Raw genomic sequence first — 72,089 nt, forward strand, 5'->3', positions numbered from 1 at the left:
CCTCACCTATGGTCATGAAGGCTGGGTCATGACCGAAAGAACGAGATCCAGGGTACAAGCGGCGAAATGGGTTTCCTCAGGAGGGTGGCTGGCGTCTCCCTTAGAGATAGGGTGAGAAGCTCAGTCATCCGTGAGGAGCTCGGAGAGAGCCGCTGCTCCTTTGCGTCGAAAGGAGCCAGTTGAGGTGGTTCGGGCATCTGGTAAGGATGCCCCCTGGGCGCCTCCCTAGGGAGGTGTTCCAGGCCCGTCCAGCTGGGAGGAGGCCTCGGGGAAGACCCAGGACTAGGTGGAGGGATTATATCTCCAACCTGGCCTGGGAACGCCTCGATCCCCAGTCGGAGCTGGTTAATGTTGCTCGGGAAAGGGAAGTTTGGGGTCCCCTGCTGGAGCTGCTCCCCCCGCGACCCGACACCGGATAAGCGGACGAAGATGGATGGATGGATGGACATCTGTATGTTTAAAATCAGTTGGGTGAAGGGTAGAGAGAAATGAGCTATACCCATGCGGCCTCAGTAGATAACATTGATAGAAAAAAAGAAGTTAAGAATACTTGTTTGTTTGTTTTTTTAATCCCAGGACTGAGAATCATTTGATCACACATAAGAAGTCCAGCCACAAATGCTATTAAAACTTAAAGCCTAGATTCTTTGGACCTAGAACAAAGGCAGTGGAAACATCAGTGATAAATTATTCACATCAAACTTGTCGCCCCTCCCTCCCCCAACACTGTTTTGCCCAGACACTCCAAACTAATTCAACTCCACCTCTTTGGATTGAATAACTGGAGAAGATACTTCAGATTCCTTAACATATCCACCTCTTATCTGTCCCATGCTATTCTCGATGCCTTCTTTCTATGGTTTTATTGAACTTGTGTTAACTGACTGAAATAACTCAACAAATAGTAGATGGGTATACTAGAAAGACCTAGTTTGTACGATGTGTTGGCTGTCCTCATCTGAAGGTAAATGTTTTATGGTTGTTCCAAATGGCCACATTGGAGACGAGATGATAAGCCGACATTCACAGTCATATTCATAGCTTACATAGCAAAAACACAATTAAGCCTAACATAGCCTGGAAGTACTGTACATTTCCAGGATAATTGCCTGACGTCCCTCACCTTCTGCTCTCTGTGTGTTGCCGTTCTCAATCTCCGTTCGCTTCGGGTGACAAACTTCAAGATGGGAAAATACACGCTGAAAATGGCAAGTTTTGAAGACAATTTGGATCGTGCAATAAGGCCTTATTGCCTGTAAAGATTCACAAAGAATATGTTTATGGCATTTTTTCTCTAACTGGGACATTTTAGGACCGATTGGGGGGATTGCTGTCGACAAAGTACACACAGCGATACACTGGTAAGAGCCAATGAGGTGTAACCAAGTATCAGCTAATTTAAATAGCTCACGTTACTGTATTTTGTGAACAGTTCACTTCATTTAATATTGTATGTGGACTTTCCTTTTGGCGGGTGCAAATGTTCCACCAAAACAAGTTCCTTCCTGAGACTACTTAGCAGAGCCACCGTCGCTGCGTCTGGAGCTTAGCGCTGCCCAAGACCGTTGGTTTAAAGAAATGCAAACAACCCATCTCCTACCCTAGAATAGGGTATAGGTTTTTTTCTCCTATCCTAGAATGTATCTGTGGTGTAGACCTTACTCCACAGTGCTGTGGAGATAGGTCTGGCGACATGATAATTTGCTTCTCCTTCTACATACATCTGTAGTGTTACAGTACATTGATGATTCAGCTCGTGATGACAGTTACAGTAAACAGTGTTAAGCTGTCCCATTAACCTGCTCTAGGCATCGTCCTGCATCGCCTCCCAGGCTGAGGTCTCTCCTTCCTCCTCTCTTTATCAAACGCTCCTGAGTGAGCCATTCAGACTAACAGTGTTTTTGTTCAGAATCAACCAGCTGTGATTAAGGGGATTTGGGGGGGATTGTGTGGATTACCACTCCAACACTTGTGTATAAACAGCTGAATGTCACAGGTTGTGTGTACTATCATGACCGAGTCCATTCACTTCACAGAGTGGATTAAGTGAAAAACTGTCAACACAATGCTACTGCCACGGAAAACAGCTCCTAATTCCAATTTTACACCTTTTCCTTTTTACTGAGTATTTTTTTTTTTTCTGTGCTAGAGCTGCAGAAAAATGTTCAATAAATTAGCAGTAACAACCAAGTAATGCACTTAATCAATGACAGACACAGCATGCTTGTTCGTTCAATGTTTTGGTACCTCTGTATAGATATGTAATATTTGAGTCTTTCTAAGCAACAAATATCAAACACCGTAATCAAGCAAAGAGGCTTTTATCTTGTTATTTAAAAAATATGTATATATGAATAGTGTCTTTGTTTCTTTGAGATTTTTATGGTATGGGACTTTTCTTTCTTTCCTTGTTCCTCTGTGTTTTATGTTGTAATGAACATTATTGATTATGTCTCCAAGGCCGTGTGTAATAGCTGTGAATGCATCACAGCTCAGCGAACGGCCAGTTGGACTCTTGGATCTCTGATAGGCAAATGCATTGTTCTCTCAGAAACTGAAAACCTCATGTTGTGGTTGCTCTAACCAAGTGGCATTGTCAGCTGTAAATGAACTTGCTCGCATTTGAAAGCCTGATTATGCAGTCCATGAATTGTTTATTACGAAAATGTATGCAATCCGTATTTAATAAATGCATGACTGTGACTATGCATGGATTGATAAAGGAATTCATGTATGACACATTATAAACTCATGTGACTATGAGGTAATAACATGACTTCATACTTAGTTCAGTGCTTAGTAAAATTGTATTAATTATTGATTCTTAAAAAGTAATATGTTAATTATTTTATAGTAAATTATTTGTAATCATGAAGTAATTGTGATAATAGTGAGATAATTTGTAATAATTCCCTATTCTATCTACTATTGTATTGTATTTATGTTGAGTTTTTTTGGCCAATCACAACATTTTTAGAGATAATTTGAACGCTTAATTAATGTCTTAATGTTGTTGCTGTCCCTTTCACAACACGTTGGAACTATGTCAGAAATGTTCTCTGGTCCAGCGTAAACATGGCTGCTTTTCTCAAAAACCTTTCCCTTCCTTCCAGGACCCAGGGGGGTGTGGGCCAGGGAGGACGGCTGGCTGTGGGTCCCTGGCGCGGGCCAAGCCTATAGCCTGGCCTCCTGTCTCCTGATACTCTGCTGGAGTACCAGGGACATGAACCAAAAACTAAACCAAATTTAACATGTAAATGCTGTTGTAGTGTACTACTAATGCAGGAAACAAAGTAACTGAAACTCAAATTGTTTGGGGGGGAGAAAGACACCCAAACCCTGTTTTGGTTTCAAAATCCTTATCCTAGCCTATAGTTTCTGTGTGTGTATTTAACATCTTAGCCCAACATCAATCACCTGAATAAAGGCCATGTGAAATATTCAGACCACTTGTCAGCAAAGTAGCAAACTGACACCCTTACAGTTGCAAAGCTTATGTCTTAAAAAGTAAACCTTACTGTGCTCGTTCATCATCAATCCATGGAGAAACGTTTACTCCCTTCTTCTCGCACGAACACAGCGCTTCCACCAGGCAACCCTGTGGCGCTGGCTCTCACATCACCATGTGACACTGAGACAGATAAATGCCCTGATTTAAATACACTCTTGTACGGTATGTGACCAGACCCTCACACTGTGTAGCTCATCACATGAGTAATTCATGTTTGAAGCACATGTGCACACAGTTAAAGCTAAAGGGCCCACACACAAGACTGGTGGTTGTTGATGGAAACTCTGTGGCCGTTTTTAAATCGGATGCTGTTTTCTCTATGTGGTCTTCAGAATTCATACCAGAATTTGGAGAACTTGAATCAAGCTTCAGTAACTGAAAGACAATGCATGAGTGTCAACACTTTGTGTATTAGAACCACAGTGTGAAGTGTTGTTTACACCATGAGTCATGGAAACAGTGATTCAAGCATCTGTTGTTAGTCCCAAACAGCAGTATTAACTTAAAAGCCTTTGTGAATTTGCTTCACTGATGCTCAATTATTTGTAAAAAGATTAAATGACCAATGTCTGTGATGTTGCTACTTTAAATCGCTGACTTTTGGTATGAACAACGTCATACGCTATTTAAATTTTTTTACCTTGTCCTCTGCTAAAGGTCAGTATTAATGCCTTCCTTAGGCTCTTTCTGCAACAGTCTCCTAGCAACCTGTCGTTCTTTGACTGTCCTTATTCAAGGTAATTACAGTGAAGACGATGTTGCCAGTTGATGGGTCTCCAACTGTTGTTTGAATAAAAGACATCTCTCACATATTAGTACAGCTACAGTGGCAAGAAAAAGAAAGTGGGCCCTTTGGAATCACCTATATGTATTGCAAAATGTGTATTCCTTTAAAGCTGCACAAATTAATGTTTTTATATTAGCAAAGGAACAAATAACTGCATATAACCTATTGCAGGTAAAGAGAACTACCACCCAAATCTGCAGTTCCCCTTAACTACACAGAGCGTTTTAGCGTCTTTTAGCTCTTTGTTTTGGTTTTCCTGGTTCTGTTCTGTCTCATTGCTCTCATTGGCCTCATTCCCCGCCGCTGCAAGTTGCTGTTTTAGTGAAAAAGCTCTGATAAAACAAACTGTATGATACCTGACCAGCACCAAATGGCAAGCAGACAAAGGTAGTGACTAGCTACAGTAGACGGTGCCATGTCACTTCTCCGACGCTCCATTGTTCCGACCTCTCAATAACCCGAAAAATTCCCTTTGGTCCTACAGCCCACTAGTCCGACGTCCACCAGCGATATTACGAATCCCACTATGGCCATGCCAAGACCCACCCTTCAATAGCATTTATTGGCCAGGCGTCCATGCTTACGCAAGGTAACGTAACCCCATTGGTTCAGGTCCTATCCCCTGACCAATCAGCTATCCTAACCTTAACCACTCAAGGTCAAATGCCTAACACCAATCAATCAAGCTGCTTCGTAGGGAGGGTCTTGGCGTGGCCATAGTGGGATTCGTAATTTCGCCACCAAAGGTACATCGGACTAGTGGGCTGTAGGACCAAAAGGAATTTTTCGGGTTATTGAGAGGTCGGAACAATGGGCAGTCCCCCAGTAGACTGGGGCGCGCTAGCTGGCTAACTTAGCATTAGATTATTCAACTACTGCTACGCTAGCGTGGCAAATTTAATTGGGGGGTAGCCCAGTGCTGTTCAATGTGGTCAAAACAATCATATTAAAAATAATGTGCGTTTTGAACTCCTTAGAATGTATGGTAACCATAGAATGTTACAGTTTAGCCAAACATTAGCATGAGCACTTGTCAACTTAACACATTGTAGTTAGCTGGCTCAATATTGAAATATCATATCAATACATTCATCTCTAGTGTATTACTGTGTTGCAAAGTGGCATGTAATTAATGAAAACTGATGCTGTGTTAAAAATTATGTATTACTGTTACTATAGAGTATAATTTTTTGACATTGTATGATTTACAATTACTCTCGAGTATCATCTGCTGTTTCCCGTGTTTTGACCATATGGTTTTGATGGAAGCTAGAGATTTCTCAGGGTTTGAACATTGTCGGAAACATTTGGGATAATTTAAGTTCACAACTAAAAATGTATATAGTTACTGTACAGTAGTTTTTTGACATTTTAATGCAGAAATATTACATATTATACCTTTAAATACACAATTTAATAATAATCTAAACTACTGGATTTGCAAAGGTTGGAGTCAGGAAACAAGAGTGTATGCCTTCGGACAGAGAATTTTAATTCAATAAAATCTAGAGGATTTTGGATATTGGTGATTTACTGGTCTAGGCGTCTGTTAAAATGTAGCTAAATTTGGCTATAAAGGTTTTTAGACATCGAACCCACATGTAACAATTGTTTTAATGGCATTTTGAAGAATATATTGCACATTAAGCAGGCTCTATAGCATCATTTCTTCAGATCTGTGTAGAGGCCCTCCCCTCCCCCACCTCTACTTAAATTTTAATAAGGCCATTTGAGGATAACAATGCTTTTTGTGTTTTTAGCATTAGCCTCCTCATCCCTCACTGGCCACGTGTGTTTCGCATGCTCTCCATCCTGCTGGTAAATGATTGTGAACTACATGATCAAAGTCATTTTGAGTCTGTGGTTCACTTTTGCATGGTAGCAACAGCACGCTCTCGTGCAATCAACATTCTCACAGTATCCACGCACACTGCCAGGAGAAACCTAATTTGTGGATTAACCTCGGATTTACATCTTGGAATGTGACACCTTCCGAGGGAAAGTGTGAGCGATGCCGGCTCCTATTTGAAGAAATCATTAACAATTAAGAACAGGGGTAAGGGATGACTCAAAATGGATGCAGAGCAGCACGGAAGCAGCAACGCCAACTGAAATAGTAATGTGTTTTCCTGTGTAGCTGTCAGTTCTCTTATCTCATATGCTTTGAGTGGCAAAGACTTGACGTGGGATTCCAACAATGCGAAAATGTTCTGTTCCTGCTCACAGAAACAGATAATGGGAAAAATCCATCCCAACAAGGAGTCCACATGTTATTCCCATGTTATTTCACATTGCATCTACCTTTTTTTTTTTTTTTTTAAACACTTTCCCATTGTATCCACAGAACAAGACCTTGTCTATCTGATAACAAGAAGTACTCGCTGTACATTGTGTGGCTCGGCTGTGTAAATTTAGGGTACTTCCTTTTGTCTTGCATATAGTAATTGTATGAGTCAATGTACTTATTTAAGGAGAAAGAAGACAGGAAAAATCAGGATGAGCAGTGTGCAAGCCAACTGACATCTCTTTTAAATTGTTTGAAATATACAGTAGCAGCTCAAAATCATCAGGTGAAAAGGTTAGGGGGTCATAAATCAGACATAGGCTACGTTTTAAATTTAGTCTGTTCTCCGAGGCAGTGCTCAGTGCTCACCTCGCTCTCCCAATCTGCTCATGTTTTATACATTTCACCCTTCACACTGTGTCTTCATCCCGCATGTTTCCCAGGCATACGTTAAAAAACGGGAGGGATATGTGTTTTGTTTCTGTCAAATGTTTTTCTCCAAGGCAGAGATTGGGCAGCCTGACGATGTAGGATATGAGGAAGAGAGACGTTGGGTCCTTGAGCACAGTTAGTAATGTGTCCACAAGCCTGTAGTGGTGCTGTAGAGTCTTCCTGCATAATTAGACTCCTAACCCTTTATCAAACATTAGGTTTTCAGGTAGGTTAGGAAGTTAGCAGTAGAAATCGCTCTTGGCATGTGGCCTGTTTATGGTGAAGTTTTTAATTATTATATTTGGTTTAGTGTTTACTTTTAGTTACTGAAGTAAATTAATTTGAAACAATTTTTGTTAAGAGGCAATAGCCACGCTAGCAGCTCTGTGAGGTTGTACTGAGGCAAAGTGGTTCTTTGAGCTAAATGTCAACATGCTAAAGGCTCGATTATTCTCCCTAACTGCTGGTATACGGACAGCTGCAGACACCACGGACGCATAGTAGTTTGTTTATACCATCTACTTCGACGACAAGTTCCACACATGCGCAACAGATTGCTATGCGGAGTGGCTGTGTGGACATTTCTGGGTAAAGGCTGATTTATGGTTGTGTAGTTTACGTAAGTGGCCTACGCCGTTGTGAGGATTTATAATTGTGCGCTGGTGTGTCTGCATCATTCCAGTATATCTCTTTAAGAGAATAGCAGAGCCGATGTGTGTGTGTGTGTGTGTGTGTGTGTGTGTGTGTGTGTGTGTGTGTGTGTGTGTGTGTGTGTGTGTGTGTGTATGCGTGGGGAGTGTGTGGTAGACAGAGGTGTCAAAAGTATTCACATTCATTACTCAAGTAGAAGTATAGATACTAGGGTTTAAAAAGACTTTTGTAGAAGTTGAAGTATCAACTCAAGCTTTTTACTTTTGTAAAAGTGTAAAAGTACTGGTTTCAAAACTACTTAAAGTGTAAAAGTAATGTAAGGCAGAGATCTTCAACAGGGGGTCCTCAGAGTCATTGCAGGGGGGCCTCCAAATTATTGTACATTTTTGAGTCTTTAAAAAAAATAAAAATAAAATGCCTTAACATAATTCCAACATATTATTAGCAAATATAAATTCCCACTGATGATAGGCTTACTGGCCTATAGGTAAGATATCAGCCCACAGATACAGTTAATCCTAGATTTACTGTGCCACATACAGTATGTCACATACAGTATGTAACATTAAAATAGGATTTATAAAATCATGCCAACAATTAATATTTTAATAGCTTATGAAAAAAGGTGTAAGAAGGCTTTAGGTTACCCTAACAGTTATTTTAGGCCCAGTTTAATATGCAACTTAATTTCATACAATATGTAGGGGCTCCCTGCTACATCTCTTTAAGTTAAGGGGTCCTTGGCTTAAAAAACGTTCAAGACCCCTGATGTAAGGGGGAAACAATGCCATTAAGGACAACAGCTTAACTCTAAAACGCGGGGACAAAATCATATGACTATAATAATGTTACAGTATATTAAAATCACACCTGCAAACTCAGAAGGGCTGAAAAAGGTGACACGTAGGCTACATCTCTTCTGTGTTTTTCAGACAACGGCAGCTACATTCAGGTGTCAGACTCCTCTCCAGTGAAACATAGACACACTTTACACCGTTTAGCTCTCAGCATTTTATCATGTTTACTCCATCTGCTAGCTAACGCTAGGCTAACCTGCTTCCAACTGTAGTGTTGACTAGCGTCCCGTGCGGCGATGTTCAGTTCCTGTTCAGAGTAACCTCGGAGCATCGCGCAGGCACCTAAGGCACCGAAATCCGTGTTGCTATTCGGTCCGGTAGATAACGGTCGTTAAGGCACCGGTGGCGTATTAGCACCGGGTCTGTACAGGTGTTATGGATCGCGTACAAACCAATAGGGTGTCGGAATAGCTATGTTTATACTTCTTATCCAACCACAATCAAATTCACTCTCTCCGGATGGAGCGATTTGGATAGGTTTTTTTGTGTGTGTTTTTTTGAACGATGACTGACCAAGGGGGTAAGCTTCGCTTCAGAACTTGAGCCATCATGGCGCCATTTTGTTGCTAACTGGCCATCACCTCCTGTTAGCATTACACTGACCGCCATTTTTTTTTTTACGTCACTTGACTGCGAATAACTTTACATCTGAAGCGTTTAAAGACTCTATTTGTCCGTTGTTTAGTTCCAAAGAAACACGACAATGTATAAAAGGCTCCATTACCTTGTACCTCACGTTATGGCTCCGTAGCAGACGTTTTTGTAAAAATAGGCTAACGATTGTGTCATAACCAAGTAACTTACTGTCGCATAGTAGAGGAATTACCGTATAGTACAGGAGAAGCTCGCAGGCAGTTTCGACTTACATGAGATGTTTAGGTTTAATTACTAATGTTAACTAGCATGTTAGTGATCAATAATTAGCCTGTGCCCATGTTATCTCCTTACATACACCTACAGTCTCCGTATCTGTAAGATTGGGAATGATTGAGATTTCTCTCGGCACAGCTACCAGAAGACTTACAACTTTCAGACACGTTGCTCACGTCACATTCTCTCAGTTGGAGGCTGCGCAGTAAAGCTGGCCATCACCGGAAAAGTGCTTCTAATAGCCTTCACTGGTCTCCGTCCAGAGCAACGGGGTCTATTGGTCCATTATATACTGTCTATGTGACTGACGAGCTGGAATGAAAACAAGCCGAACTGAAATATGAGTAACGAGGCTATTTTTAAAATGTAGGGAGTAGAAAGTACAGATAATTGCGTGAAAATGTAAGGAGTAGAAGTAAAAAGTATGCTGTAAAATAATTACTCCAGTAAAGTATAGATACCCAAAATTTCTACTTAAGTAAGGTAACGAAGTATTTGTACTTCGTTTCTTGACACCTCTGGTGGTAGAGCGAGTGAGAGGGTGACAGGGATTAGCTTTGGAGTGAGTTCTGACTCCGGTGGCAACAGAGAAACACAGTGTCTCCCCTGTACTGTCTGACCACGGTCAGAAAGCTGTAGCAGGAAAAGGAAACCCTCTCCTTGATTCTTTATGTTGACTGAGGGAAATGTGAGGCTACCAAGCCCAGCAAGCTGACCAATCACACTTGTTGCAGTCTGCATCCCCGCAACATGTAGTTACATTTTTGGGTAGGTGCACGGCAGGGTACAGCGTAGGGTACTGCGTAGGGTACAGCATAGGGAACAGCGTAGGGTAACACAGAACCATAAATCAAGATATCGTCTGTGCTGTTGCAACAAATTAGCAATAATTTTTTTTATTGATGCTTAAAGACGCAAATACACAAAACATCATACATTGTCATGCATGACCCACACAGAGCCTATCGCAGTATGCATACACCCTCTGATGACGACATATACGTCACGCGAACCCTCACGCATTCGTGGACTCGGACAGTATAGTTTCGTCTTCAGGGTCTGCTTGTGCTGAACCGAACTAGTTCATAAGAAGTGTTGTCCGACCACATCTGAAATCAAAGAGAGTCATAGCCGTCACGACACATGTGATATTGTTTAAATATGGGGATGAAGACTCACATTTTCAGACTTTTGCACTCAGTTGTACACATGGAAAGTGCTGATGACAAAGTATACTGGCAGTTGAAACAGACCGGGATAACCATCCCTAGAAAATGTTTGTACCTACAAAAGGATGGCCCTGCAGAAAACTATTAGTAGCCACTGGAATACACAATAGCACAAAAACAGTTGTCGCCAGTGAGACTTCCCTCTGCCCATACAAAAGTATACAGGAAATACATGTGTTTGAATACATGTCAGCAACTATTTGCAACAATACCACAAGACGAGGATCTATTGCCCAACCACGCTGTTTCACCACCACACAGATGCAATACTGCATACTGACTTTTTGATACCATGCTGGTGGCATGGCTCTAGGGATGCCAATGGCTGTCTGTCACTTTTGTGTTGTTAGTGTCCAAAGGAGTAAATAAAAGTCTTCTGGATTGCACCATTAAAAGGTTAAGCACAACTGGATGTCAGTGAATGCTACTGCAATCTCACTTTCAGTAGAGAATTAACAGTTTCCGTTATGGAAATGGGAGACATTGTTACCCATTCCGAATGCAATTTAGGTTTTTTAAGTCATGATTTGCATCTACAACACTGTTCACAGTGGAATGCTTTCATACTGTAGGCAAACTCAAAATTATATATCACCATTTGGCTGTTGTTTTTGGCCGAGTGTGCATGCGCTTCCAAAACCCTCAGCCCCCAGGCCGAGATCCCAGAGGAGATAAAGGATGAAGAATAGATGGCATTCTGAGCTCTCAAGCCTCACGCACATGTTTTTATTTTTACCTCCAGACTTCTTGGGAGCCATCTGTTTAAACATTTAAAGAATACCTTACTCTCGCCAGCCAGAGAGAGTAGAGCAGCTTGACCAGCAAACATTATGAATGTGCTGTCGAGTAAATGTAGCTCCCAAAATAGAGGGGCAAATAGGTTTGTTTGAGATGAAACCAGGAAATAAGAGTCAACTGCTACTAGGAATTCATCTGATACTAGGGAAGAACACAAAGGACGTGAGGTCTGTCTGCAAACATGTTTTAAATTGTGTACATCTGACCAGCTGGGTTAACTTTTGAAGAAGAATTGATCAACTTCCTGCTGTTTTCACTGCACGTATTTGTGAGCCGCTCAGGGAACAGCTTGTTCTTGGCATTGTGTCTCACGACCAGACAGAACATTTAAACATTGTAGGAAAAATCAAGAAAAACAGAGAGACAGTGAACTGGACCGATCACACCAAATAACAAAATCTTTCAGTTTGTATTCTCCTAATTTCCCAGTCTGAATTACAGAACACTTAATCACTGTTTAATATATTCTGTATAATAGCTCAGAGATGTAAGGTAAAGAAGAATAAAAGCTCCAAAGTCATATTATCTGTTATTCAGATATGAGCAAACATCATTGAGGATGATTTTCTGAAGAATTTTATCAGGTTTAAGCTTCTGGTCTTAAAGACACTTTTTTTTTTTTTTTTTTTTTTTTGCTTTCCCGTATCTCAGTTCATAATTGGCTTTCTTAAGCAGATGGCAGTTTTTACAAAAAGCCAAATTGTGACACTGAGTGCCTCCCCTAAGACTTCTCCATTTTCCGAGAAATCCTCAGAATAGATCATGACAAGCCATTACTGTTCTTCACTTTCCCCTGTTTATTTCTATTTACAGCAGTTAATACAATTATTCCCAGTCGTGACCTATTTAAGCAGTGCATGCTACGAGCCATTAGCATTCAGCGATTCTACAAAGTTACCACGTTGATGGATTTGTGAAAGGAGGTTGTGTTTTTTAGTGTGCGCGTAGGTGGAGGTTCAGAGGCCTCCTATTTGTCTTCATTTAACTGATTTTCTGTTGCCATAGGAGCAGGTGTTTTTTTTCTCCCATGAAAGTGCAGCACTTCAGAGCGCAGTGTCTGGATTCAGATCTACAAGAAGGTGTCAGGGGAGTTGTCCAGGATTTTACACTTATCGTCGCTTCCATTAGACGACTTGCAGCTCACTTTGGAGAAAATGTTTAGTTCAGAATGTCTTTATTATTGAAGAACCATTCATGAGTACATGGTAATGTGGATTTAGCAGATATTTAAAAACAGCATATGTGCAGCATGTGCTGTAGGAAGAGAAGACAAATCTTTTGTGGTTATAATAAAGTGCAAATGTGGGATCTGTTAGCCTTTGTTTTGTCATCCTCGTTCCCTGATTTCTTTTGGAAGATTTTGTAAGCTGTACTTTGTTGCTTTTCATTTATTAATCCACCTGAGAATAGTTCAAAGACTTCGTCAGTAAATCAACCAGAAAAGAGAAAAGTCAGCATTCTTGCTAGATACATGCCATTCAGTGGCTTTCACTGCTTTGGACCTTTCCTCAGCCACAAAGCTTGTCAACCAAACAGCTCACTGTAGGTCAGGTCAGTGGTTCCCAATACGTGTTCATTTCATTGCCAGGTTGAGCCCGGAGCATCCACAACAATGTTGCTAGATGCTAGTCTCACATAGCCAGACATTACTGCACAGCACAGCGGAGTAGCTAACGGTAGATGCTGGCTATACTGACAGTCAGTCAGTGTACCCAACTGACAGGCACACTTTTTAGGCTTCAAATTACAGTAGGAACCTTTAAAAACACAACAGCCTCGCTGAACAGGCTACATGTTGTAAACAGCCGTGACCCTGGGCTGGGTATCGCTCAAAAGATTTCGATACTGTTACCAATACCGTGACTCAGATACCGCTTCCTAAACCATACTAATTTCGATACCAATTTTATAAATTAAAAAATGACAACATTACACATTATTGCACAAATCTTTTTATTTATTTTTCAGCTCCCACTACCTGATCCTCTGTGTAACATAGAGTTTTTTTGTGCCTGTCTCTACGACGTCTAATGTTAGACAGCCAATCACAGACATGATTAGATCTTGGTAGAAGCATGCTGCATGCCTATTGGCTCACTGACGCTGATGAGATTTACTCCTTAGGTATTGAAATTGGGGATTAAATGACGAGGCATTTTTCAATACTCAATACTTTAGAGGCAATTGGGTCGGTGCCTGAAAAGAATTGAATTTGCTACCTAGCTCTAGGCATAGGTTAGATTATTTCTGTTGAGGTGCCTGTTTATTAAACTGAAGGTGCACATAGTAAGAAAAATATACAATTGATACAAACCAACAGGAATCCTCGCTTTTATCCTCGTGTTTATGTTTTGTGGGTAGGGCCCCATATTAATTTTTGAAATGGGCCCCTCTGAAACATAAGGCCGCCACTGCCCCCTCGTAACTACAGAAGTATCCCCTGAGGTACAAGTACCCGTTGTTAAGAATTACTGCCCTAAGTTCACCTGACCAGCTCACTAATATGCTGATAAATCTGACAATAAAAATGTCTTATCACAGCAATCCACAGCCCAAGGCTAGCTGCTTTTAATAAGGGGTACTTTCCAAGGCAGTCAGGTCCACGTTCAGACAGATCATTGACAGTGGAGAGAGACCACAGTGATGTACGGCCTTCATAGCAAACTGACTGAAACCAGAGACGGCCTTGCTGAGCCTTTAAATAACAGAAAAGCATGTTGCGGGTGATGTCATCGTCACCTTAAGCTTACAATGAAAACATGATGACTGGATGTTTCTATTAAAGGTCTTGTGTGATCTGATCTATCCCTTTTAATAATGCCAGTGAGTCCTATTCTAAAGTGGGTCAATGGAGCTATTTTTAGTAGCCATTGCACACCCTTTTTTACAAACAAGAAAAGGCACAAATTCAGGATTTAAAACGTCACCCAGCTGCATTGAACAAATATTCGGGAGAAATGAAGGTGTTCGACTTGCTGGTAAATGGGGTGAACTATTTATCTGGTTTCAAAGTTCGCCTCCCTGTGGAGATGAGAAACTGTGTGAGGGCATGAAATGACTGATGGGGAGGGGGCTTTGCCTCTTGGATTGGCTTTGATAAACTGGGGACTTGTAAGATTTGTAGGGCTCTCTGTTCTAAAGTGGGCTTTTGTTTCATCATCTCCAAGTCCCGATGCATTGCGTGGTCTATACCTTGTTGTAATTCTTCCTCATTTTCTGGGTTTCTCTCTCATATTGCCTTTCATTCCCAGAGAAAGCACTTGAAAAGAAGGTGTTTGCTGCCTTCTCCTCTGTTAGAAGTGACACTGTGGGCGATGATGTGATGGAGGCGTACCAGAGACAACATCCTCACATGCACCTTACTGGATTAATGTTCCACAATTGCACACAAAAGTTTGTCAAATAAACAGAGCATAAAGTGGCATATGTTGAAACTAGAATCTTACCTGTGCAGAAAACCCATTTATTCAGCAGGAAATGAAGGGAATGAAAAAAAAAAAAAAATGCAGGCCGTTTCAGGATTATACACTGTTAATGATGGCGGGGAAGCAGTGAATTGCTGCTCGTCCTGCAATCAAGCCCAATAAATCACATGAGGCTGTGCACTGCCCCAATCAACGGGCAAGAGAATGTCAGTGGAGCAGAAAGTGATTTTGCGGCAGAGCAGAAAATGCACTGTATTCCTACAGGCATTGCATGACAAATCTGTGAACTTAGAAAGTAGAGGTGGAGCATTGTTTGTAGGAATTCCTAAATGGCTGTTGCACCTCAGGCAAACTAGAGACAAAGGAAACATAAGCAAATGATGGCTCGTTTTGGCCTTCAAACTGTAAGTTTTACTTTACAAATGAAAGTGAAATGTTGCTGATGATTAAATAAAGAGTTGGCACTTTGCATAGCAGGTTTTTACATAATTGACTGTATACTTTTAGTTTTCCCAGAGGACTTCACGTACAGCTGGTGACACCTTAGCACCAGGGGGAAACATGTAAAGCTGTTAGTTAGCAGGGTTCAACAATAAAGGTTGCCCGATGGCCCGGGGCAAGTAAAACGCCATGTCAGGCAAATAAATATAAAATATTTTAATATATAAATATATAAAAAATGTAATATAACGTCTGGGCAAGTGGTTTAAAAAAAATATTTTTTTCCGATCATCATCGTATCATAAATTACATTATCGTTCTCTTGCCTCCCACAAAAATGTGTGTTGAATGATTTGATTTGAATGTGCCGTTGGCCAATCAAGTATTAGATTTGATAGTTTTTTTCTTTTAGTATGAACTTTAACTCGTCTGTGACTCTGTCTATGACGTGTTTATATATTGTAAACAAAGATAAGAAAGAAAGAAATATATCAATTTACTTGAGTCTTTGTCATTATTCGATAACCACTAATAAAAAACAATTTTTATAGGGGCCAGTACAAATGGACTTTGAGGCAAGTACATTTTCTTTCTCTGAAAAACACCCTTAACATTGAACCCTGGTTACCAAAAAGAAAATGACTTGTTCTAGCAGCAGAGCAGCAGTGGCTTTAGGAGCAAACCCTCCGCAGTCTAATACCTTCATCCTTCCAGTCAGAGTTGCACACAGATCGTATGTTTCCAGGAAAACCCCACTAATATTTCTCACCTCTAGTGAAACTCCCTATGATCTAGTATCCAGTAAACCTCATTTTGGTGTGTAGAAGTTTCACATTTCTGTTTTAAAATGAGTAATATGAGAAAAAAAATACATTTTGATGCTTGTTTTGTAGAAATGAAAGTCCATACACAAGTTTCCTACAGAGTTTATTGAGGTTATGTAATATCAAATGAGCATGGAGACTGATGAAGCCCAAAATAGACTGCCTTGCTCAAAGGCAGCAGTTAAGAATAAATGTGTTACTTGCCAGCCTTAATTCATCAGCTCTGATTTGGCTTTCATCCTCCTCCTGTTAGTAGCACATATCAAAGCGATGGTTTTGTGGCTACTTTTCAGTGCCAGTCTCACGCTCAGCTCAAGGCTAAAGTGCTACTCAGATGAGTCAGAAACATCACAATTTATGATGAATTTATATGATATCTAATCGGTGCTTCCTGTTGCATGGACGGGCCAAGTGGGAGCAGTCGCTGTGTCCAGGGTGACACAGTTTGTCAAAGAGAAACAGTTTGGATTGGTAATGACATCTGCCAGGAGGGCTTGTCTGCTTTACAGTCAGAGGTGATGTGAGAAAGATGAGACAGAATCAGGATGGCAAGAGAGGGAAGAAAGACAAGCAAAGCCAAATTGACATCACCCGAGCACATTTATTTACAAGTGCACAGTAAGGTGGAATGATTGGATCTATTAATCATATTAATCATATCATATTCCCTGTCAGGTTGCTGGCTAATAAGCAAAGGTTGGCTGGTGAGTTAATACATGTTAAACATGGTGTAATCACACATGTAGAACATGAGTTTGCTCCCTCTGGTCCCGCTCTCCATGTTCTGCCATGGTGTTGTATCATCACTGGAACAACACTGCCACTTAGTGGCTGGATCATCTCTCCCTCTGGTCAGTACATTGCAATGTTGGCTTGAGCACAGTCATACAGCTCTTAGCCTCGTGTGATATTTGCACCATAACTGAACTCATGAGGATCACTTAAGGTTTAGGCCAATGGGGGAAAACCCTTTGCAAGCTTCAATGTGGTGCATGGGGAAGTAAGTTGCAGCAAAAGTCATGTTTGAACTGCTGTTATGATTTATTGCCATGCTGTCTATTTTTTACCCAAGTGGTATTTACACAATCTTTTACCAGCGATGTCTAAGCCTTCTTTCCAACTTTTCGTACTTAACTGTTGCTAGGTTTCAGCCTCTGGAACTATGCAGACATTTTAATATTCTTAGGTATCTCTGTCTCTGCTCTGACTCTGATTCATACTCTTTTTGAACAGTACTTTATGTCAATTTACACTGTGATATTTTACTGTCTTTGTATGTGCAATACACATGCACTTTTTTGTTTGTAGTTGACACTGCCACACACTAGTGCCAGCCAAGGCTTAATCTGCCAGGGGGGCCCTAACTGACCGCTCTTTGTGCATCATGTTCCTATGCTGGAGCACTACATTCGCTGTATGGTAATTTGATCAAATAAATTTAGGAACCTTGAATTTGTAAGTAAAATACGAAAAACAATGAAGCTCCTGAAACTATATATTTTGACAGTTACCTTCTTAAAGACCAGGGCCACGAGATCAGGTATAAGGAAGGACTTAAAACATATCAGTTGATATTGTGACTTTGGGGTGATTTTTCAAAATAAAAATTCAATTAATCAAATAACCACAAACCACACACTAACTGTCTCAAAGTGAACAAAAGATTGTGGGACAATGAACTGATTGTGATTGTTTAAGCTCCACTCTTAAGAATTTTTTTAAAGGAATTGTTTGACACCACAAAACCAGTTTTGCTTACTGGCTAAGAGTATAAAGCTGGAGCCAGAAGGCTAGCTTATTTTTTACATTTCATGTAGCTTTTATCCAAAGTAACTTCCAATAAGTGCATTCAACAATGAAGGTACAAACTCCAAGAACAGCAAGAATTGAGTACAAATACATATGCTTCAAAGAACCTGCAAAGAGCCACATGTAAGTACAAAATTATAATTTTTTAGCCATCATCTTCTTGGCTAAGGTGTAGTCGGAAGAGATGTGTTTTTAGCCTGCGGCGGAAGATGTGTAGACCATTTCCACCCTATTTCCACCATATTTTACCATAAAGGCGCAAAGCAGGGGGAAACAGCTAGCCCGGCTATGTCTAAAGTAAAGAAATTGGTCTATTGTTAAGTTGTTGCAACCCAAGAAAGTTCGTTCTATCTTTCTTGCCACAACCTAGCCAACCAACAGCATTAAATACATAATTGCAAGTGCGGCCGTTCTCGTCTTCTGTTTTTTTGCTAGGTTAAGCTAACAGCGTCCTTGCTCTAGCTTCACACTTCCACGAGCAGTAGTGTGGATCAACTGAAGTACATTTCCAGGATAATTGCCTGACATTCGGCCCGCTCTCTGTGTTTAAAAACCCTTTGATTCAGGGAACTACACACTTTGAGCTAGCTCTGACCGTAACGTTTTGGGACCGATTGCTATGGACAAAGTACACACGGAGATACACTGGTAAGAGCAAATGACGTTTAACCATGTATCAGCTCATTTAAATAGCTCACCTTCCTGTGTTATGTCAACAGTTAATTTAATATTGTATGTGGTGTTTTCTTTTACAGGGTGCAAATGTTCCACCAGAACAAGTTCCTTTCCGAGACTATTTTGCAGAGCCACCGTTGCTGCGTCCAAGACAATTGTGATTGGTTTAAAGAAATGGAAACAACACAGAGGTCTTTTTCTCCTATCCCCTAATGTATGTGTGGTGTAGCCAGACCTTACTACACAGCGCTTTGGAGATAGGCCTGGCAATGTGACACTACTTAGAGATGATAGCAGTATCGATTTTCTCATCAAACTCGACAAACTCTTCCAAAAATGTCAAACTATTACAAATGAACTTTATTTTCCTAGTTGCTTTTTTTAAAACATGTGTACTACTAGTTACACTCAGCTGTAGTTTGACATGCCATCTCTTAACCCCAAATGCAAGCTTATGAACCACAAGCCATTCATGTGAAACTTTTCGCAGATCTGGATGTAGAGGTTCAGGGCTTTTAACCTTTTACCTTTGAGAAATGACAGCCACATGTCACACTGATTTATGTGTGTACTATCACTTTCAGGCTCAGCAGGCACCAAGCTGACTTCCCTAAAACTTTCCAACATTGACCTTAAACGTCCCGGTGAACCGAACCTGACAGGTCAGGCCTGGGCCAGGGCCAAGTGAAACAGTTGTCTGCAGTCATCTGGAAGTGGAGCCTCTGGGCAGGAAACACTGTGGTCAGCTCACGGTCAGTATGTGCAGCTCTCCCACGCCACATCATTGTCAACTCAAGACAACAAACACGGGTCCCGAGATGCACGTTACTGTCTGAAAGAATTAAGTGTAGTTCAATTGGAATGCAAAAGTTAACTTCAGATTTAAACATTGAGAATGGCTGTAACTGGTCCAAAGATGTATTAATTTGAACCTTTATTCTACTGAATATTTAAACAAGAAAATGTTTTCCCATCATACAAGTATATGTGATATATTGTCTTCCTGTCATCTAGTTCCAGTGGTGGAAGAAGTATTCAGATCCTTTACGTAAGTAAAAATACTAATACCACACTGTACAAATGAAAAAAAAGGTTGGTTTGTGTTAAGTAAAAGTCCTGCATTGAAAATGTTACTTATGTAAAAGTAAGTATCATCAGGAAAATGTACTTGAATTTTTAAAAGTAAAAGTACTCAATGCAGAAAGATCCTCACATTTTAGAAACTGGAAACGATCCAAACAGTTCTGTCAATTAACTAAGTGTTTAATGGTCTAATCATTTCAGCTGGACTTGTAGGCTGTTTTATTGTTGGGTAGTTTAGTTTATAATAAAACATTGTATTTTATAAACTACATGTGTTTTGTGTGCAAAAATCTTAATTTGTAACTGTCTGATTAATGTAATGGAGTAAAAAGTAGAATATTACTTTGTGAAATGTAGAAGAAGAAAGTGGCATGAAAATAAAACACTTGTACTTGAGTAAATGTACTTAGTTACATTCCACCACTGATGGAGCGTTGCAATAACATCCAAACCATGGAATTCATACAGATCCTCTGACTACAATGCACTTTTAATTTTGGCTTGTTTTTCTATTATAAGTTAATCAATGGTACAAAAATAAAAATGAAGGAAGGCCTTATCATAGATTCAAGCCATTTGCCATGTACTGCAAAATGAAAGTCCTCTGTGGATCTTTTGCTGGGCTTAAACCTTAAAGGTTAGGAGTTTTCCAGCTCGTCAGGCTTCAGCTGAGTTAATGAACCCTCATAGCCCAGCCCCTGCGCTCTGGTCTGAGCATTACTCACAAGCTAAGCAGGGGAAAAGGAAGCTGCCAGTGTTGCTACGCCTCAGCAAGCCACTGCACACACACAGATCATGACTGTGGAACGTACAGGGTCACAGAGGTCTACACAACATCTGCTCATCCCGTGTGATATCTCAGGAGGGTTCAATCAGGCTTTGCCGCGACATGGATAAACAAACACAAACGTGCTGGGACATAATTGAATTACTTCCATCCACCAAGAACATTGAAGATGAAGGGTGGATGCCCCTGGGCATGTTTGTGTGTATGTTTGAGCTGTAAAGTCAACTGATGTCATCCGCAGAGGATTCTCTGGCCCTGATTCAATCAACTCAAGTTGGTTTCCACAAGTGTACAACATGCCCAACATAAAGAAATATCATTTTAGTTTATTAATTATTTCTCATTCCTTTCTTTAAAAAAAAATGATTCTCATTTAATTTAAATTTTTATATACAAAAGAATATCCCAGCAAACAGGAAAAAAAAAACATTTTAGTGCACAGAAAATGTCTGCCTTCTTCCATCCATACATTTAAAATGTCCAAAAATAATGTAAATTTCAAATAAAAAAGGAAACAAATCACTTACTTACACATCAAAATAATCAACAAGTCCTCTAAATCATACGACGATATGGGTCGTTTATTCCTACCCTCTAATACAGGAGCGTTTCCCATCCTCATATCTAAATGACAGAATGTAACATTTGCAGTTTTAAACACGTCGTTAACGTTGTGAAACAGCGGTAGGTTTGGTTAGGTTTAGGCAAAAAAAACCGACTTGGTTATGTTTAGAAAAAGATGGTGGTTTGGGATATAATCATCTGTTACTTAACTGCTGGTTACACGTCACACAGAATATGACGTAGTTCCGTAAGGACAAAACAACCTGCCTCCTAACTTTGCTCACGTAATAATTACAGGAGGGCACTAGAGGGCGCTGCCACCGTAAACATTCATATGAGTCATAAATGCTGCCTGAACAAATGACCTATGGGAGCGTTTTCAGACAGTCTCAAAATAGTAGTGATACAGCGCCAGGACATTGGTTTGACATTTTGGGAAATACGCTTGTACCCATTATGCTTATCTTAGCTTAGCATAAAGATTGGAAACAGGGGGTCTGAAGTTAACAAAATCCTACCAGCACCTCTTAAGCTCACTAATGAACGTTACATCTTGTTTGTTTAATCCAAAACCCATAACCATGAGGTTGGCTCGACACTTCCATCAAATAGTCCCCTTATAACCACCTCTTTTTTTCCCCAAATGTTGATCTATTTCTGTGGTGGGGGAGCAGAGAATTCGGACCCAAATGCAGAGAGGAGGCAGGCAGGCAGGAGGTGGTCAAACTGAGGTATTTAATATAACAAAGGGCGGCAGTACAAGGACTGGAAACATACAAAATAGAACACTGACGGCAGGAGCAAACAGAACACACAAAGGAACAAACACCAGACATGGGCAAGCACACAAGACGATCTGACAAGAGACTAAGGGAACACAGAGGCTAAATACATGAGGTGACAGGCAAATCATAAACAGGTGAGACAACAGGTGAAGCACATCAGGGCAGGGCAGGACAATCACAAAGGAGGGAAAACACAGGAAGTAGAACTAGACATGACAGAAAACAGACCATCAAAATAAAACAGGAAACGGGAACAACTAACAGAAGACATGAAATCTACTAAATACAGAAACTTGACAACACTAAACACAAGGGAGAGCAGAGAACACAGGAAGACACAGGGAACATAAATACACAGTCCAGAATAAAGCAAACAGGATAAATACAGAAAACTAGAAAGGAAACAAAATAGCAAGCAAAAACACCAAAACCATAACAATTACATTGAATTGCTGCACATGGGACACTATCAGTTTCTCAAATTATATTATCCCATTTAATTAGGATAAGACAACAGGCTAAAGTGTTAATAGACCAAGCAGCATTCTCGGGCTTGACACTAAAGATACCTGTTCAAGGATTTAGTTTAATAATTACTGTATTTTGGCCGGCTGTGGCTCAGGTGGTAGAGCGATCGCCTACCAATCGGAAGGTTGGTGGTTCAATCCCTGGCCCTGCTGTCCCATGTCGAACTGTCCTTGGGCTAGACACTGAACCCCCGTTTACAGTAAACCCCAGTCTTTAAACGCAAAACAAGACACAACTAAAGCATGTAGATCAAAGTAGCTAGAGACATGCAGGAACCGAAAACGGTCCGATAGGCGGATAGACGTATTGCCAGTTGGGCGATGCTTGGTTTTAGCTCAACTGTTTTCAACATGGTGGCCTGGTCACAAACATTCTCATTTTACAGCAACAAAAGTACATTAAAATATGTTTCTGAAAACATTTGAGTCAAGAAATAGGCAATGCAGTAACATAATCTAATTTGCAAATAATGCAAATTCAGATACGGCGAATGGTCAGTCAACTCGTTGAGCCGTATGCTTCATGCAAAACGCAGCCAGATCTCCTGCTTTCCATAGAAAATGAATAGGCTCTGTTGACTTCACATCCGTCAACTGAACCAGTGTACTCCACCTTAAAGGCCCTGACACACCAACCCGACAGCCGACCATCAGGAGGAAAGGCAGTCGGACTGATCATTCTCCCCGAGTTGGTCAAAAAAGTGCCTCGGAACACACTGAAGCGACGCCGACTTCAGCGTACATCTGTATTGTCGCCCAAAAAATAAAAACCGGCAGCTGATTGGACGAACGTGTCACGTGGGTCTGGCTGCTCACGGATTTTACAACTGAGCATAATGGCGGCTCATTCAGAATACGATCTCATATTTTACGAAAATAGTTCACCGAAATGTGTTCCTTAAAACATTTAAGAGAGAAATAGGCTGTGCAGTTGCTGAATGAATGTCTTCATTTCAGATCGACAAAGGTCAGTTTAAAAGATTTTCGTCAGATTTTGAGAGCTGTTCGTCACACTAACATAGGTGCACTGATTCGCTAGTCAAGGGCTAGAACTCCACCAATCAGATTGGTCATTGAGTCTGACTACCCGCCCTCCGACCCAGCAAGTCAGGTCGGCCAAAATGAAGGCCGACGACCCCTCCAACGGACGATGGCACTGAACACACCGAACAGACTCAAGTCGCTGACCTCGCCAGACTGTCCGACGGCCGATTATCGGGTTGGTGTGTCAGGGCCTTAAGAGAGCGTTGAGAGTGAAACAGGCAGAAAACCCAAACAATGAGCAGAAAGATGTCAAAAATGCTCCATAAAGCTGAGGGGAACTACAGGGTCGGAGACGGGTCTGTCTGCGGACTGCAAAAGAGGGGCGTAACTTGAAACAGGGACGTAAATGGCCGCATCCTCCTGCAGGGTTGGCCGATCATTCTCTGTGGACTCATCACTATGAGCATCTCCAATGAGCAGTCAATAGGGCATTTAGGGGCTTATGTGAAAAGGTGCTGATACATTTCATATGTTTTAGTATATACAGTACAGTGCATACATATCATAACACACCACCTTACATACTACCACAACAAACACACACAAAACAGTCTACACTTCAAAATATGAAAGATAATATTTAGTTACTGGCAAACATTAACTGCACTTAGCTACAAAGGGGAACACATACAGCACTACTAACATGCCATCATAGCGCAATACATGCAGCGCTGTTTCATCCAAAACATATGACATGCATTATTTAAACTATTATTAATTCATAGTAAATTCCAGCGGTGATAAACATATATGCCTTTGGAGCAAAAAACTGCATGGAGAGACTGAAGCATAAACTAAAGGAGATACCAACTGAAACGCTTACAGCTTGGCAACAGTGAGCATTTCCAGTTATGCAGTGTTGATTTACTTGGCCTAGATACAACAATATAGATTATTCTTATCCACGCTTCTCCAAGTGATGTGATGCATCAAGGGGCAAAGGGTTTCTAGGTTCACTGGTTTACGTAAAAGTGTGTGGCAGGCAGCAGAAATCCAATGTAACGGAGCTGTCATGCTGAGATATTTCCATAAAACTACCACCAGGTCTGTGATTCAATTATGCAATGGTCTTTAGTTTGCAGTTATCACAGAATCAAATAAAGAAAACGCAACAAGGACATTTACAGATTACATAGAGATTTGGAAGAAATTCCAGCTTCTTGCACCAGTGCTTCTATTGGAGCATAGGAACAGTTTAGAAAATGTGTTCTGAAGCAAAGAAGCTCTGGATTGATTAGAAGTAATTACTTGACTGCAGACCCAAAAAATAATAAAAGAGATGTGTACTAAAAACTGCTGGCCATTCACGCAATAGTAAAATGAAAATCTCCGTGGGAGTAGCTAAGCAACCGTGGAGAAAGAACTCCTTTAGAAATGTGTTTACATGTCTTTGATGGCTGCAGATTACAACTGGATTGGTTTTAAACTTCCAACAAGGCGTTTGGAAGCACACGCTGACAGAGTTGTGATTTGGAATGAGTGGCTTCACAGTATGCTATGTCAGAAAACATTAGCTTTAGACTGATGTTTAAATGGGGATGCTATTCAAGGATTTGTGGGAGGAAAAGTCTTGTTTGCTTTCAATGATCTGATTTATCCCACAATTGCTTGATTGTGTTATTGTCCAGTTGAATCATGAATGCCATGTATTTTAAGAAAAGATGTCAAGACAGGAACGTTGACAGAGCTTGAGACAGAAAATCTAAACGCGCTAAATCTTCCATGGACAGTATAAATAGTGTGTTGCACAAATCTGTAAATTTAATCCAAGCAGCAGCCTAAATCAGGGATCTTCAACAATTTTTTGAAAGTTTCTTAATTTTTTTTAAATGTCTTAACATGAATCCAACATATTATTAGCAAATATAAATCAAACACATTGATAGGCTTAGCAGACAGTCACTAAGGTAGCCACCCACAGATACAATTAATCCTAAGCATTCAGTGTACCACTGTATGTTTAACATTAAAACATGATTTATAAAATCATGCCAACAATTATTATTTTAATAGCTTAGCTATGCACTAAAAAGGTATGTAAAGGCCTTAGGCTGCCCTACACTGTATTGTAGGCCCAGTTTATTGTGCAACTTCATTTTATACAATATATGTTGTAGGGGGTCCCTGATCCGTCTCTCCTTCAGTTAAACCTACACTGTGTCATTTTTTGTTGTTGATTCTTAGCAAAAAAACCTTTGTTCTTTCACAAATATGTGCTCCATCCATCCATCCATCCATCCATCTTCGTCCGCTTATCCGGGGTCGGGTCGCAGCTCCAGCAGGGGACGGTCATGACCCAGCCTTGATGACCATAGGTGAGGGTAGGAACGAAAACTGACCGGTAGATTCGAGAGCTTTGCCTTCTGGCTCAGCTCTCTTTTCGTCACAACAGTGCAATAAATTGAACGTAATACCGACCCCGCTGCGCCGATTCTCCGACCAATCTCCCGCTCCATTGTCCCCTCACTCGTGAACAAAACCCCAAGGTACTTGAACTCCTTCACTTGGGGAAAGGACTCATTCCCTACCTGGAGTAGGCACTCCATTGGTTTCCTGCTGAGAACCATGGCCTCAGATTTAGAGGTGCTGGTCCTCATCCAAGCCGCTTCACACTCGGCTGCGAACCGATCCAGTGAGTGCTGAAGGTCACAGGCCGATGAGGCCATCAGGATCACATCATCTGCAAAGAGCAGCGATGAGATCCCCAGCCCACCGAACTGCAACCCCTCCCCACCCCGACTACGCCTTGATATCCTGTCCATAAATATTACAAACAGGATTGGTGACAAAGCGCAGCCCAGGCCAAATATGTGCTTATTCATGTGTAACTACTTCCACCAACTAATCAAAGTATTCTCGTAAGCGTAGATCTGACATTCAGAATCATTCAGAATACATACGAGCAAGTCGCTCAAATGATGGCCGCCATGTTGCGCTTCCATCTTTAAAATACATTAGCCAAAGAGGGACATACCTCCGCCTTTCGCCCTCTTACACTCAGTGGCACTGTGATGAACGCCAGGCAAAGGAACAAGACCAAAGTTAATTTTTGAGTGGCTAGAACAGCTGCGTGTAAACAATGGAGATACTAAGAGATAATTTTGGGTTCGGCCACCCTAGGAGTTAAAACGCGCTTGGAATGGGAGGGGCGAGAAAGTAATATTCAGTTGGTTGTCATATACAATTTCACCGCTAGATGGGAGAAATTTTTACACAATGTAACTTTAAGCTTTATTATGGAACACACTCAACTTTGAGGCAAGACCCGCCCTTCAGTAGCATTCACACACTACTATTGGCCAGGCATCCATGCTTACGCATGGTAACGTAACCCGATTTGTTCAAGTCCTATCCCCAGACCAATCAGCTATCCTAACTTTAACCACTCGAGGTCAATGCCTAACCCCAACCAATCAAGCTGCTTCGTAGGGAGGGACTTGGCTAGAAGTTATGTGGAATCCATAATAAAGCTTCAGTTAAGGGGTCCTTTGCTTAAAAAACGTTGAAGATCCCTGGCCTAAGTTATTGTGCCTTAGTTGACTTGATCCTATGCTAACAGAAATTTGGTAATGAAATAGATTATTAGATTAATGAATTAAATACATTTTAGATTAGTTTAAACCTTACTGTAAAGTGAAGCCGAAATATCTTATGTGTGTAGTTCTGCTAGAGATGATAACAATAACCAGTTTGCCCTGATCGTCCACATTTCCCTGAGCCAGTTTGGTGATAAGTGGTCTGACACGACACACCCCAGAGAGAGCCTATCAAAATGACAGTATATGGACTCTTTCCAACGTCATTTAGTGCTGACTAATAGAAGAAATTAAGACCATCAACATGAAACACTTTTGCTGTTACTTCAGAATCAGAATCAGAAAAGATTTATTGCCAGGTAAGTAGCACTTACTAGGAATTTGCTTTGGTTTGGTGTATACATATAAACATTTTTAAACATTAATATGAAATAAACAAACAATAAATACAGAAATAAATAACACATACATATAACTAAATAACATTAAGAAAGAATGTCCTAGAGGAGTTGTTCTCCTAAGTGGGGCCTTCAGTGTGGCTTTTTATCTAATTGCTTCAAACAGATTAACACACAAAAACATACACAAAGCACATAGAAACTTGGCCAGTGGCATAACAGGTAAATCTGGTCATGCACCTTGGAGATAGTGGCGTCATTAAAAGACATACAGTAAAGTTAAAGCCCACCCAGTCTCATAACATTCATACATAAAAACTAAGAAGATATTAATCCAGTAAAGTATAAAACATGTCAAAAAACCAGCAAGGCACCTATTTATAGATTAGAATACAGGTGCAGTAAAGCAGTGTTTAAGGTTTGTCCCATTGTAAATCAGACCAGAGTAAGCTTCTCTGAGATGCACGCCCATTAAACAAACTCAACTCGGAACAAGGAAGTGATGCACCTGTTGCTACTGCCTCTTTAATCTACTCTACATCTGACCACCTTCTGTAACATCGATAATTAGTGGTAAGCAAATCCTCTTTTTCTTTATAGTAGCCTACTATCGCTTTGAAATGTTGACTCAAATCAAAAGATTTAGGGAGTAAATATGTTCGAAGCGACTTAAGTTTCGATACTAGAGAAGTTATGTAACGTTAATTTACCTGCAACTAGAAGTTATGTTGTCAATTCATAAAAACCTCCCTTTAGTTGAGTCAAAATATATACTACTGACTAAAGAAGCTGTCTTAAGTTGCCCGTCTTTCACTTGATAAAGAGCTACACATAGGCTAAGTGTTGTTTATCTTTTTAAAGAGGTATTGTGAAGCCCCATTATGATGGTCGAAGCTGAGGAGGAAGGTGCGCCGAGTAAGGAGCAGCAGCAGCAGCATCAGCTCAGCTCTTCTCCCGGCGGCCAGGAGCACACTCAGCCTGCTGCCCCCGCAGAGGGCACGGAGAAGCGGGCAGAGCACACTCAGCCTGCTGCCCCCGCGGAGGGCACGGAGAAGCGGGCAGAGCACACTCAGCCTGCTGCCCCCGCGGAGGGCACGGAAAAGCGGGCAGAGCACACTCAGCCTGCTGCCCCCGCGGAGGGCACGGAGAAGCGGGCAGCAGAAGGGGTGATCGGAGAGGCCCGCCTCCAGCATAGTGACTACTCTGTGGAGTCACCTCTGGTCCAGTTTAAGATCAGGAGGTTCTTTGTGTTGAGGGTAAGGACTTCTACATTTCCCCTTGACAACAGTTTTTGAAATTTCACATCACGTTGCAACTTCTAGTTTAATTGAAATTCATGAAAATTGATCAAGTGTTAGGCTAACGTTAACGTTACTTAATCTAGGTACAATTTTGCGTTACCTGTTTTTTTAAGTTAACTTCAATACTGTTTTGTTGCTTTACACTAGCTACGCTTTGGACTACAACTTTTCTGTCGTTTAGTTGACAGCTGTAACGTTGGTTACCACTATTCTGTTATGTATTTCATCTGTAGAGACATGTAGGCTACAACAGTAAACATAAATGCTAGCTTATTATTGTACCAGTGGTAGCTTAATGCAAATTTTCAACTGCTGTCCCTCGGAAGGTTGCAACGAAAACACACACACACACACACACACACACACACACACACACACACACACACACACACACACACACACACACACATTGCTTGGATGATATTTTAATATAGACTTATACCAGTCAACAAGATTACCCTGTTAAAGGTCTGTGCTGCAGATTATTTGTTTTTAGTTTTAAAACTTAAAATATATTTTGCTGGTCATACATCTGCACTCACTTCAGTAAAATTATAAATTCATGCATTTTACTTGTAACTGAATATTTCGACATTGTGGTAGGCTATTGCAACATTTGCGAAGGATCTAAGTACTTCTTCCACCACTGTGTAAAATACTGAGTCATGTTTACAATCAATACATATTTTTTGGGGACTATAATGTAAAAGAAGGCTGATGCACAGAGGTGTTGTTGAGGAAACTGGATATATATATATATATATATATATATATATATATATATATATATATATATATATATGAATGAATGAATGAATGAATGAATAAAGAAATTAAATTAATATTTATTTCAGACATATCAAAAATAAACCAAACAAAACATCAAAGAAATGTACAAATAAGTTAAATAAGCAAAATATTAAATAAATAATAAGAAACATTAACCAACATAGACATGTCTGAAAATAAGTAGGAAGAAGTATACACTTATTTAATCCTACCTCTTTTCCATAGCTCAGTAATTCATTTTTATTACATATATACATGTATGTTATCTATATAAACACCAGGCAATTAATAAAAGAACACCACAAATCCTCAAATATCCATAGCGAGTAGTGTTTATTGCAGGCCCATGTTGCCAGGCCGGCTCAGCACCAGGCTCATATTAGAGTTAAACTGTCAGGAGCCCTCTGTATGAACTCCTTATCTTTTTAACTTGCCATTGAAATAATAAAATATACAAGGATAGAATAGCAATAGCATGTTGTGAAAACTACAGTTTGAGTGTGGATTGCATTGGAAAACAGAAATGCTCGTATCTGACAATTTGGATGTGGATTGTATTATGTACTGAAGCTTTCTCTTGTGTCTTTAAATAACCTACCTGAGTTACTCAGATTTATACACAGAAGTTGCACGCTCAGCTTTCTTCATTTGCAGTCATTTTCATATGTCGAGGCTTCATGTTTTTGTTTATTGTCATTTTGTTTGACGCACTGGCATTTTATTGGAGTACCAGTCCCAGCTGTGCATCTGCCTCGAAGATTCCCCCTTAAGCTTTGTGTGCACACATTGTGATTGTCACAATGAAAAAAAACTAGAAAGTGACACCCGTGCATTTCTGTCTCCGCAGCCTGGCACTCTGAATCAGGCCATCAAAGACGTTGAAGCTCTGGTGGATCAAGAAGTAGATGGCAGCGTTCATAGCCATTGGCTGATGGCAGAGTGAGTTTTTGGCATTTTTGTTTAAAAAAAATTCTTACACAATTACTTGATTATCAAATTTACAGGCAATTTCATTCCAATCAACTAATCGTTTCAGCTCTAGTTTAAACCTTTATGTAAGGGATAATGTAGAGCGAGCCGGTCATTATTGCAAATATTCCCCAACAGGGTGATGCATGACTTGATTCAGCCTGAATGGGTTCTAAGTAAGGGATAATGTAGAGCGAGGCGGTCACAAAATATCGATTTATAAACGATAGTATTGCTTTCACTAAAGAAAATAGTCTGTTTTGTCTCTACGGTTGGAATCCTGCGTCCACAGCAATGTAAACTTTGTATCTGTTTAATGCAACCCTCCATCTGTCACTCAACACCACAGTATCTCCTCCTCCTTGCTGGGCATCAGACTTGTGTGTGTGTGTGTGTGTGTGCGTGTGTGTGTGCGTGTGCGTGTGCGTGTGCGTGTGCGTGTGCGTGTGCGCGTGTGCGTGTGTGCCAACCTTGTTCCAGCAACGAGCTACCCGACCCAACTGTTTGCAGCAAATACATTTCTGGCAAAAGCCACGGTCTGGCACGCATTTTATCCCCTCTTACAAGATGTGGTAGTAGCCATTTATTTTATGAGTCGGGCTGTGAAGGGGTGCTGCCCTGCTATTGCTAGCTATAGGTGGACAAATTCATTCACCCAGCTGCTGTTTAAATCACTGTGGGTTGACACAACATTAGCTGAGGCGTTGTTAAGTGAGCTAGCGGGTTATCCAGGCTGCTCACGTGGTCGTTATAATTCACATTAAACTGAACATTTCTGTTGATGGTGAAGTGAGACAAGGTAAATGGAATATTTATGTTGACGTTTCTGTCCTCATTCATCTCGTTTCCTCCTCTCACAGCTGCTGCAGTTGACACACCTATAAACACAATGTTGCAATGTGACGTTAACTAATTAGCGTTGTTGTCCCTACGGTTGAAGTTACTGCGTAGCGATCATAGACTGTACAGTATATAAAGCTGTAGCAGGCGCTCACCAGGGGCCTCATTTATAAAACTGTGCGGTGAATTTGCGTCAGAAGTGGCGTACGGACAAAACATAGGATGTGAGTACGCACAGAAATATTCAGATTTATAAAACCGTGCGCATGGCTTCATGTCATGCCCATAATTGCCCTTAAATAGTCAGTGAAATGCCTCAAATTAATATTCTTCCACAGCACAGGATTTTCACTCAATGTGAAGTTATAGTTCTTGTTAGAGAGGTGGAAAAGAAGAAAATATGTTTGGAGGGCACAGTGTGGGCATTACTGACACCAACAAAAAGCTGTACGTAGAGTGACAACATGTTGCAGACGCGGTTAATGCCACAGTCTCAGAGGTCGGACCGTAGCCCAAATTAAAAAGAAATGGTCCGATATTAAAGTAGATGCAATAAAAGATGTCTGCACGACACCGGCACGGCGTGGTTTCTCTGAGTGCTCCTCTGTAATGCTGGGCCCCAAACAGCACAGCTCGAGGCAGTCGGAACCGGCTCTCGTTGTGGTACCCCAATTCTGCATGATATACTACCTGTACAGGCCCATATTGCCTCAGCATGATTAGATAGAAAAGTCCTCATTAATTACGTGAGCGTAATATCAATGTTCTTATCAAACCCAACTCCAAGAATAAGTCAATGCAGAGGTAGTGAGCTAACTGCCTGGAACACAGAGACTACCAGACATTCACCAAGTCCACTTGCAGTTGTCAGGTTGTATCACTCCTGCACAAGCTTTCAGGAAACATTTAAAAGGCTGGCCATGTGAGAATGAATAATACATCCCATTTATGCAGCGCTGTCCAACACACGTTAAAGTTTGTCCTACATTGTGCCTGCTGTTACCATCGCTACAGAAGCAGGATAAAGAAACACAGAGAGTGCATTATATGGTAAATTCTGTGACATTGCTGCTGAATTTCCCCGAGGGAGGCCGGTGGGGACTAATGTCAGAAAAGCATGAGAAATTCCTCAAATCTTGCTCTGCTCACTCGCTTTATAAAAGGCAAGATGATCTCAGTTCATCTACTTTTACGCATTTGACTGTTCCTCTTTTATTTTTATTATTTGTTCTTGATTTGATTATTTATTTCCCATTTGCTAATGTATTGTCTGAGATTGTGTTAATCATAAAAGATTTACAGATAGAGTATAGTAGGTGGTTTTATTTATGCACAAAGGCTAAAATAGGGTTTCTTCCAATTAGTGTCAAAGTGTGAAAATAATTTTCAGTAACAGTTGATTATTAAAAGAGAAGATAAAAGGTAACTGAAGATACTGGAAGATGATCTAGTTTAGGGATGTTATGATTAACTGTTTAACTGACAATACACATTTTTGACCAATTAATACCATCAGTTAAAGAGTAATAACAATGCTATCAAAACAAAAATAAAAAACTTTTTTGCATGATAAAACAAAAATAGGCTATACAGTCTATTTCTTAACTGCTAGTGCTAACTTTGCACTAGCAAGTTGCGATTTAAGATGCTTTTTTTCTGCTTGTGGCTCGTTGACCTGCAGGTTTAAATCTACCCTCCTACACACACAGTATGCCAAGCAGACACACAGCTGACAACCTCGCAGGTGGATGCGATGAAGAAGGGCTCAGACGTACACGCCGCAGTGTGTGTCGTGTCGCTCGCGCATGCTGTTCCAGGAAAGTGGCTGCAGGGGTCCACGACAATAGAGAGGCGAATGCCCTCCCCTTCCGTTGGACCCCATGGGACCTTATTTTTGTTTACGGTAGTGAAGGGGAGAGACAAATAATTTTGTGATCCAGTTTGAATTGATCCATGAATTACACATATGGTGTAATGCCTCACTCTCCGTATCATTTACCAAACACACCCCCTCAATTTGGCGGTCTATTTAAGCTGCCCAATTTCCCCATCACCGCCTTGCCAATGCTGCTGCTGCCCTGCACCTGTATCGCTGCCTGCTTTCAGCCCCAGCATCCACTTGCAGGCTCCGGCCAGAGGGAAGCTACTTTATCATCACTCCACAATATCTCATGTAAACCCAACCTGCGGGGAGTGATGAGGTCGGAGTCTGGCTGCCAAACCCAATGTTCTGCTGTTATAATAAACATTTCAAATGTGAGTTGTCTGACTGAAATGATGTTCGTCAATTTAAAAGATAATTTTGTAAGTCAAGAAAGTCACAGTGTTTTGTAGGTTTGTTGTAGTTAGGGCTGGGTATTGTTCAAAAGTCTTCGATACCAATACCGTGACTTAAATACAGGTTCTAGATTCTTTTTTCAATACCAATTTTATAAAACAAAAAGAAATGACAACATCATACATTACACAAATCTTTTTATTTATTTTCAGCTCCGACTACGTGAGCCCCGTCTCTGTGTAACATAGAGTCTTTACCGCGTGTCTTTAAGGCGTGTAACGCTAGACAGCCAATCACAGACATGATTAGATCTTGGTAAAAGTATGCTGCGTGCTGATTGGCTCACTGACGATATTTACTCCTTAAGTATTGAAATTGGATATTGAATGATGAGGCATTTTTCGATACTTAAGAGGCAATTCAGTCGTTGCCTAAAAAGTAATGATTTTGGTACCAGCCCTAGTCGAAATACTCCTTAGTTTTGTGTGAAACTGCATAGGGAACTACATATCTTGTCTCCACAATGTACGTCACCTTGCTTGATGCTCGGCTTGCTTGCTAGCTAGCTAGCTTAGCTATGTTCCACAACACATGTAACGTTATCTTACCTAATGTGTTTTATCCTGTGATATCCTTTTATCAGCCAAGAAGCAAAAGAACGAGCTAGAGCCGTTGATCGTGTGAGTAACGTTACATATTGGTACGAAACGCACAGACACCGTAGCTTCAGTGAGATGTGATCCACGCGACTTTAAAGTGAGTAGTCTTTCCAATTACGTATTGTCACATTGTCTTATACTTCAACAGTTTTACGACAAAGTGAGATTTTTCATGACTTGGAAAATTGTCTTTTAAATTGATCAAATATGTAATTCGTAGCTCAATTTAAACAGGATCAAAAAATACTTTGTCTTTCCCCAATCACTATCATTCATATTTTTTCCGAAATAAGGTCCCATGGTGGTCCACCGGAAGGGGAGGGGCTCTGCCTCTCTATGCATGGCACTTTGTGGCTGTCTGCCCGGTACCAGTCCGCAGCTGTCCACGGAACGCAGAGCCTTCCAGACTATGGCTTTGACTCCGAACTTTGTTATTCGAATATAATTCGAATATTAAAAAAAATAATGGTATTCGAACGAATATTGGGCATCCCTTAATATTCGAACCTGTTATGGGCATTATTTTTGTCTATGTGTTTGCTTGTAAACGTTTTCAGTTCAGATTCTGTGCTTTTCCACTCCTTTCAAAATGTAACTACACGTCACGGCGACGCACATCGCTCGGCCGTGGCTTGGTAGCGTTGCCTTTCCCCCCCGACTCATTTCCTGGTTCTCCTTCTCCATCAACAACATGAGATTAAGGAGAGGGTTCACTTCTCCTGCTCCAGATCTCTCACCGTGGTCAGAAAGAACAGGGGAGACTCTTTGTTTCTCTCACTAGGACTCGAGTCACTACTCACTCTGAAGATAATCACCTTACTCTCACTCTACACACACACGCCGGCTCGACGCACACACCAGCGCACAAGTATAAACATCAGACCACTTACGTAGGCTACGGTGAAAGCTCCGAACTTCCTGTCGAAAGCATACTGTTTGTGTTTAGTCCAGGGTCTGACTTTAAATAATATTAACAATTTTAATAATTGTGTTTTTCTTTGGAAAACATCATTACCTTTCTATTGAAATTAACTGATACACTGCCCTCTGGTGGACAGAACATATACAACTTAAGTTTGATAAAAGGCATTAAATGGTCAAAATATTATTAATAAATATTTGAATATATTCGAATATTAATAAAGAAACAAACTTTGAATATGATTTTTGGGCAAAAGTCAAACCCCTATTCCAGACGAGTGAACTAGGCGTTGCCTGCTTGTCGGTTAACCGCTAATGATTGGTCAGACCTACAGTAATAAATCTAGTTCATTGAAAGGAATACTTCAATTTTAGGGAAAACGCTAAAATCACTTTCTTGCTGTGAGTCAGATGAGAAGATTGACAGCATATCTGTATGCTAAATATGAAGCTACAGTCAAGCTAGTCTACAGTATATCCATGACGTTCCACTTCGGAATTGCTCCGTTGCCGCCGTCTTGAATTTTCACATTGCTAAGGATAAAGTTTGGTTAACATTTCAGTGAGCCAAAAACTTAAACTACAGATAGAAACAGAGAAAGGACTTTTCATCGTGGGTCTAACATACTCCCTCTCTCTGGTTGTTTCAGGGTGGATCACTGGAACAATGAAAAAGAGCGTCTTGTTCTCATCACAGACAACTCGCTCCTTGTCTTCAAGTACGACTTCATCATGTTCAACTGTGAGGAAATCAAGAGGATCCCACTGAACCTTGTGGACCGCATCTCCTGTGGCAAATTCAGCTTCCCAAAGCGCGCTCTCATTGAGTAAGTCCGTCCATTAACCCTTGAGTACTCTCACATTGCCGAGCCTGTCTCCACAGCGGTGCGGAGTAAGGTCTGGCTACACCACACCTACTTTAGGGGATAGGAGGAAAAAATCGCTCTGGGTTGTTTGCATTTCTTTAAACCATTCACAATCCTCTTGGGTTCGCGCTACGCTCCGGACACAGCGACGGTGGCTCTGTAAAATAGTCTCAGGAAGGAACTTGTTTTGGTGGAACATTTGCACCCTGCAAAAGAAAAATCCACATACAATATTAAATGAAGTTAACTGTTGACACAATACAGTAAGGTGAGCTATTTAAATGAGCTGATACATGGTTAAACATCAATAGCTCTTAGCATTGTCTCACCTTCTGGGTACACGGTCACGCAAGGCTTCATGTATCATGTGGACACGCCGACGTTGTTGTCATTACTTAGAATTCCTCATGGTGGAGACAGAAACTACCCACTATAGCTTTAAACCGCTTTGAATAGTAGTTAAGACTAGAAAAGCTCTATACAAATAAATACAGTCCATTTACATTTACACAGCAGTACAGAGTAAATGCCGTGAACATATTCTTTGTAAATCTTTACAATCATTCCCTTAAAGAACCAAGCAGGAGTTTGAGAACGGCAACACACAGAGAGCGGTGAGGGTGAGGGACAACACACGCAGGATGTCAGGCAATTATCCTGGAAATGTACTTTGGTTGATCCATACTGGCCCTTGTTTAATCCTTCAACAGTAAACATATACCTTTTATCCCAAAAACCTGCAGCTCTAACCTCAGAGGGTTATTAATGTCGTGTAATTTGTGGTGTGATAAACAGGAAACTTCTGACACTTACCAGAGATATATTCATTGACGTATTAACAGTGTGCAAAACAGCATTGTGCTAGACAGTAAGACTTGGATCTCTGGTGTCCTGTCTCATTTTTAGTCATTTTCAGTGAGTCTACTTAACAATGTGTCTTTGGAGTGTTTTGTCGCTAATGAAAAAATAAAAACCCTACTTGGAGAATTACAAATATTAGCCCTAATTATCTGCACTGTGCTCTAATTTGTTTTACAAAAGTCAAATTCCCTGTGAGAAAAAGAATCCCTTTTAGGACACGATTAACCATTAAGCTCAAACACAAAAACATGCCTAGTCTTTTTTTTTTTTTTTGCTAGTATGTAATAGTTTCATAATTTATCCTACAATTGTGTATCAAACAACACATTCTCAAGTTTTGTCAACATTTAGAAGATTTAATGAAAAATGCAGCACGCAGCCTTTTTAATAAATTTCAAAGGTTGAAATGATGCATGATTTACTATTGACAGGGATTGGAGTTTTCAGTGAAAACAGTGAGCCAATGCAGCAATTTAAGGCAGCGTTATGAAGGGGATGCATGCAGAGGATCGGAGCAGGGGACAACTGGGGACACGTGGAGCAGCCGGAGAACAGGCATGGCAGCGAGACAAGTGTGCAGAGAGTTTTTTGGGGGGTTAAGGAGTGCATAGCTGTCACTTGGAGCTGTCGCTTAACTGATTAGTGGCAAAATGAATGTAGTCCTTTCATCCAAACCTTTTAAAGTCGGCTCAGGGGATACCAAACCAACTAAAACTAATTTGATGAATAAAACGTAACGCGCTGTGAAGAGCTTAGAGAGTGCGGCCTTTATTGGAGGCTTTATCTCCGCACATTACGTTAAATTATACATAAAGCGCTCGTGAAAGCCACCCGGGAGTCCAAACAGTAAAAAGACTCGAATCTCAAACATTTCCTCTTTCAGTCTTCATCTTCAACGCTTCCTCTCTCTTTTTCTCCCTGTCTTCCTCTCTGTCTCTTCTTTTGTTCGTCTAGTTCATCCTGCATCGTCTGCTTTTTGGCAGAAATTGAACTACATTAAAGTTCATGTATATATGAAAATGAATCCTCCCTACTGCTGTAACTGTACAGGGAACTTTGTTTCCTCACAATCAATGAGAGAGAAAAGTAGGAAAAGTCTGGCTGTGAATATTATTCAGCTGTTATTAGGATTGGGCATCGAGAACCGGTTCCAACTTGGAATCCTTTCAAAAAATATGATTCCAATGGAATCGTTTCTTATTGGAATCGTTTGGAAAATTCAGTTTTGAATCTGATCATCGGTTCCAAATTTAACATGCGCAAGTTTTGGTTTCTGTAAACGAATCACAATCGTCATGGGCGGTGCTAAGCCCCGGACGGAGACACGGCACTTCTACTAAATAGAACTTGTTTTGGTGGAACGTGTGTACGTTCAAAAGTAGTTTTAGTCGTGCAACAGAAAACTCCGATTGGACAGATAGTCTAGCTAGCTGTCTGGATTTACCCTGCAGAGATCTGAGGAGCAGTTAACCATAGTCCTCACAAATCCACCAGAGGTTAGAACGCCAACACAGAGACAGAGGAAGGGGACGGACATCCGGACAAAAAGAGGGACATCCGGCAGAATTTCCGGCGGCACCGGAGCAATCCCGGAAGTGGAACGTCGTGGATATAGACTACGTAAACTGTAAATATTGTAAATATTCCTTCCAAGTTCTTTTTTAAATCAATCAATTATATAAATTACTGTAGTTTCACTATATTGAACTTAAGTTCCAACCAACCAATTGGCAAACATGAATTACTGCATTTAGGCTCCTACAGATTGCACTTCACTTTAAGTCCCCCTATTTAGTCTTCATTTCTCCATTTCTCCACATCAGTATACCAGTATATGATCCAGCTACTTATTCAGCTGTCATGGTAATGCCACTTGGCTGTTACTCTTGAGGTATTACTGTTCCCATCTGCAGCCTGATTTGCCAGCTGACAGTTGTCATCTGACCACTTGATGTCAGTGTGCACCCTCGGTAGAGACGGCTGAAGGCAGCAGCACGCCACATCACATTCCTTCATCTGTTTGATGTCGTCATGCATGATTCTGCAACTGCTAGTGGGAATAGTGTTGCTAGAAAGACCACATACAGTACGGGCTGCCTTTGCAGTGTCGTCAGAAAAGTCAAGCCTTTTTCTGGCCACATTGAGCATTTTCATTCTGTTCTGCATTCTGTTTGGCTATAGCAACTCTGACTCCAAACAACTGTTGAACAACAGAACAAACCTTGATTACGAGTGCTAATCTCAGTTTTATCATCCAGAGTCAGGCTGTACCGGACTCTCTCGGTGATTTTAGCGGTAGTATTTAAATATTAATGTCATTTATTAACCAGCTTTGTTAATTGGGGTTTCATTTGTTAACGCATGATTAACATTTTGTTTATCAAATTGTCAGAAATAACCGGAAAATGCTTAGATTTCTGTTAAATAAGGTAACCATTGCTTCTAGATCTTTTTTGATATCTGTTTGTTTTCTATTTCTTACATTTGATTGTAAAATGCCATAAAATCAAAGTTTAGACATAACAGGCCACCACGATCATTTGTTTGTACTTTTTAGTACTTTAAGAAATTTATAATTTATAATAGCATGAAGGGCTGCAACTAACAATTATTTTCATTGTTGATTCATTTCTCGATTAATGGATTAGTTGTTTGGTCTATAAAATGGTGAAAATGTAGATCAGTGTTTCCCAAAGTCCAAGATGACTCAAATGTCTTTTTGTTTTGTCCCCAAGTCAAAGATATTCAGTTTACTGTCACAGAGGAGAGAAGAAACTAGAACATATTCACATTTAAGAAGCTGGAATCAGAGAATTTTAACTTTTCTTTCTTAAAAAATTACTCAACCGATTAATCGATGATCAAAATAGCTGGCGATCAATTAAAAAGTAGACAACAAATGGATTAATCGTTGCAGCTCTAATAGAATGAATAGAGTTCAACTTGAACTGAATTGGGACTGAAAGCACTTTCATGAACATTTGACCCCGGTGTTCCTAGACCATCAGCTTCAGAATAGAGAATATCAAAGTCCCTCTACGGAGCTTGTTATTTTGGCGTCAGTAACCCCCTTGATGATGCCAACAGAAAGTGTTAAGAGAGTGTCTGTATTTTTATTCCAGGTGATTTTGTTTTCATCCCACATTTCTCCAGGTCCATCCATGATGTAAAAAGCATAGTATATTCTGCATCGGTGGGGAAAGATGTGCTCTAAGTGCCTTCTTTCCAAACTGTCTAGACAAACTAATTACCCAGCACATCATGCATTTTTTTATTCATGTCTGAAAAAGTTGGGTGTGGAGGTTTTAAAGAAGCCCCACTAGAGTTTGCTTTAGTAACTGTTGTAGGAAAAAATATATATACATATATTTATGAAGTTTAGAAATAATCCCAGCACTGCACTCCTCTGTTTCTCATTTGATCAGGTGTAGTTTTTTTCCTCTGAATAAGGCCCCCCATCTTCAACTACTTACAACACTTTTATGATTTCATTTCATTTCTTCCTCACTTTGTCAATTGTTATGCTGACACAAGTGGTCTCGTTATGATTTATATACAGATCAATAAGGTTTAAAAACTGTAGTTTGGGTCAGTCTTTGCATGGTTTCTTTTAGATCAGGTCTACAAACGATCCTCCTCATCTCATTCTGCAGTCTTTTTGACCACACCCATACAAACCAAAGCAGCTTACACATCCAGACAGCAGAGGGAAGTCAGTACATAGTAGCTAGTTAAGATTTCATCGGCGTAATGTAATTTAACCACAGCCACGACCGTTGTGATGTGACGCAGGAGAGTTAAATGCTGAAATCTGAAGCAAGGAAGAGGGATGTGTGAACACACACACACACACACACACACACACACACACACACACACACACACACCACCAATTCTCTTTAAATGAGCACTGACACTCCTGCTTTCACTCCTTAACCAAATCAAATGCAAACAGTATTTAAGTGAGGAGTCAGTGGGGCGAACATTGCAAAAAGGACGTCTTACTCCAAGTTTCACTTTACAGGTTATACAAACCCTGGCTACTGTCTCATCTCAAATACTGCTCAGTAATCTGCTGCAAAAAAGGGTTAAATAAGCTTCTGTTGCAGAGTAGCAGTACAGAATAAAGCAGCGTAACTCACACATTTTCAAAGATCAAGAATGTACTCTAAGCTTGCAGGCAGTAATGGAATATAACTAAGTACATGTAAGTTCAAATTTTGAGGTACTTTACTTGAGTCTTTTCTTTTCATGCCATTTTCTACTTCTACTTCTAGAGAAATATTGGACTTTGTACTCCACTACATTCATGTGACAGCTTTAGTTACTAGTTACTTTACACATTAAGATCTTTGCACACAAAACACATGTAGTTTATAAAATACAATGTTTTATTATAAACTAAACTACCCAACAATATAACGACCTACAAGTCCAGCTGAAATGATTAGACCATTAATCATTTAGTTGATTGACAGATCTGTTTGGATCGTTTCCAGTTTCTAAAATGTGAGGATCTTTCTGCGTTGAGTACTTTTACTTTTAATACTTTAATTACATTTTCCTGATGATACTTACTACTTTTACATAAGTAACATTTCCAATGCAGGAGTTTTACTTGTAAGAGAGTATTTTTTACAGTGTGGTAATAGTACTTTTACTTAAGTAAAGGATCTGAATACTTCTTCCACCACTCTTGCAGGGCTGGAAGTCCAAGAGAGAGACTGTGGTTTAGTGATAAATCATTAGTGATTCAGTATTACACTTCCCTAAAGGTGAGGGACTAACAAAAACAGATTTAAAAAAAATACAAATAAAAACTTTGCCTGGCAGAGGCTGAGATATCCTGACTTTTTTTATGGATTAAACTCAAAAACACTGGATTCTACATTTCCCATAATGCAATTAAATTATGTCTCTCAGAAGACATTACACATCTGTTTTCACAGGCTGAGTAGTTCTGCTCGTGATAGGGAAATGGAACAACTAAAGTAGTTATTTTTGAGGCGACTTTCTTCACTGTGTGGATGTGCAGAGGAATTGAGATTTATTATTATTGCTAGGTTTCACTTTCAATTTGCTCTATTTGTTTGTATGTGTTGGGTTGTGTGTTTAGTGATATTGTAACTGATATATTTATTATGTAGTGTGAACATTGATTGTACTGAATTTTACTGTGCACCTCTGGACAAGTAGGCTAGTTGTTGTCATGATGACTAGGGGTGTGAATCTTCACTGGTTTCATGATTCAATTCAATTAAGATGATCCTGTCAGCGGTTCGATCCAATTCGATATATCCTCCTTACTATTATTATTTATTGCTACACATGGTTTTTATCAACAAATTCAAGATATACTGTATATGAACTCCCCTTTTTATTGTATCTGCTCTTAAAAAAGCCCGTTCCTGGATGTAGCGAAGTCTGAACACAACAGACAGAAGACAAAAGGCTAGAACAAAAGAAAGCAGTTACCGGAAAATCAACAAGTAACATCAGCAGGCAATAATCGATTATGGTCTGTCACTGCATCGATGCAGAATCGTCTAGGTCCGCATCGCAATGATTCATTTCAACACCCCTAATGATAACTACCAATGGGGATCCATTATAAACAATAAACCCTCAAATACTGAGTATTGGGACATAAGGTTAAGGCATTGTGACATTGCACAATATATGCTAATAGATGAGGAAAACATGTTTCCTTAATAGCTACAAATAAAGTTGCAACACTTTTTTGACGCTAATGTTACCTGTTCACAACCCCTGAAGATTACATTTCTCACTTGCTGCTTCCTTCAATGACTCCCAGTTATTCTGACCTCAGCTGCACTTTCATTAACAGGACGTCCACTGCATACAGAAACAAATGTAATACACACTTGAATTTGCACCAATATGTGTATAATGTTTTGTGCATGGTGCTCTAAATTCATGGTCCTTAGGAGCAGTTTTCAGCTTGTGGACTTGCTTTTTCAAGCTGGAAATGTCTTTGCCAACAGCCTGCAGCTATTATATCACAGCTTTTGCATCATGACATCCACAGTTTCCACACATGGCTGTATGTTTTAGGCTTCGGAGGTTGCATGAGCAGCTTTTATCATGAATAATGTAAATGTCTTTTCAAGGCTTGATCATTCTATGGAAATTGTGTATAACACGTAAGCTCAATTCTTTGTGTTTTCCTTGTTTTTTTTGTACTCATCACTCCACCCTTTTTTCTCTCTTTGTAGTCCTTTCCCATGTTGGATGGATACATGTATGGATGGCTGACAAACCTGCAGGCTCTATTGAGCAATCGGACCAGATTTGTTTGTTTGCTGGGAGACAATGTGGGACACTTGCCATGACAACTGGAGCTGGGCTTGATATTTATCTTGTGTGTTGACTTATGAGTCCCAAGCGCTTGAAAGCCCAGGGAGGAATTTTTTCGGCACTTGCCCTTAAGCTCAGAATACAGTGTTTCTCTTATGCATGTGTGCGTTTTGTATAAACACTGTGGATTAAGTGCAACTCAACTGGGTAGGTCAGTAGAGGGTGGTTTTTTTTTTTTTGTTTGGCCTCAATCTTGAGGTGTTCACTTGTCAGTTTTTGGAAAATTTCTTTTGGCACAAACCGTGTCTCCTTGGTAACTTATGACTGACATAACGAAGGTGTAGCCTGCTTTAACCTTTTATGTATTTCCGTGACTGTATCTAAGTGAGGCGCAGTGAAAGTCCAAACCCCAGCTCTGCCACATAAACACAGTGAAGACTTCCAAGGCCTCTGGCTGGAAAGCCCAGCCCTGCGCTGCCTGTTTGGGCTGGTCCCTCTCCCAGTGATAGCTTACCTGTGGAATTTGCCAAAGCTTTTTTATATCCCCATTTATACTAGAGCAATAGCTGTGTGCTCTTACAAAGGGCAATGTGTACAAACGTAACCTTCACCATCCTCATTCACTTTTTGCTGAAATATAATCGGTCTTTTTAGCCCCCACCCCCCACACACACACCTCTTTTCTCCCTGCACAGCATTTGCTGCGGAGGAAGCACAAAATGTTCAGCAGCAGCATTGTCATCTGGAAAGTACTCGTGTAAAACAGGGTTGGTGATTACATTGTGATGCAGGCCCATCCCTGCGACCGTGACATAGGAACAGCTAAGGTGCTATTGTTTAGCCTCAGGTGTTTAATTCTGTTTGGCAGGAAGTGCTCTTGTACAAAGTATGTGGTAAAATGTGCACATCAGTGTGACAGGTTGTTAAAGGAATCAGAACAGTGTTGGGAAATCGCCTGCATGCTGATTTATTTATCTTCTTTCTTACTTTTTTGTGCAAAGCGGCGGGTACAATATTAATAAGACTTTGCACAATTACATTTCTTTATTCCACAAACTGTTCCAGCTCCTGACAGAATCACCAAAACACCAAAACTGTTTGATTTGCATAACAAGCCACACTTTATGTGTTGCAAGTACATCCACACATGAAGTACAGAGGTTGCAAAGGCAGATTTGTGGGTTTAGTGTCAGACCTTAAAAAATATTACATTCTCCGTGTTAAAAAGTACGCAGCAGGCAAATGACTCGCATAACATACGGCACAAATGTTTCAACAATGCACAGTGCCTAAGGAAATGTTGAAATCTTGATAGGCATCACTGATATTGAATCAGTGTTGGTATGAGGGGGGTGTGTGGGCAGAAAACATCATGTTGTCAAAGAAAGTTGAATTAAAAAAATTAAAAACCACATCAAATTTGGGGTATGATCCCTCCATGTAGAAGTGTGATGAAAAGTCAGAGTTGCTTTTGTTCCGACAAGCTTTCGTGTTGCCAGCATGTTTAAATTGAACCACTGACTGTGTGTCTTTTGTAGGATTATTAATCTACTGTAAAGTGTTCTTTGTGTCGATGTACTCTGAGTGTAATACGTTGGACTGAGGAGTCAAACCTGTCACTGCAGGTTTTTTCTTGCTACTGTTTTGAATCAATCAGAGACTTGTTTACCCGATCTTGAATTCACAAAGACCTGTTAGGCCAGAGATTTTAATTATATGCAATCTAAATATAGATTTGAGTCTAATAGAAAACATCTTTGTGTAGCAATAGTGCAAAGACTTCTAAGGATACTTGAAGAAGTGTTCTTCAGTAAATGGAAAAAAAAAAACTATTCCCAATAGACACAACATAGTACAATGTAGTGACATTTCTTTCTGCATTTTTAACCCATCCCAGTATTAGGAGCACTGGACAGCTCTTTACCCGGAGAGCAACTTGGGGTTCAATGTCTTGCTCAGGGACACTTTGACATGTTGAACCGCCAACCACTCTGCCTCCGAGCCACAAGCCACCCCTGAATATTGCCCATACAATATCTCCAGTACACCTAACAAGCTTTTAAATCCTTGTTTTGCATGTACAGTACAGGCCAAAAGTTTGGACACACCTTCTCATTCAATGCGTTTCCTTTTTATTTTCATGACTATTTACATTGTAGATTCTCACTGAAGGCATCAAAACTATGAATGAACACATATGGAATTATGTACTTAACAAAAAAGTGTGAAATAACTAAAAACATGTCTTATATTTTAGATTCTTCAAAGTAGCCACCCTTTGCTTTTTTATTAATAAGGGAAGAAATTCCACTAATTAACCCTGACAAGACACACCTGTGAAGGTAAAACCATTTCAGGTGACTACCTCATGAAGCTCATTGAGAGAACACCAAGGGTTTGCAGAGTTATCAAAAAAAGCAAAGGGTGGCTTCTTTGAAGAATCTAAAATATAAGACATGTTTTCAGTTATTTCACACTTTTTTGTTAAGTACATAATTCCATATGTGTTCATTCATAGTTTTGATGCCTTCAGTGAGAATCTACAATGTAAATAGTCATGAAAATAAAAAGGAAACACATTGAATGAGAAGGTGTGTCCAAACTTTTGGCCTGTACTGTACATATACAATATTTACATATGTAGTGCTGCAACTATTATTTTTAATAAATTATCAATAAATCTATCTATTATTTTCTTAATCAATTATTTTGGTCTATATAATATCAAATGAAAGTCAGACGTTTACAGGTGTTGTGGAAAAAGTGTTGTGGAAAAAGCCCCCCTCCCCCTTAAAAAAAGGAAGTTGTATAAAGCCTTTTGGGCATCCAGAGGAGCTGTGTTTAAAGTCTGACTCAGTCAGCGTTGGTTGGGCCTGAAGACACAATCTTGAGGTGTGGATTTAGAAAACTTGAGCTAACCAGACATCTGTAACTCGCCCCTCACCTCTGCTGACTCATGATTAAGCCAATCAATGAACTCACTTTGAGCTGGGCAATATGGGAAAAATCTATCATCACAATACTTTTGACCAAATATAATGATGGCGATATTGTGGCGATATTTTAGGGTTGACAGTTGGTGCTTTCATAAACCTGAACCTACATGAACCTCGGGCATGTTAGAAACATGACTGGAGTTGCTGAGAATCTGTGTAGGAACAGAAAACATTTCAGCATGAAATGGAGGTTATGCAAGGCTCCTATTAGATGATTTTATTTGGTTTTATTTGGATAGATCCAGTGCATCACAATGGCAGAAGAGCCGTTGAAGAAAAGGCATTTCCATGTCCAGTCAGGTGTGATAATTGGAGGACACTGCTCCTGGAAACTGGTGTATACAAAACACCAAGGTTTGGCATGGTTCAAATTATCATTATTTCTCATACTTACAGATGTATTTTCTGTGCTGCTTTTTAGTTCAGCTTTATTTGAATATTCTGCAGGAAGGTAACACTTGCCTAAAACAAGAAGGAGAGGAGATTGTTTTAAAACTCTTTGTGACCTTGTACCTTTTGAACAGACTCTGTAATCCCCACAGATACAGTATGAGAGCCCTAGATCACATTTGATGGACAAACAGTAAATAGAGAATTGTAAGGACCTTTAGTGTTTCCTTTTAGGATTTTTTTTTAGCAGTGGGGGCAGGTCTGAACCCCCCCCTCCCTCCCCCCCAACTTTCATCTTGACATATAGGCTAAGCATTCTGTAGCAAATAACAATAAACCCACTATTAATTTACTTAATGCGCTTAATGCAGTGTAACTACTTCAGAATGTAAATAATGCACATAAAATTACAAACGTGAGCGAGGGCGTTGAGCAATCGCTATTATATGGAATCAACAGCCACGTGCAATTTAGCTCGAAGGTGAAGAATACAAACAACGAAAATCACCAGCTAACTTAATTTAAATTTGCAAGACCAGGCTTAAATGGACTGACAACATAAGTTATATGAAGCACAGTTCTCAAGGACGCACACACTCCATCTCAACTGGCTTATCATCCGGACAGCGTCTCTTTTTCCTTTCTCCCTTTTTCTGCCGAGTAACCGCGCTATTCTCCGACATGCACTCTAACAATGCAGCCCACAGTCAAATCAGCATAGAGGAAACACTGTAATGTAGATACCAACATCATTTCAAAGATGGGATGTGTGAGTGTTCAGAGGTCTGTTTGCTCTCAGTCTTCTGAGGTTTCATTAGGCCGAGGAAAGATGTGACCCCAGGGCATTTTCATTTAAACCCACGGTATTTACTTTACTATGATGAACACACTGTAGATTACCTCTAAGACTGGTAAACATGAGGTTGTCCTTATACTACTACTTTGCCCTGAGGACAGATTAGTGCCATTTTTAAAAATATTATTCTTATATTTTTACCATGCAACTAACAGGTCTGGTAGTCCCCCTTTTGAAATGAAGTTAACGCAAAAAGAACGTGTGGCCATTTCACATCAGGAGGTAGCTACATTCTTAGTTGTTGACCCAATTACTTTAACCTTTAGATACTTAAAGGCAGAGAGCAGCAAGAAACAGTCACAAAAATTAGCGCCCAAAAGTCATTGACATAGACCTTTTGTATTTATGGCAATTCTCAAAGTACTGTATTGCGATTCAGTAGTATTGAGTATTGCAATTTTCTTTTCCTTCTTTAACAAAAACTAAAGTTGTTCTAAAACTATTTGTTTTCTAAGAAGAATGCACATCACATGTTCACATTTATTTCATTTGTAAAGAAGAACATAACATGGATTTTCTGCTTTCTCTCTGTTTTGCTGGACACGGATATGATGTAGTCGCCGTCAACAGAACATATTTAGGTGAATCATTGGTAAAAATCAAATATGAAATGTAATGTGATTAATTTAAATAATTTTTAAATTACGATACATATATGAATCAATGTGTGTGTATGTATGTATGTATGTATGTATATATATATATATATGTGTAAAACAAAACAAGAAGGTGTCTGTAGAAAGCAGTTAGTGGTGTTATCGATCGGAGTCAAATGTGTCCCTGACAGAGAGAAACACTTAATCATTTGTGTTCCTCCGTGTCTTTCTATGTTCAGGAGAGAGGGGGAGGGGGTGAGAGTCTTCTGGGACCGGCTAAGAGAGCCCTCCTTTACCTCCAGGTGGAACCCCTTCGCCACAGACTTCCCCTTCATCACCTTCACCCACCACCCTGTGAGGAACGTCAGTGACGCATTCGCTGCTCTCTGCGACGTAAGTGGATCAATCCGTGATTACTGTGTGGCGTTGTTTGAAGGCTCCGTTCGCCAAAAGCACACAAACATCACACTTTCTCACTTCAAAGTAGGGCTGCACAATGTGAGGAAAATATGCGTTAACATTGTTGAATATCGTGATAACGATATTACTTGCGATAAATAAACCGATATCAAAGTGTTCTCAGCTCTGTATTTCTGCTGCTGTCAGTATTCTGCTAACATACAACAAATTGGTTGTTGAATTTAAAACAAATGAAAGGAAAACACTTCCAACTTTCTTTTATTGAACAAATTAAACATTGGATTGAATATAAAGGGCACCACTAAAAACAGAATAAAAAGTCTTTTGCGATATGTCGCGGCCTTTTGCGATGTGTTTATTGCGCCAGTTGATATTGCGATGACGATAAAAAAATTATATAGTGCAGCCCTGCTTCAAACTAGTGGTGTCGAGCCATGCAACTAGTTGTGGCTTTATTTTCAGAATAATCCTTATAATACTTCACTGTCAGCAGCTTTCATTGGGACTATTTCCAGTGAAAGTTGGCACAAGTTAGAGAGTCATATCTCTAAACACATCTCAGCATATACAACTGAAAGTTTGGAACAGCTGCAGGACTATGTGGAAGTTTGTGACTGGGGTGAACTGTTGAAATTTCTCAGAATGTATCTGTTGAAATATTTTGATATTAGGTTTTATGACTAATCCAAGTGGAGGTGTGTACTCTGAGAGTCATTGAGAGACTTAACTATTATATCGTTAAAACAACAACAGTGTGGTGACATTCATCATGTGGTTAAATGAGTCATCACACAGAAATGACTTGCTGGAATTAGGCATCAGATACCATTCATGTGTAATCTGTCAATCTGTTTCACACCCAGTAAAATCCTCTGACACACACACATGTGGATCCTAAGACTGCCCAGTTATTAGGTATAATGTACACCTATAGAAAACCAGCACTCAAACTTTCAAAAAAGTTTCAGGTGTGGACTACTTAACGTGCCAAATTACGATTTGTGTTTTTTGTAACCAAAACACAAAAGTATGATGTGTTTGCAAAACCTATCCAGGGGATTTCAACATGGATGTTTATTAGCAATTACAGCAGGTGACTCAACATGAGGAAGAGAAAAGAATGGAGCAATCATCTACTATGTAGTGAAATTTCAACAGTGTTTCAAACACGTCATACATGCTGCTTCTGCTGTCATGCCGAGTAAGAGAGGAGGGGAATTACACATTTCAGTGACTTCAGACAGATGGTAACTGGCACCTGAGCCTCACAGACTCAAATAGCTCAGGGCTCGACAGTAACGGTTGCCTTTGGCAATTGGCAACCGTTTCGTGGCCTCTGGTTGCCCCCTTTCGCAACCACCTGTTCAATATTTGTGTTTTTTTTTATATATATAAAAACTAACCAAAACTTACAAAACTGGAAAATCTTATTTCAAAAGAAGTCCTTAGTATCGAGTATCGAAAAATGACTCCTCTTTCAATACCCAATTTCAGTCCCTTAGGAGTAAATCTCATCAGCTTCAGTGTGCCAATTTGTTTTTTTGGGATTTTCTCACTCAAAGACCACAACGTGTGATGTTGGGCAACCAGACATCTTCAACCATCATTATGAACACAGGAGTGTAAACATTGGTACTTTAAATAATGCAGCAGGTGAGAGGGAACCTTGTACAATTGTAGAATCGCTTTCATATCAAAACTGAATTGGTTTGGCACCTTAGCTAATGTTAGCAACAAAGAAACCATGATTACATAAAAGAAATTGACAATTATTTAATAATTGTTACAAGCCTAATGGTTCCTTATCTTGTACAGCATGACAGAAAAGATTGAATTCCTCTGAAATAAGATAATGGGACCACATGTTTGCCACACCCTGGCCAAGGCGTGAAGTCAAAGATGTGCAAACAGCAAATAAATGTGATTGCTGATCCTTCCTCCCTCTTGTCCACAGATCCAGAAGTTCCGCGAGCAGCTCAAGGATGCAGCGCAGAAAGTCCACGCCATGAGGCCGGTTCCTGGGAAGGCCAACGGCGTCCTGGTCCTGAATCAGCCCATCCACATCGAGGCGTTCGTGGGCCTCATGTCTTTCCTCGGGAACCAGAACAAACTGGGATACTGCGTGGCTCGAGGAAATATCGGCTTCTAACGTTTCTGCATTTATGCACTGTAGTAGTTTTATTTTCGTTCAAATTGATTGCTAAGATTTGTAAATCTTGATTTCATGTTGATACGTTTGTTTACATTCAAGTTTTACAAGGATCACCAAAAAGTAGGGCGGGGTATTAAAAAATAGATTTTCCGATTTAAATTGATTATCATTTGAATGATCCAGTATCGATTCATAAAATCCAGAATTGATCTCTGTCTGTATCATATGAAACGGGAAGGGGGTTAAAAAACGCTCCAAAGATAGGCTACATTTTGGCGAGGGTAAAACTAACACGGCCATTTTAAAAAGGATTCCTTGACCTCTCAACTCAAGATATCTGAATGAAATGTCACTCAACCCTCACTGACTGTAGAGTCTGTAGAGCTGCACGTTATTGTGTGTTCATGTTACATAAAAATGACTTTAATGTAACTGCCTTGGGGTCCATTCTTATTGTAAACATTGGTACTTTAAATAATGCAGCAGGTGAGAGGGAACTTTGTACAATTGTAGAACCTCTTTCATATCAAAACTGAATTGGTTTGGCAACTGAAACATCCCAAATCGACATTGTTAATCGAATCGGGGCCTTGTGCATCAGAATCGAATTGATTCAGGAAGTCGGCGATACCCAGCCCTCCCAAAGAGTCTTCCATATTCAGGTTTGCTTTAGTGTGCTGTTGAAGCCTTGATTCTCTGGATGTTCTGTATAAGGTTGTGACAACTGTGATCTCCCCCCACTGTTTATTACCAGTGTGTGGTGTCTGAGTGCTCAGAAATATCCGCATTTCAACACCGCTCTTCACTGGATGACTGATCCCCCGCTGCTCTCAAGGAGCTTTGTATTTGCTCCTCAGTGATATGGTAATTCAACTCTTTCGCAATGGGACTCCTTTCTTCCTCCCCCCGGTGTCTCTTTTAAAAGCTCATTCCCATGCCTTTCTGCCCCTCAGAGATTCACTGGAGCATGGGGAGCACATTTGTCAGTTTAGTTTTATGATTTGTAGTGTATTTTTACAGTGCATGCAGTTTTGGAATCTCCCCTTGATTTGTGTGTTTACTGTGTGTGTCGCTCTTCCTCGTTTGGTATCACCTGTTTGTCTTGGAGCGTGTCACAGACAAGAAAATATAAGCGTCCAATTTTTGTTCTCTATTCCTTTTGTGGCGGTATAAAATTTTTGTTGAAAGATAAACTAGTGGCCATGAGACTTCAGCAATGCCACAACTTGAGATGTCCTAATGTTGCTGCAGTCCTTGAGTAATATTTTACCCTGTTATTTAACTTAAAAATAGTAACCTTTTTGCCCGTTTTTAGTTGGCAGTGGTGAAAATAAGTCTGGTTTCAGAATGATGGAGACAGTTGGAGAACACTTACATACAAAATAGGATGTAGGCTCTAAAGAATGATTATTTCCTTGGCAACTATTATGTTTTTCCCGAATAATTTACCAGATTTTAGGCATTCTATTATCAAATGGCTTGAAAGAGTGAATAGCTGCTGTAAATGGGGGGAAAGAAATCTCCCCGGGTGAGCATGCCCCTGGAGCCCGCTAGGTTAGGGTTAGGATGTTTACAACTTCTGGCTCCGCCCCTAGTAACAGCAAGTTCAGTTTACTACAGGAAACACTTGTTGAGCCGCTACTTTGTCAGAATTACAACAGACAAGCAATTGGTATATCTGTTTACAGAGCAGCCAAACAGATTTGTGTTGCTTTAATAAGCAGTTGTTTGGTAATAATAGAAACCACAATCTGACGTTACAGTACACAGTGAAGTTGGTTACCTTGCTGAAGAGTTGGAGGTGTGCAGCCTGCAGCTCTTCATCTAACAGCTCACTGTAGCTGTTCCTTCCTGTTCTGTTCCTCCCTGCAATATATCAAACTGATCCACTCTCAATATGAGCATGTCTTTGTTTGTAGATGAAAAAACGATTGTGGTCAGTGTTAACCTCAGTGACAAATGCATAGTGTTTGCTGTGACTGCTTCACAATAGAATCCATCCTTGTTTCGCCAGTTGAATGCTTTTAGTGTCAAGCAGCAGCAGAATGTTCAGGTTTGCATTAGCAGTAGTCTGGATCAACGGAAGTACATTTCCAGGATAATTGCCTGACATCCATTTCGTCCTTCACCTTCCGCTCTCTGTGAACTTCGAGCTAGCAAGCTACACGCTGAAAATGGCAAGTTTTGAAGGCAATTTGGATAGTGCAACAAGACAGGTCTGCTTGGTTCTTTCAGGGAATGATTGTAAAGATTTAATAAGAATATGTTTCCGGAATTTACTCTAACTGGGACGTTTTGGGACTGATTGGGATTGCTGTGGACGAAGTACACACGGAGAGACGCTGGTAAGAGATAATGAGGTTTAACCATGTATCAGCTGATTTAAATAGCTCACGTTACTGGATTGTGTCAACAGTTAACTTCAGTTAATATTGGATGTGGAGTTTTCTTTTGCAGGGTGCAAATGTTCCACCAAAACCAGTTCCTTCCTCAGACTATTGTACAGAGCCACCGTCGCTGCGTCAGGAGCTTAGTGCCGTCCAAGACGATTGTGATTGGTTCAAAGAAATGCAAACAACCCAGAGGTTTTTTTCTCCTATCCCCTAATGTATGTGTGTTGTAGCCAGACCTTCTTCCACAGAGCTGTGGAGATAGGCTCGGCAATGCAAGACTACATTAGCAGTAATGTAATGCAGGTCTAATACGGTGTAAAGAGAGCAGTGTTGGGCAAGTTATTTTAAAACTGCGATCAGTTGTGCATTACTCACTAAAAGAGTATATTACATTACTAAATGTAAATGTACTGTATTAATATAGCGCTTTAACATAGTACATTCACCCAGGGGCGTAGCACCAGACCCTGGGCCCTATGCATAGGCAGTCCTGATGGCCCCCATGTTCCTCAACACACCCCCCCCCACCCCCCAAAAACAATTAAAAAAAAAATAATAATCGGGCCTCTGTACTCCTGAATCTGGAGGCCTAGATGTTTAGAGGTTAATACATATTAACTGTAATGCTTAGAGTAGCCTGATAACACACATTTCAAACCTCCTTTCTCAACATTCTCTAGCCTACTTTACTGTGGTTACTACTACATTTTGTTGGTTTTCTCTGTACCTTTACTTGCCAGCCTGTGTACTATGGTGTCTCTCTGATCATCTGTTAATTTATCTGGCTATAGTCCTGGATCCTTTGGCTAAAACTGGTCTGCACTGCTCTGCCTACGTTCCAGTTCCTCAGCTCTCATTTCCACACTGTGCTCAGAGCAACACTCGTGCTCCCTGCTGTCTTCACTCCCATCATCCTCAATCAGATGTTCTCTGTCATCTTTCTCTATGAAGGCTACATCTGATATTAACCTGTTATCCTAATTATAACCTAATATAATAAAACACACTAAGATGTTAGTGTTACTTAACACCTTTCAGTCAAAATAGCTAAACATGGTTTGCTTTAATTTTGATATAAGCTTCCCTTGTTTCAAATCCAAAAAGGATGCTGAGGGGTCTGTTGCTCACTGTTGGGACAGTTTCTGAAACTGAGGGCCATATGTATCTACCGATGAGCTACCAAGCTACCTATGAGTCTGATTAGCCTATTATTGCTAATTATAGACATTATAGCCAATTCATTTAAAATTAGACATGTTTTAAATTAGGCTATTACAATGGTGTGTTATATGCAAACAGCATTGCTAGTGTAGTTTATTTATTTAGCCTTTACCTCAGATTACAAGTATAAGCAAATTATCATTTGAAAGTGTATGTTCTGCTCTTTATAAGAGTTGTCTCAGTTTGTTTTTAGCACCAACAGTCACGGAGATATTCAAGCAATTTAGCACCATGGATTTCATTTTTTAGTTTGTGCTCACCTTTCTTTGAAAAGAAGTCAGTTACCAATTGGGTGAGACCTTAGTCTTTTTTTGTATACAAAATGTAGTCAGTCAATCAACTAAGTTATTCAGCCAATACACTAACTTTACATTTCATCGGACATGCATTATTAAATTTAATTAGGAAATGAAAATATCCAGGTAAAATAAAATATATTACAGACTTTTCAAGGGCCCTCTCTCCCCTTGGGCCCTGGTAATCAGTATCGGTTTTACCCCCGGTCCGATGCCCCTGCATTCACCACTCACATTCATACACTGTGGTCGAGGCTGCCGTACAAGGTGCCACCTGCTCATCAGATAAACACTCACACACCGATAGCAGAGCATTGGGAGCAAGTCACAGTTCAGTGTCTTGCCCAAGGACACTTTGACGTGGAACTGTAGGGCCAGGGAATCAAACCACCAACCTTCCGATTGGTAGATTGGCGACCGCTCTACCACCTGAGCCACACTCAGCAGCATTACTCATTAGATTTCTGTCCTTACCGCTCAGTTATGTGGCTGAGCTTAAACAGTGGCAAGGCTTTCACACTCACACATCACATCTCTTGTATTTAACATATGTAGGAATAGAAATGAGACATTTTGGTAGTAATTTAGTAATCCCATTACTTTAATTTTTTTCTAAATAATGCATTACTCTATAATAGAGAGGCGAAGTCCCTCCCCTTCCGGTGGACCTAATGGGACCTTATTTCGGAAAAATATGCAGGGAAGTGAATGGGAAGAGACAAATCGTGTTTTGATCCCGTTTGAATTGGCCATGAATTACCCATATGATGTTAGTCAATCCATCCATCCATCCATCCATCCATCTTCTTCCGCTTATCCGGTGTCGGGTCTCGGGGGGAGCAGCTCCAGCAGGGGACCCCAAACTTCCCTTTCCCGGCTCTACTCCGAGCTCCTCACGGATGACTGAGCTTCTCACCCTATCTCTAAGGGAGACGCCAGCCACCCTCCTGAGGAAACCCATTTCGGCCGCTTGTACCCTGGATCTCGTTCTTTCGGTCATGACCCAGCCTTCATGACCATAGGTGAGGGCAGGGCCGGTTCTAGCCCTTTGGTTGCCCTAGGCAAGATTGAGTTTTGCGCCCCCCCACTAGTCTTGCATTGCCAGATCTCCACAGCGCTCTGTCAGCGATACGTTATTGTGTGTTCATGTTACATATGGTGTGTTGTATGCAAACAGCATTGTTAGTGTTTATGTATTTAGTCTTTACCTCAGATTACATGTATAACCAAATGATCAAGTGCATGTTCTGCTCTTTATAAGGGTTGTCTCAGTCCGCTTTTAGCGCTAACAGTCACAGAGAGATATTCAAGCAGTTTAGCACCATGGATTTGGTTTTCTAGTTAGTGCTCACCTTTCTTTGAAAAGAAGTCAGTTACCAATTGTTTCCCCTCATTCTGTTTTCTCTCCTCCTCCTGTCTTTCCTTTCTTTTTGGTAGCCTGATTTGGCTTTCTTTGAGAAAGACATTTCTACAGCAAAAGTTTGCGCTCCACCTGATGCTCAACTAACAAACAAAATGCGTGCAGATGGACTAAACCATTTGGCGAATTAGCAAGGGGGGGTGAGGTGAGACCTTTTTGTATACAAAATGTAGTGGGTCAATCAACCAAGTTATTCAGCCAATACACTAAATTTACATTTCATCTGATATGCATTATGAAATGTTATTAGGAAATAAAAATATCTAGGTAAAATAAAATATATTCCAGACTTTTCAAGGGCCCTCTCTCCCCTTGGCCCCTGGTAATCAGTATCGGTTTTACCCCCGGTCCGATGCCCCTGGTGTCTGTGCCGCTGCTCGTCTCTATTTATCCAGAGAGAAGGCTCGTTCGAGATGAGCCAGATCTGCGCAGAATCGATCACCGGCAATCGGTGCCCAATGCATGCCGGTTAGATTTGTGTCCGACTTGATCCCGACTTGCTCTGACGTCATGCACACGTGGGCAACGATAATCTCACGAGACCAAGGCAGCCGCAGTTCTGAGACGCAGGTAGCTCAGTTGCTTTTCACCAACTGTCAGTACCCGATCCGTTCCACCTGCACAATCCGTTCTGCACATGCGCAAGATGTTCACGCATGCGCAGATGATAATACTGTTTTACGACCTGCCCGATCTGTTCCACGCTAGCCTCAGCCCAAGCTAAAGTTAATTTAGCTAATATGGAGTTATATTACTGCCATTAGTCAAGAGCGCATTATTTCAATTTGAGAGCATTTCTCACTGATATTACGTTCAGATTTCTTGCTCTCACACTCAAATAGTCACTGCTCGCGCTTAGATTTGCTCTGCTTGTGCTCAAACTTTCTGCTTAGACTCAGATATGTTGTTGTTTGGACAGATTTCTTGCTCTCAGCTTTGAACCTTCTCCTCGCACTCAGCCTGATTCTGCTCGCTTGCAAATTTTCTGCTCTCGGATCTCTCCTGCGCGCTTGGATTTTTTTGTGTTATAACCCTGCCAAAAGTCAACAACCAATAGAATGCCAGCTGTAGTGTTGACCAATGAAATGATCCCTGCCCCGTTGAGGGTGCGTTCACTTTACGTTAGAACGTCTGTTGAGGGCGGCTGCACTGTAACCGATAACTGTAACCAAGTTTTTATATCCCCGCGCCGTTCACTGCTTTATTATAAGTATATGTCAACAATGTGCACAGAATGGTCAACGCACTTTCACCTGCACCCATCAGGAAACGGGAGAAAGCTTTGAAGTGGGACATATGAAGTTATGTCAACAACTACGAGGGTGAGTAACATAACTTAAGCACCTAGCTAGCTAGCTAACATATGGCGCTAGCATATAGCCTAGCTTGATGTCCATAAACAAATAGATTTTCTTTAGTGTATAGCTAGATTGAACGACATATGACGGACTGTATGTGTATATGTGATGACCTCACTTTGTATTTTTTCCTCGTTTGGTTAACCATGTTCCTGGGATTTGGCTGATTTCATGTTAGAGCCAGTAGTAAAACCTAAACTGTAATATAACTGAAAGAACACAAGAAACTGGATTGTTTGTGTCAGCTTTTACATCACTGTTGTGTTGTTCATCAGAATTTAGTCTTCATTCCTTCATATAGCATTAGTCTGAAAATGATGAATTCATATCAGTCTGGTCTGTGTATTTTTTCGTTCATTCGATTTTCATTTCATAAACAGGTATTAAAAAACAACTGCAGCCGGGACATTCTAACTCTTAACGTGAAAAAGCTTAATGTGGTTAAATGTACCTAAGCAATGATCAATGTTTACCAAATTTCTCTCTCATATTGCTCCTCATAACCACTGAAAACTGTCAAAAAATCTAAACCAAAGTCCAATTATTATGGACGTTATGTGACTTATAACTGAGTGTTTAGTTACATTAAACCACGTTAAGCTTTTTCACGTTAAGCGTTAGAATGTCCCAGCTGCAATTGACGGAAACTGTAGCCTATAACTTCCTAAGCGACTGATCATCCGTTTTTTGCCACCCTTTACATAATAAATATGGCTATGAAATAGAACATGAAATACATAAATGAGGCAATACATATATAGGCATTAGCTAGTCATTATAGTTCAATAGCCTAAATACATATGTTTTACTTATATTTATTTCCGGGGACTTTTATTTATTCCGTCTATTTATATGCACGTTATATTTTATTAAGTTTTGTTATCTCACAGACTCTGACTAAAAGCAGCAGCAAGCCTGCCTGGCATCAGTGCATCATAGCATATAACTGCAAAGAAAAGAAAATATGAATAAATCACAAGCGCGGCAGATTCCCAGCTCAGCTAGAGCGGGTAACGCCAGCGAACCGCAGGGACCGAGGTCACAGGGCTGGTGGTTAGCTGCTAGCTAGCTGCAGCAGCAGCTAATATTAGAATATTAGACCAAGCACCGGAGGTCTGAGCCCCATGATCTGATCCCGAACCCCCGGTGACTCTCTGCCAGATCAGCAAGTTTAACGGCAGCAACAGAAAGTTTGCTGGGATTGTTAACGGTGGCGTAACGGTACCGTTACAGCCGTGAACTGAAAGTCTGTTTCCTCAGTCAGCTGGTTCGACTCTTTTTGGGCGAAGTTGTCTGTGGCGGGAAGAGACTGAGAGTCAGAGGGAGGCAGGGGGAGAGGGTAATAAATACATGTGACATTATGAAATAAAATTCCCCCCAAGCATTATCAAGAGTACAGGTTTCCAAAGTAATTTTAGCCTGGGCTGAAAGCAACACTGGTAGGCTAGGCTGGCGCTGTTGCCTTGGAAATGACAACATCTGGTCTCTGAATATGAAAAAACAAGACTTTTTTCGTTTCTGTTTTCGAGTGATTTTATTTTTGTTATATAAAATAGAAAATCAAAATCAAAGCATATTTTAAATTTCTCCCATCCCCTGTTGACCATGAAAAGGAAAACATGCCTTGTATTTCAATTTCAAATGTTTTATTTTAAAACGAAAATCAAATAACCATCGTTTTTTGTTTTTCAATACCTGTTTATGAAATGAAAATCGAATGAACGAAAAAGTACAAGGACCTTTTTTCATTTCTATTTGAGTGTTGTTGATTTTTTGTTATATGAAATAGAAAATAAAAATCATAGCATATTTTAAATTTCTCCCATCCCCTTTGGACCATGAAAAGGAAAAAACACCTTGTATTTCAATTTCAAATTTCATATTTTAAAACGAAAATCAAATAACCATTTGTTTTTTGTTTTATAATACCTGTTTATGAAATGAAAATCGAATGAACGAAAAAGTACACGGACCCAGTCTGTTAAGTACAATTTCACCACTATAATAAAACAGATCTAGAAATGTTATGCTTTATTGGCAACTTAAATGTTATTTTTTTAATTAATACAAAGCAAACTGAGCAGAAAAGAACAAGTGTTTTGTTTATTTGTTTTTCTTCTTCTAGGTGTGACTGAAGTATCCCTGTTGTAATATAATAGTAAAATCATGTTACATACACTTATCATTTATGTTTCTTGCTTAAATTCACAGGGTTCACAACCAGGCCTGGGAGAGAAAATTACTGATATCCACAAAACCAAATCAGATAAGGTATGTATGTATGTATGTATGTATGTATAGTAATGATGTTAAAGAAAGCTATGTACACCTAATATCTTCTGTGTTGATGTCTATGAATTTGTCTTTAATAGGAGCATACTATACAAAGACAACAGTGGAGAGTTGCTGGATCTTTCTGTCCTCAAAGTGCCAGAGATCTACAAGGACTTCACCCCTCTTTCTGCACCATCACCTGCATAATCAAAGTGATAAAAGAGAGAACAAACTATTGTTTTCTCTGTTGACATGAATAGGTGCCTGTAATGTCTGCCAATATATTCAATCAATTCAATAAATGTTGATAAGTATCACTGATATTTCTTAAATCATTGTAGTTTTTCAGAGCAACAAGATACAGATTATTAAAACCATGTTCATATTTGCAACAAATTAAAACCCAGATCAAGGCAAATTGTTTTTTTTCATTTTCCATAACATTTATAAAAAAAAACAGTACAATTAAATTGACCAGAGCTGACACTTGGTAAATAGCTTTAATTTACCTTGTCAAAACAATGAGTAATTCATAACAAATTGCACAATATTTGACACAAAACCTTAAAAGTGTATTGTGCATACAACGGTGAAAGCAGAACAATTTGCCTATAGGATTTACTGTAGCAGGAACATTGATATTGGCAAACAGATGACCCAGGTTAAGGTGAGTTTGTGAGCAGGGTTATGAATAAAGATAAGATAAGCCTAGTGTTCACAAGAGGGATGATTCAGGTATTGCAACACAAATTAAGAATAATTCAATTAAATAGGAGGTATATACAACTAGTAGAAGATAAATGAACTATACAAGAGCCATTAAGGTTAAGTTATGAGGTAGTGGTAAGCTAAAGTGATGTATAATCAATAGCATGGAGTCAAGTCAACAGTGTACACCAGAATAATATATACTGTGGTTAAGTAATGATACTTACTGTTGTTTGTACTAATATAACAAAACAAAAAATATACTAATATAATATAGTGTGTGATGCAGTATGGAGAACAACCAAGTCCCATATGAACCCAAGAGACTTTTAGTGCAGCTGTTGATGTTCACTACAAACAAAACTTGCAGATGGTTGTAGTCTGTAGTCAGCCGTACAGTAGGTAGATCTGGAGCAGATGGTTGTAGTCTGTAGTCAGCCGTACAGTAGGTAGATCTGGAGCAGATGGTTGTAGTCTGTAGTCAGCCATACAGTAGGTAGATCTGGACCAGATGGTTGTAGTCTGTAGTCAGCCATACAGTAGGTAGATCTGGAGCAGATGGTTGTAGTCTGTAGTCAGCCATACAGCAGGTAGATCTGGACCAGATGGTTGTAGTCTGTAGTCAGCCATACAGTAGGTAGATCTGGAGCAGATGGTTGTAGTCTGTAGTCAGCCATACAGTAGGTAGATCTGGAGCAGATGGTTGTAGTCTGTAGTCAGCCATACAGTAGGTAGATCTGGACCAGATGGTTGTAGTCTGTAGTCAGCCATACAGTAGGTAGATCTGGACCAGATGGTTGTAGTCTGTAGTCAGCCATACAGTAGGTAGATCTGGACCAGATGGTTGTAGTCTGTAGTCAGCCATACAGCAGGTAGATCTGGACCAGATGGTTGTAGTCTGTAGTCAGCCATACAGTAGGTAGATCTGGACCAGATGGTTGTAGTCTGTAGTCAGCCATACAGTAGGTAGATCTGGAGCAGATGGTTGTAGTCTGTAGTCAGCCATACAGTAGGTAGATCTGGACCAGATGGTTGTAGTCTGTAGTCAGCCATACAGTAGGTAGATCTGGAGCAGAAGGGTGAATTCTAGCTATCATGGGTTGGTGATATGACACACACAGATCAACAGGGGTCGAGCCCCTCAGCCCCACCTGGATGAAAAGAACGTAAAAACAGTTGTTTGCTTTGTATTAATTAAACAAATAACTGCTATTTAAGGAGCAAATAAGAAAGCATATCATTTCTAGATTTGTTTTTATTATAGTGGTGAAATTGTACTTAATGTTACAACTTTTTAAACATACTGATATGAATTCATCATTTTCAGACTAATGCTATATGAAGGAATGAAGACTAAATTCTGATGAACAACACAACAGTGATGTAAAAGCTGACACAAACAATCCAGTTTCTTGTGTTCTTTCAGTTATATTACAGTTTAGGTTCTACTACTGGCTCTAACATGAAATCAGCCAAATCCCAGGAACATGGTTAACCAAACGTGGAAAAAATACAAAGTGAGGTCATCACATATACACATACAGTCCGTCATATGTCGTTCAATCTAGCTATACACTAAAGAAAATCTATTTGTTTATGGACATCAAGCTAGGCTATATGCTAGCGCCATATGTTAGCAAGCTAGCTAGGTGCTTAAGTTATGTTACTCACCCTCATAGTTGTGGACATAACTTCATATGTCCCACTTCAAAGCTTTCTCCCGTTTCCTGATGGGTGCAGGTGAAAGTGCGTCGATCATTCTGTGCACATGCACATATACTTATAATAAAGCAATGAACGGCGCGGGGATATAAAAACTTGGTTACAGTTATCGGTTACAGTGCAGCCGCCCTCAACAGACGTTCTAACGTAAAGTGAACGCACCCTCAACGGGGCAGGGATCATTTTATTGGTCAACACTACAGCTGGCATTCTATTGGTTGTTGACTTTTGGCAGGGTTATAACACAAAAAAATCCAAGCGCGCAGGAGAGATCCGAGAGCAGAAAATTTGCAAGCAAGCAGAATCAGCCTGAGTGCGAGGAGAAGGTTCAAAGCTGAGAGCAAGAAATCTGTCCAAACAACAACATATCTGAGTCTAAGCAGAAAGTTTGAGCACAAGCAGAGCAAATCTAAGCGCGAGCAGTGACTATTTGAGTGTGAGAGCAAGAAATCTGAACGTAATATCAGTGAGAAATGCTCTCAAATTGAAATAATGCGCTCTTGACTAATGGCAGTAATATAACTCCATAGCTAACAGCTAATTTGGCTAACCTCTAGCCGACAAATAACGCATGCGCAGAACGGATCGTGCAGGCAGAACGGACAGCTAGATTCAGTCTAAAATAACGTTAAGTCAAACATAATGGGAAAAGCAGGCTACAGCAAAATTAAGACTTTACAGTAACAATAAAGAAAAGTATTGAGTGATTGTATTTTAAATGAGCACAAGTAAAGTAGAACTGAAGTAACAGCTGTTATATATGTTAACGTTTGTTTTGAAGTTTTATTTTGAGGGTCTTTTAAAGATGCTGTCTCAGCTAGCGATTAGCCGAATTAGCTGTTAGCTAAACTAACGTTAGCTTAACTGTGGAGGCTGACGGACGGCAGACCGCTACAATCAGCTAGCGGTTAGCCAAATGAACTGTTAGCTAAAGTAACGTTAGCTTCCCAGTGGAGGCTAACGGCAGACCACTATAATCACCTAGCGGTCCGCCCGAATTAGCTATTAGCTAAACTAACGTGAATTAACTATTAGCTAAACTAACGTTAGCTTGCGCAGAACGGATTGTACAGTTGGAACGGATCGGGTACTGACACCAACTTCAAGAGCCAGGCGGACGCAGGCGGACCCAGTGCATGCTGGGAAACGCCGGCCTCTCAGCTGATCGAACAGCTGATTGGTTCAGAATCGACTCAACATGACGACATTTTCCTATAATTTTTTTATTGATTTTGAATCTGAGGGATTTTAACTGCGATTTGTCTGATTTAAAAGCTTACTCTGTACAGAACATCTGTTGTGAGGCTGATAGTTACATTTAGAAGTCAGAGAGACAAAATCTGTTCAGATTATGGATCATCTACAGTGTGTTGTTAATTAAAATCAGCAACAGATCGCATGTAGAGAACTTTGAGAGCTACTCTGTCATAATAAAATCAACTGGAGACTGTGTAGGAGCTGATATATGGGTCTGATAACATTTTATTAAATCGGAATCGAACCACAGTGTTTGTGTCTCCTGTTCAGCCTAAATGCTGCTGGAATCAGCTGAAAAACTGTCCGACTTGGGAGCGGACTTTTGTCACCGCCCCCCGCTGCTGCCGCCTGCTCTCGTCTACTTTACAGGCGAGGAGCAGTTCATCTCGAACAAGCCTAGTGTGAACACTAAGCGACGCACAGGTCTGCTTCAGAGGTCCGTGTGCTTGAGTCTGACCTGAGACGGGAAACGTCGCGTAATGAAAGGTTGACAAGTAAACGTGTGGCTGACGGGGCGCCCTAGGATGATCTTGTTTAATAAACACGTTTTATTTTGCTTGTTGTTCTCATTCTATTATTAATGGCAAGTACTCTCTTCACCCGAGTGTCCAAAACATACGGCCTCAGATCAGATGAAACGATTATAAAATCGATCATTGACCTTTGGCCTAGGGTGCTCTGGTACCAAGTACACTTATGAGCATCCCTATGTTCGAACATGGTGTTCGTTAATCCATGACTAGCACAGAAGTCCAACAACAAACAACCACTCTGGTTTAGATCAGGGAGGCCGTTCCTCCCAATCACGCCTCTCCAGGTGTCTCCTTCATTGCCCACGTGCGCGTTGAAGTCCCCCAGCAGAACAATGGAGTCCCCCACTGGAGCCCCATGCAGGACTCCAGTCAAGGTCACCAAGAAGGCCGAATACTCCGAACTCCTATTTGGTGCATATGCAAAAACAACAGTCAGAGGTTTCCCCACCTCCATCCGCAGGCGTAGGGAGGCGACCCTCTCGTCCACCGGGCTAAACTCCACCGGGGTAAACTCCAACGTAGCGGCGCTCAGCCGGGGGCTTGTGAGTATCCCCACACCCGCCCGACGCCTCACACCCTGGGCAACTCCGGAGAAGAAAAGAGTCCAACCCCTATCCAGGAGTATGGTTCCACAACCGAGACTGTGCGTAGAGGTAAGCCCCACCAGATCTAACCGGTAGCGCTCCACCTCCCGCACCAGTTCCGGCTCCTTCCCCCACAGAGAGGTGACGTTCCACGTCCCCAGAGCCAGCGTTTGCTGCCCGGGTCTGGTCCGTCGAGGCCCCTGACCTTCACTGCCCCCCGTGTGGCAGCGCACCCGACCCCAGCGGTTCCTCCCACAGGTGGTGGGCCCATGGGCTGGAGAGATGGGGGCCACGTAGCTTTTTCGGGCTGTGCCCGACCGGGCTCCGTGGCAAACCCAAAGTGAAGAAAGTCACAGTTTGTCGTAGGTTTGTTGTGAACTACATCTCTCGTCTCCTACAATATGTCCCCTTGCTTGATGCTCGGCTTGCTCACTAGCTAGCTATGTAACGTTATCTTACCTTATCTGTTTTACCCAGTAAGTTTTATCAGTGGAGAAGCGAAAGTAAGAGCAAGAGTAACTTTCCATCCCAGTACGGAACACGGAAACATCGTAGCGTGACATCATCCACGCGACTTTGAAGTGAGTGGTCTGTCTAATTTCATATTTTCAGTCTTATACAAACTAAGACATGATTGACTTGCAAAAGTATCTTTTAAATGGACAAACATCATATGTGTAATCCATGGCTCAATTCATTTGAGAACAAAAAATAATGTGTCCCTCCCCGTTCACAACTGTTCCTATTTTTTCTGAAATAAGGTCCCGTGGTAGTCCACCAGAAGGGGAGGGGCTTTTCTGACTATTCTGAAAGAGGAGTAAAGAGCAAACAGTGAGGCTGAGATTAATGAGACAAAATGAAACATTACAGTACCGCTGTATTGTTTACTGAGAATCCCTCGTGCACAGGTAGACAAGTAGAATCCAGCACAGGACCGCGCCAGTAACAATGAAAACTAGCCTACTATGTTTTTTAGTTTCGTTTTTTTATTTATCTCGAAATATCAACATACTTTGAAATAAAAAAATAAAACACATAGGCAAAACACAATCATAAACAAATCAATCCGATTCTGCCAAAGATCAAAAACACTACTATAAACTACTATATAGAGAGGTAAATTTAAATGCATTATATGGATATCGCCGAAACAACGCCAACCATAAATAGTATCAAAAACAGGATTTAATTTCATGAAAATCGGAAGTATTATAGCTTTGAAAGTGAAATTGTACACTGATAAAATACGGTTCTGTTCACAAATGAGTAAATACAAGTGCATATAGGCAAACCAAGCCAGCAGTGTTTAGACTCTTCTCAGTTTTTCTCTTCAGGAAACCAGGTTAAGTAGCATTCATCCCAGGAGCTCATGCAGCTGTTTCCCACAACGTAAAGTATACGGTTAAGTTCAGCACCTTCAGGATCGTGTATCATAACCTTAGGGTTTGAAGGGGTTAACATGTTTCCTCCCAGAGTGAGGACCATGTTTTGTGTCCTGGATCAAGCACTGCTCTGGCCTGGAGCGAAGCACCTCATCCATATTTCTGCGCTTCAAGTTGTAAAAAGATGTTGCGAAAAACAGGATTAACTGCCAGATAAATGAACATTTTTAAAGTTATGTAGCTTTGGCCCTCAAGAAAACTTCAGTTTTACATTCAGTTCACCCAGTGATTCAACGTGGTGACATTCCTGGGAGAATATCCAACTGTGTGTGTGTGTGTGTGTTTGGTTTCCATGGACTACATTTGTACCTGCAATCATTTCACTCTGTAATTGTCATGCCTTTATCTTAGTTGCAAGTGAAGCAGTTACCAAAAGCATTGAGCCATAGCATTGCAACGAAAAGACTGTTGCGTCACTAATCATTTGAAATAATGACGGATTTCTTTAGATGTAATGGTTGCATTGTTGAAATGTAACTAAGTACATTTACTCCAGTACTGTACTTCAGTCCAAATGTTGAGGTACTTGTACTTTACTTGAGTCTTTTCATCTCACTTTCTACTTCTACTGCGCTACATTTCAGAGAGAAATATTGTACTTTTTACTCCGCTACATTCATCTGTTACAGCTTTAATTACTAGTTACTTTACACATTAAGGTCTTTGCACACAAAACACATGTAGTTTAGAATATGATGTTTTATTATAAAGTAAACTAGCCATCAGTATAACGACCTACAAGTCCATCTGAAATGATTAGACCATTAAACACTCAGTTGATTGACAGATCTATTTTGTTCTTCTTCAGTGTCTAAAATGGGAGGATTTTTCTGCATTGAGTACTTTTTCTTTTAATACTTAAGTACATTTTCTTGATGATACTTACATAACATTTTCAATGCAGGACTTTTACTTGTAACAGAGTATTTTTACAGTGTGGTATTAGTACTTGTACTTAAGTTAAGGATCTGAATACGTCTTATACCGCTGAACGGTTGTGATTACGTGGTTAGATGATGCAGCTTACGTGTTCTGTTCCCTTTTTTTCCGACTTTTATCAGTTAAGAGCATCGCTTCACTCGGCTGACGTCTAGATGTGATGTGACTTGCTCTAAATGTCAGGATATAGAATGAATATGATGGCCCTGTGTGTGTGTGTGTGTGTGTGTGTGTGTGTGTGTGTGTGTGTGTGTGTGTGTGTGTGTGTGTGTGTGTGTGTGTGTGTGTGTGTGCATGTAGGAGACAGGAGGGAGCGTGGGTGTGTTGTTGTGTAAGATCCAACGCTGTCCTCAGATTCTCCTTTTGCCCTTGAGGTACTCCATCAGAATTCAAGCTCTAATTTGCTCCTAACATTGTATGTAGAGTCTGTACTCAGGATTCACTGCTGAGACATGACAGGAGGGCAGATACTGGTGCAGTAAGTTTAGTATACATAATATTAATTACATCATTGATAGATTTACAGTCGTGATAAGAGGTTTGATGTATGGACACCGATGTTAGTTTTCTTTTCGCTTATAAAAAAAAAAGCATTTCACCACAAAATGTACACTGTTAAACGTTTTAATGTATTTCATTTTAAAGTTTTAGTGTATCTGCTGCCATAAAACAATGCAAGTTGATTTAAAGAATTCAGAATTTGCATACAAAACTGTTCATGACAATGCGTTTTGAAGGAGTTTGAAGATCAGTTCTTTACCTGCCACAAAATCAGACCTTTTTTGCAGTTAATTTAGAGTTACTGTCATATCAGTCTTGTTTTTCAGATTTTACTTTTATTGGAGGAAACTATCATGATTAACCTTAAAGTGTAGACGGTGGCTCTGCTAAATAGTCTCAGGAAGGAACTTGTTTTGGTGAAACATTAACACCATTCAAAAGAAAACTCCACATACAATATTAAATGAAGTGAACTATAAAAAGACACAAAAGAAAAATGTCCATCTTGTAAAGTTAAAAATGAACTTCACGTGAAAGTGACATCTTTTTACGCTACACTAAAGCAGCATTAGTTTATTTGTTTGCCACTTGGGGGCAGCAGAAACAAGCTGTAAACACAACATTGACATATTATTCACTTGATTTGAATTCCTTAAAAAATATCTTTTATATCTTTGCTGCTAAATGCTCCACTAAGTTCACCAGCTATCTCTGAATGTGTTTGCTGTTTCGTGCTGAGCAGATATCGTACAGTGGCTTAGGGCTTAGGCTGCAAACAGCTGTCGGCTGCACACAGCGCTGGTTAGAGCAGTGAAACTGAATCAGAACGGTGAAGTCGTGAGCCGGAAAAATTAAACAGTGAGCTGACAGTCGGTAAAACGCTCTGTCGAGCTGAAGGGGAACTACAGAGTCAGGTGATCATTTTCTGTGGGTTCATATCACTACAAATGGACTTACATTTGATTACATGTACATATTAGTCATTTGATCCATTCATTTGTATGATTAGTTCTGCTTTAAGTTAAAGATAAAAGATCATTTGATTTGACTGCATAACAGCATGAGGTTTTACAGTGTAGTGGAAGCATGAGAGTGACATAAAGATTTGGAAATTAAGAAAACTTTTGGCAAGTCTTCAATGTGGACTGTCAACTACTGTAACAGTGTTGACAATAAACAGTAGGCTACAGTATAATAATTGATTGTTAAAGTACTTAAACTACAGTAACGTTGAGTAGTATTTTCTTTGTTCTTTGATTCTGGCCTAAATCTTATAATAACCAAATTAAACAGACATTTTATATGAGGGTGTGCTGCATTTCAAATCTGAGGGATTAAACTCTCATCACCTTTTCCTCTACACTCACAGCCCAGTACAGGACGTGTAGATCACTGCTTTGTCAAAGAGAAGCACATGGACTCAGAGAAGACAAATGACTTTCAAAGCTAATGATTGCATTCCTTTCTGGAAAGGTAAGTTAGCGCCTTGGGCTAGATAATACGGCCTGCGCTTCACTCCAATTATTTTTCCAACAGTAGAACATCAAACTGATCAACTGGCAGTTTGCGGCTATGGACTGACACTAGGACACACCTCTGTCAGGCACACCAGCCAGTCTGTAAAACAAAACCTTAAAAGTCCCTCAGTGAGTCCTCACTCTCTGGTGGCGTGTTCACTTTTCTGGAATAGTCTCGTATAGCCAGACCTATCTCCACAGCGCTGTGGAGTAAGGTCTGGCTACACTACACATACATATATAGGATAGGAGAAAAAAAACACTTGGCCTATTTGTTTTTTTCAGCAGAAGGTGAGGGACCTCCGATTTCAGGCTTTATCCTGCAAATGTACTTCCATTGATCCAGACTAATTCTTAAAAAGACAAGACGCATGTTGTGTATGAAAACAGTACTAAGTGAGCTAGCCACTGTTCATCATACCAACTGCTATAATTATTATGAATCATATATCTGTATCAATATATCTGTGTCCCAACTGGCCCCGGCAGACGCCCGCCCATCCAGAGCCTGGGTCTGTCCGAGGTTTCTGCCTAAAAGGGAGTTTTTCCTCGCCACTGTTGCACTAAATGCTCTTGGGGAAATTGTTGGAATTGTTGGGTCTCTGTAAATTATAGAATGTGGTCTAGACCTACTCTATCTGTAAAGTGTATTGTTATGATTTGATACTATAAATAAAATTGAATTGGATTAGCTATTAACAAATTAGCTAGTTAATTTGATGCCTTTTGGAGGGATGGCCTTGTACAAGTGGTTTTGTTGCAGGTCAGGGTCATCGGAAGTCTCCGTGTCTAGCTCGACAGGTCCAAGTGGTTATTTTGCTTGATTGTGATGCAAGATGATTTCCCCCACTGCCCTGAAGCTGAATGTGATCGAGAAAGTGAGAAGCTTAAAAAGTGCCCATCAGTGCCTGTGACCCTGGATGGCCCCGGCTAACAACCAGAGCTGCCTGGGATGCTTGGGGCGGGTAACATAAGACAAATTCTCCGAGACACTCTTGCAATACTGGTGTGGCACGCAGTCTTCTCATCTCTCTGAAATACCTTCAAAGCCCTCAAAGATATGCCAGCCTGGATACCAGGCTTCTTTTCACAGGTCGTGCAACCTCAAGTCACCATTTTTATTCCTCCGACATCTGTGTTGCTTGTTTGTTTGGGAAACATGTTACACCTGTCAGAGGAATGCTGGTTGCTAACGGGCCAAGTCCAACAGCATTTATTATATTCTGTGGCACTTTCCCCTTCTTCTCGCCTCCCTCGGTTTTCCATCTGTTGCCCTCGTAGCAGTGAATACAGTAAGTGTGAAGGAGTGAATGTGTGAGGAAAGGCGTGCATGTGTTTGTTCGCGCATGTACTCTGGGCCTATGTGGATGTGTTGGCACGCTCGCGCGCAGAGGCTACTGGGTTGTTGTCTGGATTGCTGTCTTGTAATGGAGATAGAGACGCTGTTTTTATTTATCTCTCCCCCAGCTGTCACTGTTGTGTCTGGAGCGTGTTTGCTGAACTCAGGGCTATGGGACACTTGGAGAACTGTCAAATCCACTCCCAACTATGCAGAATGTTACAGCCCAGAACACGCCCTGGATTCTTATTATGGAAAACAAAAGCTGAGAGGGACATTCAAGACATGTGCAACCTTTTGTCCAACTCTCCACCTTTATATGTTTGTGCACAGAAAAAATCAGAGCAGCAGTACTTGTGATTCTTTTGATATTTTTTTGTATTCAAATGACATGAAATGAAATAATTTAACTTTCTTATAAAGGGTTAATGTTTATAATATACTTTTTTAACATTAAAGATTTTTTTTTTTCTGCCTTAAAACCTTTAACCCCAAGCACTGTGAATCCCAGAGCCCCCACATTTAGCTAATCATTTTCAAATGTTTTGGATTACTGAAACAAAAATATCAGGCTGACTCGCTGAGTCAACAATAATTGCAAAACCACAAAGAATGAATTCCGTTTTATTTCTCTTTCCTCCAGTGGTGGAATTCAGATCCTTTACTTAAGTAAAAGTAGCAATACCCCAGTGTAAAAAGAACAGAGGCATTATCAGCCAAATGTAATTAAAGTATTAAAGGAAAGGTACTCCTTATAAGAACAGTCCATTTACTCATTGAGCAGAATGGACGCTGTCAGTGTTTTATTATTACAATAATAAATTGCAATTCTATTATTGGATTAATATTACTGCGGCATAATGTTGTAGCAGCGGCCGCTGGTTCGGTTCCGATCTGCGGCCTTTACCTGCATGTCACCCCCCCTCTCTCTGCCACTTTCCTTACTTAATCTGACCTATCAAAAGCAATAAAAGCATATAGACCTAGCCTTAATTCATGGGGAAACTCAACCAGGTGCCCCATTACTCAAAAGAAATAGTTTCACATTTTTGGAGAATATGGACTTTCATCCTGGGACATAAAGGAAAAGATTGATACCACTAAAGCTACAGCCTGGAGCCGGTTAGCTTAGCTTAGCACAAAGATTGGAAACAAGGGGAAATGTTTTTAGAATATTTCCATTTTTTACCTTTGGACAGAGCCAGGCTAGCGTTATGCTGAACTAAATTAGGCCATGACACAAAAAGTATTGGTTCAAGTTTTTATTCCTCTATAAACATACTGTATGGTTAACAAAAGTCCATTTAATCCAAATGAATTTGAAATCATTATGTAAGGTTAACAAGTTAATTCATATATTTGAGTTAATTTACACAGTTGTATGTTTACACAGTTAACCATTTACATATTTGTGTTTACACAGTCAGTGTTCACATATTTACAGTATTCCCGTATTTATATGATTCATTATTTATATCAGCATTCATGAATCTACCTTTGTGGTTTTCTCCCATTTACCTGAGTCTAAGTCCTGCTAGCGTCTGATTGGTTAGTTCAGTTACATGTGATTAAGCAAAACGAGGAAGTGTTGTGGAGCTCATGAAGAGTGAAGAACACTAAAGTGCTGCTCAACAAATCAACCGTCTCCATCCAGCTGTTTCTTCTTCTTCTTATTTAGAGTGTAGGGTTTCCCCAAGTGTATTCCCCCGCCCTGGTGGCCCACTGGGTCTAAGTTGCCCCCCACCAGGCCTAAGTCACTGGGATAAAAAGAAAATTTTAATGTTTAAAGACGTTTTTTTTTAACTAGTTACAGTGGGGTGGCTCGTTTGGAAACTTACACATAGTCATATTTTCAACTCTCCAATTAGCTTTCAGCACTGACTTAATGTAGGGCCCTATGAAATCTTTCTTATAGCTTTTTTAAATTCTCAATTTGGCGATTCCGTCCATTATTTTGTTGTCACATAAACTACTTGGCTCTGTGTTAATGCTGCCATCAGTCTGTGACTGGGCCCAGACAGGCCCTCGTCAAAAAAAGACACTTGCCACCGGGCTA

General features: G+C 40.4%; 1 protein-coding gene and 1 long non-coding RNA gene across 3 annotated transcripts; both read left to right on the plus strand.

Moving 5' to 3' along the window:
* Positions 1–27,744: 27,744 nt before the first annotated feature.
* Positions 27,745–50,961, plus strand: tprg1 (tumor protein p63 regulated 1). 2 transcript variants are annotated; one of them, XM_028587500.1, is made up of 7 exons: positions 27,745–27,890; positions 28,179–28,360; positions 28,457–28,573; positions 30,255–30,346; positions 35,725–35,901; positions 48,197–48,350; positions 50,332–50,961. In XM_028587500.1, the coding sequence occupies exons 2-7, from the start codon at positions 28,199–28,201 to the stop codon at positions 50,524–50,526; spliced, it is 897 nt and encodes a 298-aa protein (XP_028443301.1). In that variant the 5' UTR covers positions 27,745–27,890; positions 28,179–28,198; the 3' UTR covers positions 50,527–50,961. The 2 variants fall into 2 exon arrangements, with proteins under 2 accessions (XP_028443301.1, XP_028443300.1); XM_028587499.1 differs by having other exon boundaries at positions 28,179–28,573.
* A 6,188-nt stretch (positions 50,962–57,149) lies between these two features.
* LOC114560956 (uncharacterized) lies at positions 57,150–59,613 on the plus strand. Its single transcript, XR_003693289.1, has 3 exons — positions 57,150–57,181; positions 59,429–59,488; positions 59,590–59,613. It is a non-coding gene; the product is annotated as an uncharacterized LOC114560956 (long non-coding RNA).
* The last annotated feature ends 12,476 nt before the right edge of the window (positions 59,614–72,089 follow it).

Source organism: Perca flavescens, chromosome 9, assembly GCF_004354835.1.
Source record: "Perca flavescens isolate YP-PL-M2 chromosome 9, PFLA_1.0, whole genome shotgun sequence".
Lineage (NCBI taxonomy): Eukaryota > Metazoa > Chordata > Actinopteri > Perciformes > Percidae > Perca > Perca flavescens.

Bases quoted from the DNA above. Each gene is read 5' to 3' on its own strand.
- tprg1 (XM_028587499.1), top strand. From the start codon at position 28,199: ATGATGGTCGAAGCTGAGGAGGAAGGTGCGCCGAGTAAGGAGCAGCAG. The intron at 28,574-30,254 runs GTAAGGACTTCT...CTGTCTCCGCAG, and splicing joins GGAGGTTCTTTGTGTTGAGG to CCTGGCACTCTGAATCAGGC. The intron at 30,347-35,724 runs GTGAGTTTTTGG...TGGTTGTTTCAG, and splicing joins AGCCATTGGCTGATGGCAGA to GGTGGATCACTGGAACAATG.